Here is a 72,089-nt window from a genome sequence, read left to right as displayed (position 1 = left end):
GGGATAAACAAACACAGATCGGTTGAACTACCTGTGGCCAGAACCCCTCCTGAGGGGAGGGGGCTGTGGGGGATCTGTGATCCCTCAGAACCCCGCCCTTCGGTGGGGAATCGTATAAAAGGCTGGCTCCTGAGAGCAGAGCTCAGTTCGCCTCAAGCCGAAGTCGAGGAGCCACCTGGAGACGAGACCCTGGACCCCAAGCCCCGACGTCCTTCTAAGAACCGGGGCTCAGTGCGGTGCCAGAGGTCGAGAGGCTAGGACCCCGAGGTTCCCTCAGCCCGACGTCCTTCTGAGGGCCGGGTCTGGACGGGCCCAGTGGTCAGAGACCCACCGGTGCCAGCGGTGGGTCAGCCTCCTTAGCTCCAGCCAGCCGGAGGGCTATAGGAGTAGGTCAGTGGCTAGGATAGATAGCCCGGAGGCTGTACCTCGACAGGTTGTGGGTGGAAGGGGCCATTACCCCTTCATGTTAAGTCCTAGTGAGTGTTGTTAAAGATATAAATAAAACGTGCTGCTTCCTACTACGACTCCGTCTCCATACACGACTACTACATATGTATATTGAACTTATTTTGCACCGTACGAAGCCAACCGTGCTGAATGGGAATATAAATCGCAACCCACTGCTCATGAGCCAAGGTGCTGTCGTTACGGTGCCACTTGGCCACCTCCAACGAAGACAGACGGTCAAATACGAGTGAAGTTCTCGCGGAAACCCCCACGTTTACGCATCCGCCTTCAGGTTTCTAAACTGAACTACAAACTATGTTTTTTTTTATTTTACCAGGTAAGGCCCACTGAGCTGTATAGCTCTTTTTCAGATGCGACCTGGCCACAAATGATAGCTCAACTAAGTGGCTTACCGTGCGAACATATAAAGCAAAACAAAGACTCTAAAACGCACGTTTCTAAATATGGAGGGAAAAAGCGGAGGATCCGGAGAAAAATCCACGCGACCACGGGGAGAAAAAAATATACAGCAGACGTCAGGGTCGGAATCGAACCCACAACCTCCTGCATACCAGACGAGGTAGTTAACATCTCGCCACCGCAGCACCCAGCGGTGCTGACATCGGAGGAAAGGGCTGGCTCCCTCTCCACTCTCGCCGCTAGACACCACTCGCTGAGTTCAACCTACGCTTGGTAAATCCCCCACTGAACGGATAATTTTAATTCTAAATATTTTTTCCCAACACAATTTTCCACCTCTGAGCTCCCTTCAAGTGACGTCTGATCGACACATTAAAGGGGGGCAGCGCTTTCCCACCCATCCTGCCGAGCAGAGTAACGTTTGTCGCATGAGAGTAAAACAAATAATATAATTCTCAGCTGCGATTTTGCCAGATTAAGTGCGGGATCAAACTTAATGCGATAGCTTTTGTATCTGTGTGCAGGCAGTCATTGGGCGAATCGGCTGAGACCATCAACTCGCTACACTTGAGAACCCGGTTTCCTCACAGACGAACGTCCTGGATTAAACCCCAGGATTTCAGTGGCTCTAGCTAAGCACTCTGACCTCTGAGCCACCCAAACACCTCCAAAGACAATATTTTTCACAAGAGCATGCTAGAAACTGGCCTGAGCGGAAATACCTTGTCTTTTTTTACGATAATTAAAAAACGTATATAAAACAAAGACCAACATCTCCTTTACAGTCTGAACAGACTTTTGGGGCAAGTTTTATTAGCGAGCACCAACGAAGGTGAGCACGGCACACGAGGAGGTGGGTAGCCAGTACCACGCCCAAATGCATTTGTCTCCTCAGTGGTGATGTTTTACACCACCGCAGCAGGTACTCTTTAGAGGCTGAGTCGACCTAGAAGCGGACCAGGACCGGCCCAAATATTCGTGACTGGCTTTAGCCGTGAGCGGGAATCAAACTCGGGTCGCCGGGTTCCGCAGCCCAGCGCGCTGACCGCCGCTACACTACCACTCCCCACACAAGTATCAATAAATATAAACACTTTGTGACGAGCGCTTGCCAAATTCTTAGCCAAAGTCGATTTCTGATCACAGCCTGGGCCAATTTCCTGTGTGAAAACGCAGTTTGCACTTTGCTGTGCAGATGTGGAGGCTGAAGGGGAGGTGAGCGGTCAGGAGGAGGAGGATATGGGAGTGCGGAGAGAATGTGTGGAGAGCGTGCGGGAGCGAGCAAGGGATGTGACGTTTCACAGCTTTAGCTCATTAGATTTTAACTGCACAGTGTTTTTTTTGCCTGGCCAAGGATTAATCGGTTTGTAACGGTACCGTGATGCGTCACCTTATGGTAGTCGCAGTGGTTTCATCCATCAATGTGCCGTGTCGAATGTTCCACCAGGTTTTTGCGTGATCCATCACCCCTCGCCATACGGGGTCCCAATAAGTCTAAAGCATCTGCCGCGGAGTGGTGATGTAAACAAATGTGCGTCAACAATGATAACCTTCTGACGTGCGCGATTTAACTGCAGGGCACATCATTGGTGTCGTCTGAAGCCCGTTCCCTCCTTTGGCTGCCACTTCATCGATAGCCTCCATGGCTTTCCGTGCTTCCTTCCACCGACGAGTCCTGCCCAAGCCCACTCCAGAAACAGAATATTGATTCGACGCTGGAGGAATCCCTAAGCGCTACAAAATATCTTTTTCACAGATGTCCAGTCGGGGCGGGTAAGAACGTTGCAACAAACAGTACACAACACGACAGGAGTGCAAAGGACAACGGAGGCAAGCAAACCACTCAAACACACGCAAATCAAACTAAACTATTCCCATCCTACCAGACAAAGCCCCACTCCATTTTTTCAAAAGCGACGTTGCTCAACGGTCGATGTGACGTCTCCGCTTTGTATTTGTTCGCCGAGCCGCGTCTTTCTCTTCTCGTCTCTCAGTGCAATCCCGAGCGTGCACCTCCTTGCACGCTTCGTCGCGCACTTTCAAAGCTCTCGCTCCAGTCTCTTCGTCGACCAGACCGGCGCCAGCTCGAGCTGGGTCGTTGCCTCGACCGACAGAGGTGGCAACGGCCAGGGAAGGGCCTCGTCCAACAGCACATACATCACGGCTGAGGTGTCTCGACACGATAGGCTCATCCTTTGATCGTCTGATCACGACGGTGGGTGCAATAATCCGGTGTTAGTCATCAATTTTAATGGCTCTATACAATCAGATCAGCCAGGTGGCGGTGGCTACGCACGTGGCCCGTAATACAGCACTGTGGAGGCACCAACGGTTGGTGGATCATCACCTCACGGATGTTTGTGAAGCTCCCTTCACGTGGGTGTCTACGAAGTGCCCTACCCTGGCTCGCCAGAAGGCAGGACAGCAAAGATGCTGACTCCACCTGTTTCGTCTGTATAGGATTGAGTGTTGCCCCCTCGTGCACGTGGGTTTCTTCCGGGTGCTCCGGTTTTCTCCACATGTAAATACTCGTTAATTGGTCGATACCACTTTAATTTCTAGAGGAGCGTAGAGCTTGGGGCGGGGGGTGGTGGGCTCTGGATTTGGTGCCAGCTCATGGCCTGGCTGCTGCTGCTGCTGCCCTTCCCCGCTTGTCTGTGGCTCCTTCTTGCTCCTCTGAGTCGTCCCCTCTCCCTTCGAGAGCGAGCGAGTACCGTGCGCGGCGACGGCGGCACATTACAAGTTGAACTAATAATTATTATTGTTGTTACAACGTGATGCTGGCACGGATCCTGGCACACAGGAGTGCACGAGGCCAGCGTCTGTGTGAGGCAAGGCTTTGGCATCGAGGGCAATTTCTAAATATTTTCACCGCTTCTCTAAAACGACTTCAGCACAGGAGGTGGCATTTTAATATTTGGAGATGTCCCACGGCGAACCTTACAAATTCTGTGCATCGTTCCCGCCGCAACGCGGCACAGCAGATTCACACAAAGCGATCACAGGGTCCACGGAATCAGAACATTATTGGTACATTACTGAGTTATGTAAACCACATGGCAACATCGCCCCCTTACTGTCAAACTACCGGAAGATTTACTGGCCTGTGAACTAAGCACCTTCGTGATAGCTGGGCGCTATGTGGCATGAATACTAAACGTACTAAATGATTGCTAATTATTTAACCCTCTTCTAGGCCTCATTTTAGATAGAGGCGAATTTCATCGACATCACACTAATTCCTAGGGGGCACCCTTAGCCCCCTAGAATTTAGTAGAAAGGTTGAGAATATGCGAAGGTTGTTTGTATAGCTCTGCAAAACACATGGAATGAACACGACAAGGCTGTAACTTACAAACGCTTACGACAGCACCACCAAAGTATGTTAAAAAAATGTTTTTACCAAAAATAACATTTAATTTGAAAATGCAAGGGAACACGTGACTCTGGGCGTGTTATTTACTTATTTATTTTTGGAATGAACTTTGTTTATTTGTTCACAGATAACAAATACTGGAATGCTGCATTGCTGTAATGGTTAGCAGGAGTATGGAGCTCACAAACCAGAGGGCGCCGGTTGTTTCTCCCGGCGCGGCAGTTAAAACAACGGTGCAAGCTCCTCAAACCTATCGGGCCTCTGCCCATCCGGCAATACAAATGGATCCCACGGCAGTGACACGATTTATCAGCTCAAGTGCAGTTCAGTAACGTGTGGGTCCTCCCACGTCTTCCGAGACATCTGGTCAGTGTCTAAGCAGAGGCCAAATATCCACTCCACTGCGGGAAAAAATGCACGATCTGAGAAACTATTCAATTCGCTCGCAAAACAGAGCGAATTTCCGTGTATTTATAACTCAAGTTCCACTCCGCTGTAAGCGTTACATAGTACATAGGTTTATCAATGGTATTTTCCATTTTAATGATACACTTAGTGGAATAAAACACTTACCCTTATGAATGTCTTTGTGGCTTGATGGACATTATTCACGTGTTGGCCGACCTTCCGATGGTACCAGTACCAACGTTGCGTCAAATCACCAAGGCTATGCTATTCAGCCAATTTGTAAAAAAAAAGGAACCTGGCCCCTGTTATCTGTTAAATGGCATTTGTTTTTATTATGTTTTGTCTGCTTTCTAATCAGTGTCTAATACCCGCTCCGACACGTGGTTCAGACACATGGTCATTAACGACGACGGTAACAACAACAACAACAAGAGCTAAAACGGTAAAGAGTTTCGATGACATTGAGAAAAAGTCAGCGGGCTTGGGCAGGACACGTCGCGAGAGGAGACGATGGTCGATGCTCAAGCGCGGTGGCGGAGTGGTGGCAGCTAGCCAACGGAACGCGTCCGAGAGGACGTCCACCGATGGAACGGAGGCGATGAAATCAGCTCACGTGATGCGGCCGCTGCGTGGATTATGGCCTTCAGCCAGCAGTGGCTCCACCATGGTTGATGATGATTGCGATGATGTACGTGCGTATGTTGAACTTCTTTTGCGCCGTGCGTAGCCAACCCTGCTAATCGGAGGTGCGACGTGTTTCAAGGGACGCGATATTAAGACTCAAAGGTGGACTCCACACGCGGGGTTAAATTAAGGTCACACCCATCTCAGGCACTCGTGATATTAGAGAAGTCGAATTTCGGAAGCGTCCGTTTCTTATCAGTCTGCGCCAAGCTAATAAAAACCCCACATGGTCTCAAGTGGGGCCGTTGTTTTGAAGTCGAAATGCCTCGTGTGTGCGTCAGCAGAAGCGCGCACGTTCATCACCATTTATTAAGTCATAAAAAAAAAATACGCGGGTTTTATTCTGGGCAATTTTTAAGGCTTTCAATGGAATCTTGAATTGAAGCTTTCGTGACTGCAGGAATCCATACGGCAAGGGTTTCCACAAGTGATATACATTTTTTTCTACCTACATAACTTTACCGAAAGAACCAAAGAGTATGCTTTTAATGGCGAAGAAGCTTTTGTCATGTCTCCCAAAAAAACCGGCAAGACATTTAAAAGTGCACCCAGTAAAACATGCGCTGCCGCGTCTGGCAATGCAATCACCGTCTAAGGGTTATTAAAATTGTATTTTTTACCGCTGCTCGGGGTAAATATCGCCGTGTTCACGAATGTACTCGCCACAGTTTTGTCATTTAAGAGCGGTGATGTAACGTCTGGCGTCCGTGTAGCTCCAAACCCCGTTTTAATAAGCCAGCGGTGCGGGGTGTGCAAAGCCCAGTTGGGGGGGGGGGAGGGGATGTGGGAGGGGGCACACCACATGGTCAACGACGACGAACCAAACGTTAAGCAAACGCTGCACGGGCCAACGAACGATGCGAGATCGTGCATTCTGATGTGGCTCTCACCTCCCATGTGCACACGAATAAATATTGCACCAACATGACTAGACTGCGGTATAGGAACTTAGACGGGGTGGGGGGTGGGGGGCACCTCGAGCCTTCCACCCTCTCCATCTCCCCCATACCACTCTGCTGGGCTTTGTTTGATAAGCAGTGTGGGTGGTTTCGAAAAGCGTTTACTTGGATGCTATCCTTAAACCGAGGGGCAAAGAGACCTCGGGATCCGACCGTTTAAGGCGACGCTCGCATTTGAGCGTTTCCTCCGAGGCCGCAATGTGGCGAGACGTTATCTCCCTCGCCTCGTACGCAGGAGCTCGTGGGTTCGATCATAACCTTGTTGACGCCTGTTGTACGGTTGGCGTTTGCGTGTGTTCTCTTTCCCCATGGTCACGTGGCACTTTCTGCTGGTCTACCAGTGCTGCCCCCCCTACACGTTGAGAAACATGCGTTCAGATTATTTGGCTGCTGCCATAAACTGCCACGTATGATGAGGATATAAGCCACTTCGAAGAGATATTACGTGTGGCCAGGTTGCCTTTATAAAACAGCTAAAGGCTCAGTGGGCTTTAGCTGGTAAATAATAAACTAGTATCGTAATAGTCTTATGGAAATAGCAAAATTCTAAGCGTGACTATACACTCCAATGGTAATATAATGTACAGTGGGACAATATTTGTACGTTTAATAATTCAAAAGAAGCAACAGTTTGGCACGTAGTGTCTTATTTAACTGTGCTGTAGCAACACACGTTATCATGTATTTCCTGACATAAAAGACTTTACGCTCCTACACAGCGTCGTGAATTGCAGTCACGTTTCACCACTAATGAAAATTATTCCGCACGCATGCCGAATAAACCACCCCGCGATTACAGCTGCTGATCCCTTCGCCGACGCAAGCAACGCGGACATCTGTACAGGCGACCTTTGAAGCGGATTAAAAACCGTCACGATGCGATACTCGCTCGCGAGTTTCACCGGATAAGTTTTCCAGAACACGCACTGCGTGGGAAGATTTTTTTCCCAGTGTCAATTTAAACGCTTCCAGTCAGGACGCCGGGAAGAGTGCCCACCGGTCGCGGGTTCACGACCGCGAGCGACGTTCCCACGCCCTCACGGCAGGGACATCTGCACGTCAGCGACGTCCTCGGCGCAGGCTTCCCCAGCCGCCAGGACGGCGGCGCCGGCTGTCGATCCCGGCAGCCCGCGCGGGCCACCCGCGGCGCCCGCGCGCACGCAATGGCCGAGTGGGCCGGAGTCCGCCCGCCAAGGTTGAGGTTGGCGGTCCAACGTTGGGCCGTCCGCCGCGCTTGTGCACGCGCAGGCGCCAGGACGGGGACCCACGTGCCGAGGCTGGCTGCTCAACGCCGTGCGTGCGCACTCGCAACCGTGGGGGACTGCCTTCGCCTCCCGAGTTCGCAGGTCGCACGGATCGCTCGTGCACACGTGACCGCCTGGACCAGGGTCGGCCTGCCAGGGCCGCCCGCGTGACGCGTCGCACGCACAATTGCTCGCGCACGAATCCGACCGCCACGGATTGAAATGGCAGCTCGACGCAGGGTCATGGGCAGCGCCGGGCGGCAGCGATGACGGCGGCTCGGAGTGGAGGTGGAGGCTGGCGGAAGCCGCGTTGCGCTTGTGCCGCGGCAGCACGAGGCAGTAGCAGAGCACAGAGCGCAGGCGCTCGAACACCGACCGGCGGAAGATGATGAAGATCCATGGGTCGAGGATGGGGTTGAAGGAGGCGAAGCGTAGGCCGGTCAGGTCCCTCCCGAAGTTGTTGTTGCCGGGGTCGATCGCATTGATGAATGCGCTCACCTGGTGCACAGAGAGGTTTGGTTACAACGCATGCAACAACCTTGCACCCACCCGCCCTCCAGATTTGATGAATTGTAGTGTAAGGGTTGCGATGAACGCGACGCCTCTAGCAATTGCACGGTTGACATGTAGCTATCCGATCTGTTTTCGCGTCGTACGGAAACAAGTTGTTCGGTATGATGGCCAACGTTTTGTTCCGCGTGCTGGAAGCTTCATTCGGGAATTTGATTGAGCAGAACTGATTTGAGCAGAAGAACACGAGCTGCTCAATGCAGCTCCCGAAAAAGCCCCCAGCATATGCCGCCGAAACACGCAGTACGACCTGAAAACACATCAGCGATCTCGACAGCACAACTGTGAAAACCTACGCGGTTGGGTATACGCGACCCAATTACATACAATGCAGCATATATCGATTCCTCTGCGAGTATGATAATACACTTTAATGAATGCATCATTACATGCCTGTGGTATCGTCATTGGAATGATGTCGCTTATTTGTCCAGAATAGCCTCACTGAGGCTGAATACTTTTTTTTTCTGGAGGGTCCTGCATGTGCCCTTGTGGATTGTTTCGCTAATTCTTTAATGAGTGTCTTGCATGTTGGAAGAAACCGGAGGGCCTAAAGAATATCCATGCATAAGGGGGAATAACCCTCCCATAACCATACAGATAGTTCATCAATGAATTTGCTATTATGATGATGATCATCATCATCCTTATCAGCTATGCACAATCCTTTGCTGTGCATAATGGATTCCCCAAGTCATCACCATCCCTCACGAGAAGTTAACTACATCGCGTGGTGTGCAGAAGGCCGTGGGTTCGATCCCGACCCTGACGCCTGCATATTTGGAGTTTGCGTGTCTCTCTCTTCCTGCGGTCACGTGATTTTTCCTCCGAGCCCTCCAGATTTGCTCTCCACATTTAGAATCAACGTGCGTTTAGTGTTTAGCTGCTGTACATTTCAAACATTACAAGCCACTTCTTTGAACTATCATTTGTGGCCAGGTAGTTTCTGAAAAAAGAGCTGTAGAGCTCAGTGGGTCTTACCTGGTTCAATAAAAGTTAGTGGTTCACGGTCCTGTCGTGCTACAATCAGTCTAGCACAGGGGTCGGAAACCAAAACAACAAGAAAAGCGATTTTTTTTATCGAATTCGGTAAAAAAATATATTTAAAGAGCCGCAATGCAACGTGGTGAATACGAGACGTTGGTCCTTAATAAATAACGGTCGCGAAAGAATCCTTAATGAGCCGCATGCGATAATAATAGGGTTTTTCCTCTTTTTTCTGGCAACAAAACTGAAACCTTTTTTTTACAAGGATTCGTGTCACTGCATTAACCACAATACCTGCAGTCAAAATGCAAACAAAAAACATACTGTGATAATATATGTGGCATTGTCCTTGAAACTGATTGGTCCACACCAAGGGACGGCTTTCTTTTGAGCCTCGACCCAATTGGTGCTCGACCAGATGACGCCTTTTGGCGAAGGAGGTATAATGATAAGGTGCATGAGGTTCTGGAGTCGCAGGTTGCCCAGCCCTGGTCGTGCACCTACGACTCCGATGAGTTCATTTCTCTATCTATATCCTCTAGGGTACGTTTCGTCATTTGGCTGCCACTCTGTCAATGCTTCTGACTACATTGAACTTCTTTCGCACCGTACATATCCAACCATGCTAATCGGAGGTGTCTTTATCTTGTGCATATCCTGGAATTCATATGTTCCTTTTACGTGTCTCTGAGCATAAATTCCAAGTACACTAACTGGGGGCTGATATTTTACTTAACGGCCGAATACTGGGCCCCATTCTGGTCCAGCAGCTCACAACTTAAATGTCGCGTTGCGCATCGCAAGAGGAGACACTGAAATGAGCGCCGGTCGAAAATCCCGAAATTCCAAGGGCGCACGAGGGGATCTGACGTCCCCATCCGCATCACGGCCAACCCGAACCCCACCAATCCAAGAGGACCTTCATAATCTCTCAAGGCCCAGAATGCTGTGCCACAACTCACTTTGGCATCGAGTGCGGAGCATTCAGAGAGCCCTCGTTCAGTCCTGAGACACAGCAGGGAGCAGGCCGGGACAATGCCAACGTCCTTAACAAAGAATACCAGATGATAGTAATTAACATCTCGCCACCGCGAAAACTGGTAATTCACATCGTGTTGGAATCCACGACAATAATAACGACTATTATTATTTACAGCTTGCTATTGACCCACTGCTGGATGAAGGCCTCCCTACGTTGTTTCAGTTATGGAGGTTGTTTTCATCACACTTCACCGCACTGGTCGGTACGGGTTGGTGAAGTTTGGTGGCTGAGGGGTGGGGGGCGGGGGGATCCAGGACCAGTTTCGATATCACTCACCACTGATGTTAGGCGTGGCAAGGAATCAAGCTCATGTGCCCTGACGAATAGCAACAGTGCGCTCTCCCTTGCTCCACCCGACCAAAGTACAATTTTTGTGGTGCTCGTCGCGCGTTACAGAGCACTGAGAAAGTGCTGAGCATGATCATTCGAGCCTGAAGGCAGTTTTGCACTGTGCACTATATATAGGTGGTGGGAAGTGCATGGAGATTTTATCAGGCATCTGCGAGAATGTTTGACGGCTCCACCACTTGGTCAACATTACTGTGGATGCGTTTCATGTGTGAACCTTTTGACAATACAGTATGCGGGTACAACATTGTCGAAAGGCTATAGAAATGCGTTGACGGTTGATAAACGTTGACAATTTTTTTGAGATAATGCTTTTTTTTCAATGGGGTTGTAATGTGCCATAGGCTAGTTTGCTTAAACAAATGCCACTGATGCATGGGGTTTGCGAAGCTGTCCTCTGATTTTCCCAGGATCGTCCTCATCTTGAGGGAGCTGTCCTAGGATATCTGCAAGTCTTCCCGCAAAAAAACAAATCCTGGGTTTCGTCAGTTACAAGCAGTTCTCCCATCTTCCGGTATTGTAAGATTATTCTTTCCATGATACAGAAGGCCATTCGAACACCGATCTGTTCGAACATCGAATTAATTTTCCCCATAAGAATTCATGTAAATGACATTAATTGGTTCCAGACACAAGAAATCTCTCATTATAAAGCATTTTTACACCAAGTTTACAGCAATTACATGCATTAAAAAAACAAGAAACATTAAAAAAATGGAAAAAAATGAATAAATATATGGAATAAATGAAACAAATGAACTTTATTGAACTTCACTTTACTTGTAGTAAGGAGAGTTGAAGGCTTGAGTGGAAGGTGGTGAGGAGGTGGTTCAATACAGTACACAAAATTCGTGATCTGATCCCATCCGTGAAGGATGTCATTCCTGACTTACAGTACCCCGGGGTTTCCAAATTGAGTTGTACCTGCGGTGATTGCTATATCGGGGAGACGAAGCGACATGTCTCTGACCGAATTCGCGAGCACAAATCAGATTTGAAACACGGCAGAACGAATTCTTCGTTCTGCCGTTCTGCCGTGAACGAATTCTTCTGCCGTAGCTGATCACTGTTACAACGCTGTGGGTGATCACGATATAATTTTCTCCGATACCAAGGTTCTTTGCAAACCCACGGGTTTTTTTTATCAGAGATTTGTTCACGAGGCAATTCAGATCTACAAACACAGATACAATTTCAACCGAGAAGATGGTTTCAAATTAAGCAACCATTGGAAAGATGTTCTAAATCGAACCAAACATTAAACTAATTTTTAATGGTACAGTATATTTTTCAAGTAGTGGTACCCCAAACTTTCGCAGCTTCTTAAAATTCCCTTTTCACACCACCAGCATGTGGACTCTACCTTGCCCCCTCGCCAGCCTGCACATGTTCACCCCCTCCCCACCTTTCATCATGCTAAGTCCGCCTATTGAATGCAAATTTTTATGCTAATTCCTTTGTCAAGGCACCTTAATTACTCTCACACAGCTTAAAGGTCGCGGTCTGAGCTTGGCTGTGTTTCACTCCAGCACTGTCCTCGAGACAGTCTGGTCCCTTCACCTGATGAAGGCCGCTTGCGTTGTGGCCGAAACGTCGTGATTTTTGTTGTTTTATTTTTTACCTACGTGACTTTACCGAATAGAACCAAAGAGTAAGCGGAGTCCCCTTCAATAATAATGTCGGGTAACTGCTCTTCTGGGGTCCTTTCTCTTTTGTGCCTTTTGTCTGCCACTAACTGTAAGTCACTTGAGCTCTTTCTGACTAAAAACTTATCTAAACAGGTTTGTTTCTGCCTCCGTCTTTGGATGTTTCGAAAATGACACATTGCATTACCATTTAAAAGATTACTCACTCGGTTGGCTACCGCCTTATCTGGGTGATATTTTTCAAAAAAAAAAAACTCTGTAACTCAACCAATTTTGCACGCATTTATTTTATCACTGAACTAGGGGGCATCATCCCTTCCCTCCTCCTCCTCTGAGGACATTTCCTCTCATACGGTAAAACCTTTCTCTGGGCAAGCGTCACGCACGCTGCTGGCCATACGCGTCTCAGCCGTGTACAGGTTCTTTCAAGTCGCGGTTGCCCGTTCGACTTCCGAATTTCGTTCGGTTTCCGGGGCAACGAATGTTCCGAAATATGGCTAGAACACCGATTTGTTCGAGTTCTGGTGCATTCGATCTCCGAGGTTCTACTGTATATCTCGGCTGTTTCTGGATCTCAGAGGTGGCTACCCCTGTTGCAACCCAGCTTTGAACCCAGCATCTTGATGGTGCCACCTCAGTACTCTGACGTGGTATTAGTCTCCTGAGATAATTTAAAGAAATGCTATTGGTAAATATTGCTCTGTAGAGCTATAAACGGTGTAAATTCGAACAAAGATGGTTACCGCATCACATGCTTTCAGATGCGCGTTTTCTTCCGTCTGGAACGCTCTTCATTCCGATATTAGGAAGCCACTATGCACTTTTAAATATAGATTGAAAACTCGTTGCTTTAGAACTGATTTGCGTGTTCGGTTTGTTCTCCTTCCCCCGCACCACCAATTTGCATGGTTGGCCACGTACGGTGTAAAAAAGAAGTTCATCATACCGACATATTGTTGCATAAAACAATGTTGTTGTCCAGATTGCTCTGTTTAACTGTGGCTGGAACACAGAGACCATACGTTGCCTGTGGCCCTGAACATTTTAAACTTTTAATCGAAACTGCCTTCACGCACAGGCACAAAGTGATCGCGTGGCCGTCAAGGTGATCCGGTCCAATATGGCTGAATCTTTTATACGAATGGAGATATTTTACAAGGAATATTTATCAAAGCTAAATAACACACGTTAGTTATTTTGCACGGTTTTTTTTTTCGTTTATTTCGCCTTATTTATCTAACATTTATGAATATTTGTTTAGTGTGTTTGTTTTACTCATAGGCCACGCAGGCTCCTTTTCTTGCCTAGATTGGCCTGCCAGGGCTTACCGGGCCAAGCCACTCAGGTGAAAGGACACGGTAGAGGTCAGGCCATCCAGCGTCCACTTAATTAATGATCGTGTGCGCTCTCATTGAGTTGAGCATCTTATGATGTGCAATTGTGTTGGAGAGGCAACATAGTTGCTTTAACATAGGATGCTTCACAATATTTGAAGAATGCAAACAAAGTTATACTGTGGAGAAGGTTTTTTGGGGTTAGGTGGCATACATATAAATGTGTTGTTAAACCCGCCGCCACCCGACACAGCCAATTAGTAAGGTTTGCCACGTACACTGGCATCATCAGGTGCCATCCAGATTCGTGGAGAAAACAGGAGCATTTCTCCACAAATCTGGCTGACGCCTGATGATGCTAGTTGTAACTACTGGCAAAACGTCGTGCTCAAATTGTAAATGGGGTGGGTTTACTCTCCAACACACCAGTGTGCTGTACTAGTAACGAATTGGCACGTTTTGTTTACGTGACAAACCTTACTCATTGGCTGTGTCAAGTGGCGGTGGGTTTAACAACACATATTTACGCGATCTAACCAAAACAAATCTCTATTATGGACAATATTGGTTACGAAAGTCTAAGTGTTAAACACACTGTGGAGAGTTGCATCGTTTAACTTTAACTCAATATCCATTACCCAGAGGACGTAGATGTTATATATATAAAATGCCTCTTAAGCAGTTGACTTCCTTCCTTATTTATCCACTGAGACAGCACATTATGATTGTCAGTTTGAGTCTATACAGCACTCTAATGCCATACTGTCATGTCTGTATGATGTACTGTAATGTTTGTACAGATTCAATGGGGTGTTGGTGTACTTTACGGTACAGGCCAATTTAAGTTTCCCCAGCATGCCACCATTGTCAACACAGCCCTCATCAGCTTCCCCATTCCCTGCAGCACACTCAAAAGCCCCACATGCCCCAGTATCCTGTCCTTCCTGCCCCAAGTGGCATGCCCACCCTCCCCTATACTGCCATCAGCAAGGCCCATGCTGGAACCAACGTGAAGGCCTGTTCCTCCTGTCCTGTTACCAGCAGCTAAGGCCTCCTCCCTCCTGTTGTACAGCCTCTCTTAACAGAGAGGTGTACAGCGGGATAAATGCACATGCTAAAAAATATTCCCAACGTCCTATCGTAGATCAGAGAAGAAATTCCTGCATTTCCGGACATTAAGCAACTTTCATCAAATGCGGAATAAGCTTGACATGCAATGTAATGTACGCCCCAGAGCCTCCGAACAGCTAAATTGCACGTTAATGTTTTCAGCAAACTATATGCATAATAGAGGGGGAGGGGGGGGTGTAGCTATTGAGCTTGCAGGAGATGCAACTGCACCAGGGCCCACGGGCTGGAGGGGCCCAAGTGTGGGAACATGTAGTGGAAGGGAAATTGTTTACACCAAGGCCCATGCCAACCACGCTAGGCCACAAAACAATGGGGCAGTGGATTTTTCTCGGGGCCCTGCGGTTTTTCCCGCCACATTTCGAAACACGCGTTTCGAGTATTTGTCTGCTATACATTTCCACGTGATAAGCCACTGCGTTGAGCTATCACTTGTGGCCAGGTTGCTTCTGACAAAGAGCTACGTAGCTCAGTGGCTTTTACCTGGTGAAATTAAAGTTAAAATAGTTTCCTTGCATTTTGATCTATTAATACACTACTCATAGTCCTCCACAATAGGAAAAGTGCGCTGCCGTGGCGCGCTATACGAGGCTGAATTTTAACTCTTATTGAGCAGCAGCGCTGTGACGTCACAACCCACTCGCTCGGCCAATGAACGCGCGCGCATGGCACGTGCTGTGTCCACGAAACCGAGAGTTCGCGGGGTGAGGTAGGGCGGCACCTCCGATTGGCTAGATTTTGACACGCTCGCCAAACGCTCAGGCCGAGGCAGCTCTCTCAGACCGTTCGCTTTGTGTCGCGATGCGCGCTGGGCTGCTAACAAGGCCATCGTTCAAAGCACTCTGGAGGCGCTCTCGCCCATTGGACGCACCACCGATGTTGCAAAACGTCCGATTGCTGAGCCTGCTTATGCAATTAAACGCTCTCTGATGCATGGCAACCATGCATTGCTGAAAATCACACATTCTGTAATTGTCCCGTACCACCGATTAGCACAGTTGGCTACGTTTCAGTGCGAAATAAGTTCAACATACATATAGTTCAACACGCGTATGCTAATACAGAAATAACAATGCCCCTTACTTATCCTCTAAAGGATGACGACAAAGTCTCAATACTCTTCTCAGGAGGGTCCTGCATTTGGAGGTTTGGCGAATTCTATGAATGAGTGTTTCACACCGTGACGGCTTGCAGGTCACAAATGACGTTTGGAAGTGTAATAATATCTTGTATAACGAAACCGTGGAGAATGTTCAACACTTTTACTTTTCAAAAGGTTTTTGTATTTTACCAGGTAAGGCCCACTGAGCGAAATTGCTCTTTTTCAGAAGCGATCTGGCCACAAATGAAAGCTCAACGAAGTGGCTTGTCACGTGGAAATTTATAGCAGCCAAATACTCTAAACCACATGTTTCGAAATGTGGAGAGGAAACCCGGAGGACCCGGAGAAAAATCCATGCGACTACGGGAAGAACATGCAAACTCAAAATATAGAGCAGGCATGAGGGTCGAGATCGAACCCACGAATAAATTCCTCTCACACAGCTTAAAGGTCGCGGTCTGAGCTTGGCTGTGTTTCACTCCAGCGCTGTCCTCGAGACAGTCTGGTCCCTTCACCTGATGAATGCCGCTTGTGTTGTGGCCGAAGCGTCGTGATTTTTGTTGTTTTATTTTTTTTTACCTACGTGACTTTACCGAATAGAACCAAAGAGTACGAACCCACGAACTCCTGCATACCAGACGAGGCAGATAACATCTCGCCACCGAGACACCCTTGCTTCGTCCACCGCACCTATCTCCTCAGCAAACGGAATAGTAAATTGCTTCTGGCTGAATCTTCTTCTGAGCTCTATTTGACCTACGCAAATTATCTTCTCAAAGACAGTGGAAATCCTATTGGCGAAGAGCGTGAGTCAAAATTTCCGAAGCTGCAAACCTTCTTGATCATCATCATTATTATTATTGTCATCATCTTCTTCAACCAGCAACAAGCCACTGCTGGATGAAAGCCTCCCTAGGTATAATAATGGGGTTTTCCCCCTTTTTTCTGGCAACAAAACTGAAACCTTTTTACAAGAAATCATGTGTGCATTAACCACAGTACTTGTGGTCAAAATGCAAACAATAAACACACTCTGATAATATATGATGCATTGTCCTTGAAACTGATTGGTCCACACCATGATTCCTCGTAAAAAGATTTCAGTTTTGTTGCCAGAAAAAAGGGGAAAAAACCCTATTATTATATTTTGGTACTGGCAAAGGAGGTCTAATGATGTACCTCCCTAGGTCATTGCTATCTTTCACGGTGTGTCTTGCAATGCAATGATCCATCTAGCACCTTCATGGCAACTCAATTCATAGATCCATCTCCACAGCGGACTTACTCTGACGCGTGAATTATCTCCTTCAGTTGCCACTCCGTCGTTAGTCTCGACCATCACCTCTTAGCGACACGTCGTGCCAAAGCCCACTTGCTGTCTTCTTAACAGTCAATATGATGTTTCTAACATGCTGAACTTCTCCAGTCCTTGTCTTCCCCTGTCTCTTAATGTAATGCTAAGCGTACATCTCTCCGCGATCCTCCGTGCACTTTAAAGCTTTTGTTCCGTGCTCTCAGTTGCTATGTTGATCCGTATATAATATAAGGTAATCCACATTCATGAAATTCCTTTTTTTATTTCAATACCTCCGAGGTTAACGCATGCGCGAAAGCATCAGAGGAAAACAAGCACATGCATGTGTTTTTTTTTAATTCTTGTTTGCATTACAATCTTAAGCCCTCTGCAGATAACGCAGAGGATACGTTCCACACATCTCAAATGTCCATTTCCCATAACTATCTGAGGGATACAGGCGGCTATGCCCACCCTATCTCCAACATAACTCACTGGGCAAAGTTTGCTGATAGGGCGGGGGGGGGGGGCCCAACTCAATTACCAGTTATCGCCTCTCCAGACTCCCCAGCGGATTTAGTAGAAGCAGAACTCGACTAAACCGCAAACGCTACTGCCAGCAAAGAGGGGCTTTGAGTGACGGGATCAGTCTCTCCAATCTTCAAAGCACAGCCGGAGCAGCCTGAGCCCCCAAACGATTTCTCGCACGGGGCCTACACAGAGAGAGAGAGATGGGGAGAGTAATAAATTGTGACTCTCAAAGGAATCCTTCAAGGAAGGAACAATCAGTAATAAAAAAATAAACCACGCTATTCGTGCATACTCATGGATTGTGTAACGCTTTCTCGTATGCCTTCTCTGTATTTGGTGAGCGGCGGGGAAGCCGACAGGTATTGAGCAAGCTACTAGGGGTGTGCAGCATACGATTGCTGCACGCACGGTTTGAGTCTCCAAGATTTGGGCAAGCCCTTTGATTAATTTAGAGTTCAGTCCCAAATAGCAGCACAACCTTATACTATGGCTCGGTGCATATTGGATCATCTCTACGAATAGTTATCGTGCCCACCTCCCCCATTAACGACAGACAGCTCATACATACGCAGTACACGCTTTCAGTCTGAGTTGGAAAGCGTTTCCACGCAAGTTTGCGTTGTGGCTGAGCGTGCATTAAATTTATTAAAACAAGGGTCCACTTGGTCAAGTGCAAGTGTTTCTGTGTCTCGTCGAGCGTCAGGTGGTGCGGATCTATGCTGGCTGTCCCGACCCAGAGATGGAGATTCCACATTCTTATGAGAGACACCCAGTCTTTCCATATCGATGGCCATTGTTAATAATGATCTGGTTGTTACCGATCGCATATTCTGATATTTCATGATAAAATGCGCTGGATGTCACTGATTGGTCACCTGTAAAAAACTCACTTCGGGGTGGATAGGATAATGCTATTAACCTATAAGGCTTTAAAATGGCACACACACATTACTCGCATGAACTACTACATTTATAAATTCCGTCAAGGTTCTTAAGATTTTCTGATCTTCACCTGCTCAGCAATCCCAGGTCTAGGTGGCGCTCTTTTGGTGATCGGGATTTTGTTAGAGTACAGTAGCACCCAAGCTATGGAACACATTTCCACTTGAAATCAGGCAATCAGAGTCGGTAGATGTATTTAAGTCTGTTGTGAAAACCCATGTCTTTAAAGTGGCCTTTGGTCGGTTGCCCTAGTTCTGTTTTGTTTCCTGCTTTTCATTAATTGCGCATTGGGATCCTAGGATGGAATGCACATTATACATTTGAATTATTATTAAAACAGGTACCTTTCGACAGGACGTCACTTGGTATTCCCGTGGACCGACTGATGTTTAGACAGTGCAATGGGCACTGCTTTGTGAAACGTCAACAGGGATTGCCCTGTAGTTAATCTCGAGGTCGGTAAAAAGGTACCACTTTGTATATATGTTGAACTTCTTTTGCACTCTATGTAGCCAACTGTGCTAATCGGAGGTGCAGGGGAAGGACTTTGTGGAAAAATCAATCAACAGCTATCATCCATAGGAAGCTGACCCCAGATTAAAGCCGCTAATTCTAGATTTAAAGCTTTCGTGACTGCAAGGATCCATACTCTTTGGTTCTATTGGGTAAAGTCACGTGACTTTACCCAATAGAACCAAAGAGTAAAGCCGCCAAACCAACGTAAAATCCCGTTAGGCAGAATCCACCCAGCACATCACCCCTGAAGGGCTGTGTTGATGGCAAATCAACGGTGATCATTTATAGAAGAAGAAAAGATGTTGATTCACGAAACACCTTCAATACCTGGAGAGTAAACCCACAACATTTACAATTGGAGTACGACGTTTCGCCGGTAATTACAACTAGAAAAATCAGGGGGCAGCCAGATTTGTGGAGAAAAGAGGAGCAGAAAGTAGGAGCATATAAATATTTCGGGTTTACTCTCTAACACACCAATGTGCTGCACTAGTAACGAATTGGCATGTTTTGTTTACGTTACGATCTAACGCTAACACCTCTATTATGGAATGTTCAATAACATTCCGCTATATTACCTTGAGTTGTTTCCAAAGACGGCTACTGCATCGCACGCTTTCACATGCGCTTCTGTGGCTGTCTGGAACGCTCTTCCATCCATCCGATATTAGAAATCCACTGAAGCTGTGCACGTTTAAATCTAGATTGAAAACGAATTTATTTAGAATTGCTCTTTGTGTTTAGTTTGTTCTCTCTCCGTGGCGGTCGCGTGGATTGTTCTCCGGGTTTCTCCGTTTTTTTCCACTCCACGTTTATAAATATGCGTTTAGATTATTTGGCTACTCTCAATTCTAGATTTAAAGCTTTCAATTCCCACTCTCAATTCCCAGATGTGATGGTGATATAATGCACTTCAATGAGCTATTATGTGTGGTCAGTACATCTCGAAAAAAGAGCTAATAGTACAGTGGGCTTTAGTGGGCAAATACAAGTTTAATTTACATCAACAGCGGGCATCCTACGTATACTGTATACATATAATGATTATATTTATTTGAACAAATCACATAGGGTTATTTAATTTATTTTTACCAAATGTTATAACTTCAATGCATATTCATGCATGCAATTAATGATTAATAAATGAAGTTTGAACTCTTTTTGGGTTTGTTTAGGATTACAGGAGTAATCTGTGAACATTCAGAAATTACGTTTTGTCTCAATTCTTTCGGGGTTCCTGGGTCGAGTTTTGTAAATGACGGATTTGAGGCGGCCACCCACAGGAAGACAAATATATTCGTAATGATAACAGATATAATATTAACTTAAAGATGAAACAATGAAAATGTTTTAATATCAGTGTAAAAATACATTAAATAGTCATGTATCCTGACTTTAGGGCTGCCCTATACTGTGTGTGTATGTATAGGGCCGTCCATAGGAGAGGTGCGGGCCAAATCACACTGTGGCTCACTGGACGCTTTCAAACTAAACCGAAAGTGTTTTACGTCTGACACCGTGACGTCGAAGCGCGTGCTCCCCCCACCCCCCCCCCCCCCAAGCGCGGGGCCTGGGGCGGCCGCCCAGATTTGGCGTGTTCCCTAGGGGGACAGGCTCGTCTGCCCAGAGCACCCCCCCCCCCCCACACACACGTGCACCGCCGCGCGATTACCGTGAGGGGCAGCGAGCAGATGAGGAAGATGAGCGTCATGACCACGAGCAGTACGAGGTTGTCCACCTCGACCCCGCGCGCGTACTTCATCCGGCGGTGCAGGGACAACTTGCGTCGCAGGGACAGCGTGCGGGGCTGCTGACACCCCCGGCAGGCGGCGGGGGGTGCCGACGACAGCAGCCGCCTCCGCATGGCGTGCAGGGACAGCATGACGGACGCGTTGCACGCGAGCACGGCCACGATGAGTGCCGAGAGGAAGAGCGCGTACAGCACGGAGTAGCCCGGTTCGTGGCGCATCTCCACGTAGCACCACGTGCACGGCTTGTACATGCGCGAGCGGCCGAAGCGCATCACGGGCATGAGCGAGGCGAGCAGACTGAGCAGGTAGATGCCGGCCAGCGCCCCGAGGGCTCCGGCTCGCCGCACGAGCCTCCTGTACGCGTAGGGGTGGCTCAGCGAGAGGCAGCGCTCGAACGCCATGGCGAACAGGATGCCCATCGTGGCCGCGCCGAAGAAGAGCATGCAGCAGGTGAAGTAGAGGCACAGGGAGTCGCCGCCCAGCTCCCGCAGGGTGCTGTTGCGGCTGTAGGCGGTCAGCACGACCGGACTGGAGAGCAGGGTGCTGAGCAGGTCGGTGGCGGTGAGCGCGCACACGAGAGTGAAGAAGACGCTGCGCTTGCTGTCGGGACGCGAGCACCAGAGGATGGAGGCGGCGGCACCGTTGCCGACCACGCCGACGCAGAACATTAGAGCGGCTGGGGTAGCCGAACTGCCGACTGGGATGGTCGCGCATTGCTCCTGCGACTCGTTCATCGGGAGATGTTTTGCCGCAAGCTGGACGCGAAGGGCTTGCTCTCGCCGGGTCCAAGTGACTTGGCTCCGATATAGGTTGTGCGGCTTAGGCGGCAGACGATTAAGAAAGAAGTTGCCCGGCAGATGATGAAGTTGGCCGGGAAAACTAAGGGGCTTTTTTTTTTGGTCTGGCAAATGTGCAACGCGTTCAAGGAATCAAACAATCTCAGCAAACAGAAAATAACTCTGCCCAAGGGGGAGATACCTGGCTCAGCATACAATGTATCCAGGAGATCAACAACAACTACATTTCTCGAATAGAGGACGAGGCGATGATCCTTTGCGGGAGACGCAGCGATGATCTCGAAGGGAACGCGCTTCTCCGGTGAGACAAAGACGTGAGATGATCCCGGCAGAGGCGAGTCGAGCGCCGACCTACAGCTGAGTGGGATAAGACGGTGGAGTCGAGTGGGAGAATGTACGAGAGTCGAGTGCAGAGTTTAGTGCTGAGTGTAGACTTGAGTTGAGTGTAGCGAAACGTGTTCAATATAGTGTCGTGTAGAGCTCAATTAATAATGCAGCAAAGCGCATCGCAGAGTGCATAGCGACGTGTGTGCTTGGTACGTGTCGGTATTGTTGTTGTTGTGATTGTTTGTTTTCTCACAGAGCGACCCGCGGTTTCACGACATTGGAGTCTCGTGCCTGCGAGGGCACGCGTTACGACACCGCGCTGGACATTGCGACACCGCGAGTCGGACGCACGTGGTCGCGACAACCGCTCTTGCCCATGCCGAGTTGACCACACCAGCCGTGCCTCCCAGTGACGCCCTGCACCCTCCTTCCCTCCCTCCCCGCCCGCCAGCCCTCCTCTGCCCTTCTTGCCCTGCACCCTCCTCCTCTCCTTCACCGCGGGGGTGCCGCGCGCATTAGTGTGGTCGCAAGAAGGGGAAGGGGGGTGGGAGCGATTCACAACGCCTCCCCTCCCCCTATATCGCTTCGTCACCCCCTCAAAGCAATTCGATTAGTTGGACCCTTATCTTAAAGAGAGGGAGCGTCCCTGCCTTTAATATCTGAACAGTTCACCAGCATTGATTCAAGCCAAGCCTGGCGCCGCTGATGAGACGCTGAATTTCGAAGTTGGTCAACGGGTTTGCTTGTGCTGATTGTATAGATGCTGCTGAAATTATGCACTCACGAAAGGCAGTGGAGCCGATTTGGCTGTGTAAGGACTACTTCATTAAAACAAAGTTACGTGGACAGATAGAGGAAAGAGAGAGACAAAGACTTCTTATGTATTTTTGGTATTTACATTCTGCTTGAATTTATGCCATGGCTCCGTGAAGGGAAAAAAGATCAATGTTTACGTGTTAACATCATGGTGAATGTAGCGTGAACGGATTACATAAGAGTTCGTTATCGGCCCTATGTCAAATCGCGGCTTCCTCTTTCTGTTTCTCAATGCAAATTGCAACCATCCGTGTCTTTGCGCGCATACATTTTTTCTTAACTTTATCCACTGTTTGACGAACGTCTCACCACGCCGTACCGTTCAAGGGGGTTTGTGACCATACTTCACCGCGCTGGTCAGTGCGGGTTGGCGAGGATGGAGTTGGGGGGGGTGGGTTAGGGATACTCACCACTGAAAGTTATGCGTGGCCCCGAACCGAACTCGCCTTGTTTATAGTGCAGTGCACGGACCATTACTCCACTGCTCAAGTGCTATGTGGCCTAGGGGCCGCTTGGCATTGGGCCCTCGTGTAAGGAATGAAATGGAGTCCCCTATCCAATTTCCCATCCTCTTCGTAGCCCGGCGCCTCTGGGCTCCTCTGACCAGTTAAAACCCCCGCGTTTACGCGACCACCTTCAGGTTTCTAAACGAAACTAGTCTTGACTAGTTTTAAATACTCCCAAATACAACTGTCGGCAGTGGCAGGACAAAAACGAGTTCGTACATACCAAGACTAATCAGATAATCTATCGAAATTGAGAGAAATACAAATTATTTTCAGATAGCAACACACTTAGTGCTGCTTGGAAGCGAATCATAAAATAATATTTTGCTTAAATGCATGCCTATACAGGTCACCATACGTCAATGGGGGTTACTTGCGTGCAGACGACAAGAGGTGCTGCTATTTTAGTGCACACAGATGACAGCAGGTACAAAAACAATGTGTAGGCATAATGTTACAGGCCGACCGAAATTCGGTTTCGGCGCCGAAAGTTGGCAAATGGCCTCTTTCGGCATACGTTCGGTTTTCGACAGAAAGTAATTTTTTTACTTTCGGGCTGGTTTCGGTTTCGGCCAAAACTGATATTGACTTTCGGTCATCATTCGTCAACCGAAGATCGATTTTTTTTATAATATAACGCTCGTGCTACGTCTATCGCTCTGCCTATCCGTCGGTCAGTCGGTGCAAGGCAATCCTATGCGATAGGCTGCAAACACACACACGTACACACACACGTACACACAAACACACACAAACAAACACACGTACACACAAACACACACAAGCGTACACACAAACACACACGTACACACAAACACACGTACACACAAACATACACATACGTACACAAACACAAACACACGTCAGCAGCATCAGCTTAGGAGCGAGGTTACAGCCGCAACCATGGTCTGATAATGTATATACGACCGGTCAACAAACGGTAGTCTGCATCTTCATCCGTGGGTAGAGTCTCTTTGGCGGGACGCCAACCAAGTGCCTCTGTTGTCTGTTCCCAGCAGCCTGCCCGCCTTTGCTCATGTGTTGCGTTCGCTGCAGTCTACACGCGTGTTGAGACCGAAATTCGGTTTCGGTTTTGGCCGAAAGTAAATTTTTAACTTTCGGTCTGGTTTCGTTCTCGGCCGAAACCAGAAATTCAGTTTCGGTCGGCATCTACATAATGTGCATGCATAATGTAAGGTGATTACCATATGCAAAACCCAAACCGGTAATGGTTACCCATTTTAATTAATATGCATTCATTCATCTCCCCCCCCCCCTCGCACGTGAATGGCTCACAAGTGACATCATCACATTGCGGGGGCTACCGCCCCCCACCATCACCGAATTGTCGGGGCCGTTGTCCCCCGACTCCCCCGTGACATTCGTCCCACTACCCCCCGGCTGTTCTGTGGGATCCGGCCTACCGGCCTCCACTTCCTCGCCCCCCAGGGCCCCTGACTTTGTTGCCGACCGCGTAGGCATGGCTCAATTAGTGGGATGGTACGCTTTACGCTTGCGGCTTGCTACGCTGCTCAGTGGCGGAAGGTGCTGCTATGGGCGCGCCCACAAAGTAAAACCCCGTCCCGCACGTGAACAAGCAGGTACGGCGCGCCGACGTGTGATTCCCTCACACACACGTTCTACGCGCTCGGGCAATAACAAACACGACTCCGCTACCTGCCCAGCCCCGTACACAATCACACGTGAGGGAGTTGGGGTCGGAGGTGAGAGGGCAGGGGCGTCTGCCGCTGCGCGTGTCGCTGATTGGAGGGAGTCACTCCGCTCCGATTTAAAGGGCCGTTTAAACAGCCGCGTAGGCACGCGCACGCTAAGCGCTGCCGTAAACAGTCGCACAGGTACGCGAGCGCTAAGCACTACCGTAAACAGCCGCGTAGGCACGCGCACGCTGAGCACTCCGCCTCCTGGTAAACAACCGCGCATGCACGCGAGCACAAAGGACGCTCCACCCTCCTCTTCACACTCCCAAAGACCACACGACACAGTTTATCCCCCTACTAGTTATTTTATTTACCGCGAGTAACCCGTTAAACTACGCGTGATTGTGTGGGTCAGTGGATGCCAGCCTATCCTTCGAGGATCCTAGATTCAATTTATCCTGGCTATCGCTCTGCTCTCTAACCTCGATTAAATCGCTCAAACTCACCTCTCTCTTACTTACGCTTACTTCCACTCTGCTGCGCTGAAAGCTGTAGAAGGGCGATGCTGTGGGTCGTCTCCGTAGAGGCTTGAGCCTGGCTGCGTTGAAGCTCGTCACACGGACGTCTCGAACGGCTGACTCTCACACCCCGCTGCTCTCGATGTCTTGAAGAAGAGCTCTGATGACTCCAAGGACTCTGCCCTTACTGTCTCCATCACCTGCCTTTTATCCTACCTATCACAAAAGGCATTCCGCGGACCCTGCACTTGCTCGCCCGTGCCCTTCTGTCCAATCGGAGGCTGAGATATTTCTGTCCCTTTGACATTTGGGATCCGTAATCTCACCTATAACAAAAGGCATTCAGTTGCTTCCGCACTCGTGCCGCCCTGTCCATTCAGATGTCGGAATGTTCCTGTCCCATTGTTATTTGGATCCGTAATCTCACCTATAACAAAAGGCATTCAGTTCATAATCCTATCTATAACAACAGGCATTTAGTTCCGTCCGCCCCTTGGCCTCCTGCCCAATCGGAGGCCCGGATTTTGCCGCCTTCTCCGGTACTTTGATCATGCTCTGGTGACGTCACCGTGGTGGTTTCTCGGACGTCCGCTCTCCGTTCTTCCCGCTATCGGCCCACTGACTTGTGTGTGTGCGGTTTCACTCGCGGTGGCTCCACGGCCTCCGCCGTGACCACGTGACTTTAATATCAGGTCACGGCGCCGCGGTGCATGTCAGCCACGGGGGGAGATCGCCCAATTTCCCGGCCGCAGGAAACCATGAAGCTTGATCCCATTAGGGGCCTTCTGGATAAAAACCCGTCGGCCAGGTGACCTTCCCTGGGGTGTGTGTGCATTCGTGCGGGGGGGGGGGGGGGCGCCGCGTCGGCGCCATCACTCCCCGGTGTCGGCGTCACGGCGGTGGGCACGGCCCGGCAGAGCGGCTCTGCTGCGGCGGCCCCACAACTGTGCAGTGGATGAAACGCGGACGTCTGAGAAGGCACCGGCCTCGGGAGAGTGGAGGGAAATCCGAGGCATCGGTGGCGGCGTCGCAGCGGTGGGTACGGCTCCGATGGAGCGGCTCCGCTGCGGCGGCACCACAACATCTATCCCTCTATTTAAGGAACGAAACAGGAGGATTTCTCCGAAAATCTGACTGTCCGCCTGATGATGCTAGTTGTAATTACTGGCGAAACGTCGTACTCAGATTGTAAATGTGGCTTGGCTCTCCAATACACCGGTGTGCTGTACTAGTGACGAATTGGCAAGTTCTGTTTACGCGACAACCCTTACTAGTTGGCTGTGTCGGGTGGTGGAAGGCTTAATGACACATTTATATTCACGCGATCTAACCAAAAACAAACTTATATTATGCAGTTTTTACTTTACTGGGCAAGGCTCACTAAGCGAGTGACCTGGCCACAAATGATAGCTAGTGGCTTATCATGTGGAAACTTACTGCATATTGATTCTAAATATGGAGGGAAAAACCGGAGGACCCGGATACAAATCTACGTGACTACGGGGAGAACATTCAAACTCCAAATATAGAGGCGTTAGGGCGGGATAAAACTCACAACCTCCTGCATACCAGGCGAGGTAGTTAACATCTCGCCACCGTGGGACAGCAGTTGCATCGCCTGCACGCTCAATAGCTACGCCACTGCCACCACTCCCCTCCATTGTAAACACAAAGTCAGGACACGTAGGGTTATTTTCGTTATTTTAATACTGGCATTAGAACAATTACTTGAGCTAATACAGCATATTATATTATGATTATTAATACAAGATTTTCTTTTTCCTTTTCAGATGCAATTTTAAAATGGAAAAATATTTGACTAAAAGACGTAATTGATGAGCGCATTCCGCCAGCGTAGGGAAGTATGGCTCAAAAGCCCCCATTACTGACATGGCACGGTGAGGCCCTCATTAAGCAGTGTGAACAAATAAGCTCTACACGTTCGTCAATAACACTGTTGTATTAAAAGCAAAAATACATATCATAGGCAACCTTTCGGGCAACTGCCCTTTATATGTACGTGCTGTAAGGAAGGGCCATCGCCCGAAGCGTTGCCTGTTATATATTTCGTATTTTGAGTCCACAGTGTTTATTGACGAATGTTGAGATTTGTGAAATGTGCTTGTGCACTACTGCCCATGCAGCATCATCAAATGATTCTTAATCTAGCAGTGGATTGACAACGCTTGTAAATTACCGTGAATTTGTCGTCAGAAGAGAACATGACGTTGTTTTTATTGTAAACATGAAGTATTTTTGGGAATAAACACGCGCGACTTGCATTGAATCGAATTCGTGGCCTTTATGATGACGTGTGCGCCCTCTGGTGTAAATTAATATCTATTGCATGATACGCGATTTAAATAAACCACGTCGAAGGAGGTTAACGCGATCTATTTTTGAAAAGTTTGCGATTTATCATCCACCCCAATAAGATCAAAACGCGTTGCAATGTTGTATTGATACCGCAATAATAATAATGAAAAGGTTGACTACACGAGTCGATGACGTGTAATTTAGCTGACTCTCTCTGTTGTATTGCATTATATTTCCAAGTTTACTATAGGTTTGTATTCTCATTCATACCTGATGACGATTGCTTGTGTTGCAATCGAAACGTCGTATTCTATTATTGAATTTATTTTCTTTCTACGTGACTTTACCGAAAGAACCAAAGACTTATTCCCGCAGCCACGAAAGCTTCAAATCAAGTTCTTATCAACCACTTTACCGACGTGGCACACACACTCTCGGGCTTGATCGATCTTCACGGCGGTCCACTGAACAAAAACTAAATCCCAACTGTGCGTGCGCGATCCGAGGGGGTTGTGAGGGCCGGCGGTGGGGGCTGACGGGCTGTCTGCTGCAAGGGTGGGAAAACCCCGATTTTTTTCTGCCCGACAAATTGCTTTTAATGGAATTAAAACCCGATTTTGCGGATTAAAACCTGGTTTTACTATCGGCGTCTCATGCACACTTCAATCCTGCTCCTCCTCCTCGTCGTCGTCCGCCGCCGCGTCGTCTTCGTCGTCGCTCTCGCCGCTGGGCTCGGCGTTGTTGTCGTCGCCGTCGTCCGGCGTCGGGCAGTCGTGGAACGCGTTGAGGTTCGACTTGATGAGGACGAGCTTCTCGACTGTGTCGGGCGCCAGGCCGTTCCTCAACTTGGAATGGATAAATCCCATCGTCGAGAAGTTTCGCTCAGACGCAGCAGCAGCAGCGGTCGACGTGAGCCCGGGCCCCGGCCCGAACGCCGCTAACGGGGTGTGTGCGACTGAAATCCCGACTTAACTTTAATAAAACCGAATAAAACCGGATTTTTGTGCAGGATCCAGGTGCTCCGGTTTTATATAAAAAACGAATTGCGCATGCGCAACTATAATGGAGTGGGTGGGAGGTGAGGTGGTGGGGAGTGGATGGGCCACTGAACGGCACAGAGGAGAGTTAATCGGTCCCAGTTGGCGAACAGTTTGGGGTTCTTTCCTTTTTCTATAATTTCAAAAATACTGTCGCACACCTGCTAAGACTTTGCCGTGGCACGCCGGTTGCAAAGCACTGATTTAGACCAAGCGTTTCTCAATATTTCTTAGGAATGAATGTCACCTTTCAGTTTCTGTGAGTGAATTCGCATTTGAATGCAATAATCAGACAGTGCACGACACAGTATGTATATCTTCTTGGTTCTTTCGGTAAAGTCACGTAGAAGGGAAATAATAAAATAATTAAAATAAAACATATTAAATGAAATTCTCACGACGTTTCGGCCACAACGCAAGCAGCCGTCGTGAGAATTGTATTTTATCACGTTTTATTTTTATTATTTTATTATTTCCCTTCTACGTGACTTTACCGAAAGAACCAAGAAGATGAATCCCTGCAGTCACGAAAGCTTTAAATCGAAACAGTATGTATACTTGTTAGTAGATCTTTCAGAAACACGTTTGCATTATTGGACAACACTTTCACGGTATATTATTTAATGGTGCACCTTTGCGACTGTTAAGACGCGTCGCTCGAGTGGCCAATTGATGGTTGGTGGGCGAGAATAACAGCTGAGTGGTAGCCAAAGGAGCGAATTTGCTCAATAGTATGGGTCCTCAATGTGGGAGGAAGGTGTAGGCTGTGGTGTGATTAACGTGCAGGAGAAATGTCAAATGCAGGAGAAATGTCAAATTGTCGCCATTTTGCGGCAAAACCTGGAGGCACACGCAAAAAAATACCAGGTAATCATACAACTGTAATGACAGGGTGACACCTGCCGGCCTGTAAGGATCATTACGGGTATCTGGGGTAAAGGTTAAGGGCGGTGTCAGTCGAGAAGCTACGGGAACCATCCCGAAGGCTCTGGTACAGCGGTCCCCAACCTTTTTGGCACCAGGGACGGGGGGGGGGGTCATCATTGGGTGTTTCCCCCTTTTCAAAGAAGCTCTCCGGCGACGTTTGTTTTTTTACACATTTTGGCTACTAGGGGTTAGAGCTTGTGGGCTTACCAAACACTGTGACTGAGACTGAGTGCGCAGTGCCGGAAAGAGGCGCGGACGGAAGTGGTAAATAATAAAATAATGGCGCGGTCCACGCACGGACTCACCGCTCTCACCTCCTGCTGTGCGGCCCGGTTCTTAACAGGCCACGGACCGGTACCGGTCCGCGGCCCGGGGGTTGGGGACCCCTGGTCTAGTATGTTCTAGAAAGGGGGCGTGGCCAGAGGTGGAGCTTGGCCACGCCAGGCCCATATAAGGAGCACCGAACCAGAGCCTCGGGGCTGTTAGTGTGGGGCCTGGGTCCTGGTTGCGTCGCTGCCGTCGTCATATCTTCGTCTTCGACCACGTGGCTGTTCGTCTGCGAGACCAGCTCTGTCATCGCCACTACGCTCGTCGCCCAGCCAGCGTAGCACAGGACGGAGACGGGCTGCGTGTTAAGAACAGCCCCGGGTGTAGCCGCGTTACGGAGTGTATCGCCCTGCGTGCTCTTAATAAATAAGAAGCCTTCTACTGGACGTGTGTTGGAAGTCGCTCACTTCACAACGTTGGGCCAACGTTGGCATGAGGTTGAAAGTGTTAGATCAATGTTGGCCCAACGTTGGATGTTCCCTGCGTAAGCTGGGCACAGGCCATTTATTGCGTGCTCTCGATGGGTCTTGATTGGTCTTCTGTGGTGGCGAGATGTTAACTCCCTCGCCTGGTATGCAGGAGGTCTCATGGGTTCGATCCCGACCCTGACGCCAATATATTTGGAGTTTGCATGTTCTCCCTGTGATCGCGTGGATTTTTCTCCAGTTTTCCGTCTACATTAAGAATCAACGTGCGTTTAGAGTAATATAATATTTTTAAAAATATATTATGGCTGCTTTCAAATTTCCACACAATGAGCCACTTAGTTGAGCTATCATTTATGGTCAGGTCGATTCTGAGAAGAGCTATATAGCTCAGTGGACTTTACCTGGTAAAATAAAAAAAATAGTTTCGCTTAGTTTGATTGTGGTCCGCCATTCCATAAGAGTTGAGGAACACTTCATGAAGAAAAAAGTAAAAAAAGAAAAATATCTGGTCCCTCTCCAAACACCGTTGACAGATATGTGTGTGTGTATATATACAGTACTGTGGTTAGGTTTAAAGTTAAAATTCCGCAGAGTAGACATACAGTTTGCCTGCATTAGCCGTGTGTCTCAAAAGACATTCCGACGTTAGCCCGATGTTGGCACAACGTTGTAAGGCTTCGCGGGGTGTTTTTTTGTTAAAAAGTATTAATCATTCTTTTTTCGATTTAAAGCTTTCGTGACTGCAAGGATTCATCTTCTTTGGTTCTTTCGGTAAAGTCACGTAGAATGAGAATAAAATAATACATTGATAAAATAAAATAACACAATAATATTCTCACGACGTTTCGGCCACAACACAAGCGGCCTTCATCAGGTGAAGGGGACGAGACTGTCTGGAGGACAGCGCTGGAGTGAGAAAGCCACGCTGAGATCACGACCTTTAAGCTGTGTGAGAAGAAACAAAGCGCCTTGGCAAAGGAATTATCATATAATTTAGCATTGAAATGGCTGAGTGATTAGCTTGTGACTGGTCACAGAAATAGCTATGTTAAAAGTTAAAGCATACACATCCGCAAAGGCACCCCTTGAAAAAGGAATTAGCATAGAATTTAGCATTGAAATAGCTAAGTTAAAGTATACACATTAATCATTCGTTTTTACAATCTATCCTGGACAGCGCAAGTTTAAAAAGTATAATAATTATAATAATTATATCCGGTAGTCTTTGATCACAAACATTGCTTTTTATCTTCTCTGGGATTTTATATATCGCTTTGTTAAAAGCGCTTTACAAGAATGACAAATTGTGCATTAGTTTTTGACTAATAGGGAAAAGGGATGTGGGTTTGAGTGTTGGGGAGGGGAAGGAATGGCAAGGGAGGGTGATGATAGGAAGAGAGAGGGCCGAGGTTAGGAAAGGGATGGGGAAGGATCGTTAAAGTTTTAAGGGGGAGGATAGAAAGTCGTAGCGGGATACGTTTTTTTAAAATATTGACATCACTCTTTCTTGTAAATAGCATTGCACAACATCGATAACACATGTTTCCGTTCTGAACTTTTGGTGTAGAAATTACTAGATGATTATACTGGTAGGAGCCTCCAGGGTGGGGCTGGGTGGGGGGTGGGAGGGGTGGGGCTGGGTGGGGAGGGGCTGATCACCCCGTGGTGCCCTTATAAAACTCAACATTTAACCTACTCACGCCGGCTTGTGCCCGCCCTCACAGTCGGGCATATTTGCGGAATACACCACGTGGTGTCGCCGTGTGACCCTGGCCATTGACCGAGCAACCCAACGTTCCTACCAGCATCCCTCCGCAGGAATGAGTTCTCCCGATGGTCCCATCGTTAGTCCCTTGCTCGAATGTCGCCGCCTCGTTTGCATGGCAGTGTTGGTGCGGCGAGTACAGCATAATACGATCGTCAAACATCACAAGCCGTGATCAATCCACGAAGGCACTCAAAGCTGTGGCCAATCTGTCCCAGGAACTCAATACGGATGTGCGTAATCATGAATATCCTCAGAGCTATACGGAGTTGTAACAACACGCCTCTGATCCGTGCCTGTGTTTGGGTGAGGCCACGTCCGAGAAGCTTTCTGCCAAAACTCTTGCCAATGAACGTCACTCAGCAGCTACTAACAATGCAACTAACTATTCATAAGATAATTTAAAGCGTATTGTTCGGTGAAGTTGCGTTTGGCGGGCGATGTACAAACACAATTAACAAGAAATTTGTCAATAACAATGTGGCCTGAAAGAAATAAATGCTTACTGTATATAATTTTTTTCTTTTAAGGCCACATTATTAAGAACGAATTTGTTGCGTTTTTCAAAACTAAAAGTTTCATCAGTAAACATTTTAAACATTAAATTCCTATCAGCGCCCCATGGTGTAACCTGTGAAGTGTCGTCTCCAACTGTTATCCACTCTATCTCCCTGGCCTCTCTACGTGCTATGATGAAGGCCATTGCCTAAAACGTCGCCGATTATGTTTTTTTCCTTTTTAAAGCCACAGCGTTATTGACGGATGTGTTGAACTTGTTTTTTTTGTAAAAAAAAATCACGTGGCATTACCCCAAAAAACAAATATATGGGTCATTATTATTTGCCAAGAAAACCGACGTTTTAAGCTCACTCATGCTGGAGTGCTGGCTCACCACTTGCTAATTTAATCAGGAGCGCGACCTTCAAGAGGACATCATTAGGGAGGAGTGGGGGGGGGACCATGGTTGTTGCCATGGAGACGCCGTGGGGGGCAGACGTCTCGCGCCGCTACTCGCCACATAACCTCGGAATGGGAAAGGGGGGGGGCTCACGTTCTCCTGCGGGGTCGGGTGGCATAAAGCGGGGGGGGGGGGGTCTCCATCACGTGGTCCTAGGAGTGGGGGGGGGGGGGTCCCTTCTTGTCAGGTGCTCCCAGAGGTTGATGGGGAAGGAACGGGTGGGAGGTGCGCCACGTTTCAGTTTTCAGTTTCATTTATTAGGTACTAGCTGTAACTACCCGTCTTCGTCCGGCCACCTTTGTCTCCCCAATGGCGATGTTCACACACCACACGAGTTACGCGTTTGAGGCTGAGGCGACCTAGGGGAGGCCCAGGACCAGTTCAAATAATCGTCACTGGTGGTGGCCGTGAGCGGGAATCGAACTCGGCTCGCCGGGTTCGTAGCGCAGCGTAGCGCTAACCACTACACTACAATGCGTTACGCTTCCACGTGCGCGGGTCACGTGACAGATTTGACGTCACAGTTCATTTGCCGTGCAAAAAAAATAAATGCATTATTGAGCTCCCCCCACCCCCCCATGGTGTAGTCTGGAAAGTACCCACGTGGCAAATTTTAAGTTTGTTGCATGTCGGAAAGTACGCTGAACATTTTGAACAGACAACACATAATCACAACTTTGCCTTTTATATATATGGAGATAGCCCTGTGAGCCATGCGGCTCTTGACTCGGGTGCAACCGCAACAAAACAAAACATGAACAAAGAACATCTCAAAGTGACTACGGGCAACAGAAAAATCCAGCAAAAAAACCAGCAAAATCTTCCAGATAAAACACCGTGTATCAATGCTGTATGCAAAAATCCTGGTGGGATGCAAGTCAAATAATAACAACCATAAGATAATTTAGATTAAAGTTTTCAGGTTAACTCTGTACTACAACAAACAAACATGGCTAATATTCTTGGTTCTTTCGGTAAAGTCACGTAGAAGGGAAACAATAAAATAATATTTTTATTATTTATTATTTTATTATTTTATTGTTTCCCTTCTACGTGACTTTACCGAAAGAACCAAGAATATTAATCCCTGCAGTCACGAAAGCTTTAAATCAAAACATGGCTAAACCAAACGTTTTCGAAATCACCAAAATAAAGCTATAAAAGCAATGTAATAGTGATCACAGGAACTGTGATTCAAATTCATCAATAAACGATATACATAACGTGTACGACCAAACTTTGCAGCCATAGCTGGCAGCATGAGTCACTCCATAACAGCATGAGTATCACAAATTCTCAATGCAAATTTAAAGATCAGCACACTATAATAATAAAAACACTCTAAATCATCTGGAGCGATACATTTGATTTCAGGCCACTGTGAATAGCAGTGGCAGCTAGGGGTGTACAGCTCCTCTAGCGCAGTTTTGAGTGAATATCTCACAAGTCGTGATTCAAGTTGCAGTTTATTGGCGATAGCATTCCAGACCCTGGGGGCATCAACAGCAAAGGCCCTTCCTCCAGTGTGTGTACGGCAATAAGGAATGTGAAGCCACGTGACCCCGAAGTGGGGAGTTTGGGGTTCTTAGCAGGTCACCCCTGGGGCAAGTAGGGGGGTGGAGGGGGGGGGGCTCTTCTTATCACGTGATACCCCTGGGTGTAGGGGGGTATGAGCGAGGGGGTGGGGGCGGGGGTATTTGCGTGGCACGTAAACCCCGGGGGTTCGTCACGTGGGGGGGGGGGGGATCTATGTCACGTGGTCCGCAGGGTGGATGGGTGCGGAAGTGAGGGGAGGGGTAGTGGGGGATGGGGTATGTGTAGGGGAGTGAGGGGAGGGGTAGTGGGGGGATGGGGGGAGTGAGGGGAGGGGTAGTGGGGGATGGGGTATGTGTGGGGGAGTGAGGGGAGGGGTAGTGGTGTGAGGGGGAGTGAGGGGATGGTGCATGGGGGTGGGGGGGTGTGAGGGGGATGGTGCATGGGTGGGGGGGTGTGAGGGAGGGGTAAGGGGGGGGGATGATGCATGGGTGGGGTGGGGGCTCGTCACGTGACCAGTCTCTCTCCCCGCGTTCTCATCATCATCGTCGTCGTCATTCTCCGTCTCCTCGCCATGGCGGACCCGGGCAAGACGGGCACGGGCATGTTCAGCAAGCACGCCAAGAAGCGGATCACGCGCGCGCAGGAGAAGGTGAGACGAGACGGGGCCACCCGGACAGGCCGCACGCACCCTGCGGTGTCGGCAAGGGGCGAACCTTCCTCGCCATAGCAGTCTCTCCGTACGAATCCCTCCTCCTCCTCCTTCCCCGGTTCGTTCGCGTGATGATGTCGTGGATGTTTTGCGATTTATTCCCACTCCACCACCACCACCACCCACCGTTGACTCGCATTGCTGAGGTGACGAACGCCGTCACCGAAGGGCATCGCCGTCGTTTACGTGAGGGGGCGAGCTTCAATTGGGTGCGTGTGGCCTGCGAGCCGCAGTTAGCGATGAGTGGACCCAGAGGTCAGGAGAAGAGGTGAAGTATGGTCACCTGGGGTCAGGGTCAGGGCTGGTGATGCACCGGCGGAATGTCGTGTTTTATGTTTGGGTAAATTTCAGGGCTGGGCTGCTTAATATGTAATTGTTCACACTGCGAGAGAAAACCCCCCGTTTATCCACGAAGGGAAAATGTCGCACTGCTGAGATGAGCGATTTTCAGTATAATAGATATTTCGTGTGAATGTATTGCAACGTATGTAATAAATATATAAAAAAATCAGTACGGCGTAAAAAAACCAAAACCTCCGTTCGTTAACGCTGCCTGAAGGAAAAAAAATGGGTACCTTTCTGACCGCTCTTTGTGCTGTGATGAAGGGCCATTGCCTGAAACGTCGCTTATTATGTAGCTTATCTTTTGTGGCCCACTTATTGACGAATGCGTTGAGATATTTTGTTTGTTATCTATGCTTGTTCATCACTGGCAATGCAGCAGCAGAATCACCAAACAATGTAAAAGTCTAGAACAAAGGTAAAATAAATGCACAGAACCCCAATAATAGGTGAAATTATGAAATATAATAAGACACACTTGTAAGAATGTAATAACGGGTTAAATGGGTAGCCGTAGAATATTGTTCTTCTATCAACTTGCTCCAGTTTACAATGGACCCTCCTGTCTTTTCACACGGACATGATGACCCACTCATAGACTTGCCATCTCCGTTATCTTGCATGTACACCGACTCCACGAATGTGTGCTTGCATGCTTGTTGTCGTTGCTTATTGACGTCTTTCTCCGGTCGTGCCCTTGGGAGTGTGGCCGTTCATATCTACGTTTAATAAAATATTCCCTTGGTTAAACAAAACAAAATAATCGCCGATTCCACCAAAATTCACAAGCCAAATCTCGAACGCGCCGCATTATTCTTCCATTGGGGCTAGCTTGGACGGAGCGTGGACGCAACAGCAAAACAGAGAAGCATTGATACTCTTTGGTTCTATTCGGTAAAGTCACGTAGGTAAAAAAAAACAAATCACGACGTTTCGGCCACAACACAAGCGGCCTTCATCAGGTGAAAGGGGACCAGACTGTCTCGAAGACTGCGCTGGAGTGAAACAGAGCCAAGCTCTCAGCCTTTAAGCTGAGCTTGGCTCTGTTTTACTCCAGGGCAGTCTTCGAGACAGTCTGGTCCCTTCACCTGATGAAGGCCGCTTGTGTTGTGGCCGAAACGTTGTGATTTTTTTTAACCTACGTGACTTTACCGAATAGAACCAAAGAGTATGGATCCTTGCAGTCACGAAAGCTTCAAATCTAGAAAAGAAGAGAAGCATTGGTTTGGATTAACACGTAGGCTTTCGCGACCAATATCCATAATACAGGGGGTTTGTTGTTGTTGGTTTTTGGGTTAGATCGTGTAAATATATAAATGTGTCGTTAAATCTGTCACCACCCGACATGAAATCTGGCAATCCGTCTGATGATACTAGTTGTCATTACTGGCGAAATGTCGTACTCCGATTTTGTAAATGCTGTGGATTTTCTCTCCCGACACGCCGGTGTGCTGCACTAGTAACGAATTGGCACGTTCTGTTTACGTGACAAACCTTACTGTTAGGCTGTGTCGGGTGGTGGCTGGTTTAACGGCACGTATATTTACGTAATCTAACAAAAAAAATCTGTGTTATGGAGATCGGCATTGCTCTGCACCTATCCAAAAGTTGTCTGTCTCGCTGCTCACAGGCAGCGAGAACTAAGACAAGAGGATCACATTGCAGTTCTCCAGGCCCTGCGAATGTTTTTTTTCCATAATGCACAAAATCTTGAATGAATTTCCCACATTTCTCTGTGTGTCTTATTTGAAACTTATGGCTGTCCAGCCTCCACTATTATTCTGTTGCGATGAAATGTGCTCATAATTTACAGATTTGACTATTGCTCCGCACGCTATTCAATTTACATCTTCAGCAGTGCGATTTAAATATTTTTACATTTTTTAAGGAACCTCGAATCAAACATCCTTCATTATATGTCGGCCACAATATATCCACTGACAATCCGAGGGTACGGTATTTGCTATGTATTTGCTTAAAAAAATGAGATTTTTTTTTTCTCTTATGTGCAGATAATACAATTCTGTAATTCTCGCAGGTTCTACAAAAGCTGGGTAAAGCTGATGAAACAGTGGACCAGCAGTTTGAAGAACAAGTTCAGAAATTCAACAAACAGTATGTACGTACTGCATGCAGCCCAGGCGCACGATTGGATGATACCAGAAGGTTGATATCCTTAGGGGGATTAAATATGTACACGGGGTCTGTTTCATCTCCAGATTAATGTTTCTAGACTACTATACATGTCTGTGTGTTATTCACGGAGGACGCTTGCCTGTAAGAGAATTTGTATGGGCGCACTCTCTTGATGAGACTCTCATAAGTCAAAGCGGTTCGAGGGTTTTACCTACAAACACTGCTGAAAACATGGGACCAAAAGGCTAATTGGGTGATGAATTTCATGGTATTATTTTAACTGGTTGGTGTGGTTAGTATGCCTATTTTAATACATGCACCACATTCAGGGACACGTTTTTTTCTACATATTTTTTTTACAACGAGCACTGTCCGTGTGTTTGCGTGGGATGCGCTGCCTGGGTAAGAGGGTGGGTGGGGGAGGCTTGACGTCATTGCGACGCACGAACCCGGCTTAGCGATGTGGGATGCGGGTTACGTCATCACGCGGATGTTCGCAGTGACGTCACCACCATGCACTAGCCCACCCGTGCTCCAGGCAGCCAGCCAGCAAAACCCTTTTTTCAAATATTGTTTGATTTTTAGCTGTTTCAATCCATTGCCGGATGAAGGCCTCCTCACACCTTATCCGTCGTGGGGGTTATTTGACAGTACTTCACCACGTTGGTCACTGCAGGTTGGTGGAGTGTGGGTATTCAGGACCAGTTGAGATATCGCTCAGCCTTGACCAGAAATTACAAGTTGCCGGGATCTTGGCGCAGTGCATTTTCAAACTGTTGGTAACAAATGAGTAAGTGTACCTACTTTTCGACCAATGATTTCACGTCATATAAAAGTTGCTCTTTGAGTAATTATTCACCAGTTGGTTGATGTTTTATCATGATTATCCCTGAAATATGTTCTAAGTGCCGACTAATATGATGCTGCACTGGTAGATTTGCTTGGCCAGTGAGGGCTACAGCAGCAGCATCAGCACATTTGTTGTTGTGACATCATGCCTGTCACCCTGACAATGAATCCAAAATTGATTTTAGAGCTTTCGAAAGCATCACTAATAACTCTCGTCTTCCATCATTAAAAAGCCTAGCCAATTCATCATCTCCCTCCACAGCCATTCTCCAATAACATGGCCTATTATAGGTGAGCAGAAGTGACTGTGCAGCTCATAGGGCAAATGTCTTTGTGAGAGCGCTGAGCCAACAGAATCTAAAATTGTGGGTTCGCGTCCTGGTCAGCTGCCCAATATTGATTCACGTTCTCAAGTGCGAGCGAGTTAACGGTTTTGGGGAAGCGTGAAATCACCTTACGCATTGTTGCATTCACTTAAGTATAGCTTGGCCCAGCAGTAAGAGTGGTGGTGTCCGTCTGTAATTGAGAGTTGTGGAGGCAAAGGCTATATGAACGATGTATCATACAGATTGGTGAAACTCAGAAACTTGCCGGTGTGCAAGTTGGCCAGGAGGTGGCATTGGAGCAAGTTGGCTCAGGAACTTGCCAGTGCATGGAGCTCTGAGTGTTATCCCTTTGCATGCGGCGTGCATTTTTCTCCGGGTACTCCCATCTTTCTCCCACATGCAAATTATTAAAATAATTTACCAAACATCCCAATGCAGGACCCTCTTGAAAAAAGCGTTGAGTCTCAGAGACGCTTACCTGATTAAATTATATAACAATTCTAATATTGACTTTGTATATAGTAATGTCATTTATGCAACTATTTCACACAAAGGAGACGCATATACAAGGATATGTTCAGCCAATTAACGAGCGGTTGTACATGTTGGAGGAAACTGTAGCACCCAGAGAAAGCCCATACAGGCGAGGGGAAAAAAAACTCTATCCCATACGGACAGAACAGGTGGAGTCCAAATTTGCTGGCGAGACAGGGTTACGGCACCTCTGCGGCAATGGCAAGGGAGATTCACAACATTTGTGCGGTCCACCAACCCTTGGTGCCTCCACAGTGCTGGATTACACATGTGTGTAGTCAACGCTGCCCGGCTATACATTACCTCATTAGTTATAAACGTGGTTTGTCGATTAAACCTTGATTTGAAAGGTTCATAATGTGGCCTTACTATGAAAAATTGCAGTCAGGTTTTCCTGGACAAATGGCTGACGGTACAATTACATTTACCCATGTGCTTGGAAATTGGTGTTGTGTTTACAGATGAGTGGTGCTTTGGAAAGATAATTTCCGTGTTGTATTGGTTCATTTGGAAACATGAATAATGCTGATAAATATCGAACACTTTTTGTATTATTATTGTCAAATATGTATTCATCTTTCGTGCAATGAGATATATGTTGTTGTCTTCACATATGAGTGCTGAATATGGAATTTGATCTGCGATATTCATACGTCGGTTTTTCTCGTTATAGAATGAAGGGAGTCAGCTGCAAAAGGAACTACGGGGCTACCTCGATGCTGTAAAAGGTAAAAATAAAATTACATTATAGGGAATTTCCTTAAAACAAAACCAATATTGGTGGGGGTGGGGGGATATCATAGATCCTATTATCTGTAGGAGGATTATTTGACTTCTCCACAAACACAGTTGTGAATAATAATGTGAAAGTACCAATGACATCTACTTATCTCTCAAAAAAAATCATGGATAATGGGCAGGGCATTTCACAATACAGCAAACACCTATCCCTTGCATGTTTAGCTATCACGGTTTTGCGGTTTCTCACCAAATGTATTCAGGTACAGTTCGCTGATAGCACCCGTGTGCCGCCTCGACCAGTCGAGGTTGACCGCGTGATTCCTAAATGCATCGTAACTGTGCTGCTCGTGATGTTGCTGCCGTGGCAAAACACGCGGCGGCATCTTGTCTCCATCGCTGGTCCCAGTTCATGTGTTCCCAGCCTCCAGTGAGGTAGTGGAATTTAGCCGCACGATCTTTCTTCATTTATCGTACGAGTTATATTTAACACTAGAAAATATTCATCATATTTTACGTAGAAATTACTTCCCGTGAAACGGGTTAATGTAAAGTAAGATAACAAAATGAGGGGATGGCGTATTTCCCCATTTGTTTTCCTATTTGCCTTTGAGTATGCAGATTGTGGATTTGTTGATTGCAGCTATTGTCAAACCCCCGCAATGGGTAAGGGTTTGCTGTATACGCCAGTTAAAAATTTGGATAATCGCGAATAATGGAAAAATAGGCACGCGGATAAAAATATCAACCCTCGATAATTTTGGTCCCATGGATAATATAGCCACAAGTAAAATTAGTTATTTATTATCACCTGAGCGGGTGGTGCTGTGGTTAGAGCGATACATAATTTGTTTAACAAGCCTGATTGCTGGTGAGACTGAGAAAGTCGAAACCAATCCAGAGTGTGCTTTCTTAAACAAATGCTGCTGGATGCTATTGGTCTTGAAAGCCACTATGTCGATGTCCTAAAATGTTTTATTACATATGTAGAAAAACAAACCGGAGTTTTGCTTAGGCTTATTTCCACCTACAATGAGAACGTTGTGAGTTCAAAATTTGAGTTGGGGGTCTATTCAGCCTAACATCTATCTAGGTCAATACTATAAGTACCCCAATAAGTAGTAATATTTTGTGAGAAAATAAATTACTCGACTTTTTTAACACGCATTATGTTTGGAAACTCTTTTATAATTAAACGTGGTTAATTTAAGCGCCCGTTAAGTTAAACGACATTTAAGTTGTAGGTCATTTTTATTTGCTAGGAGATGGGTTTTGCTCAACAAACAGGATATTAACCATTGACGACCACAGACTGCCATAAGTCTTCGCTATAGCTTATGTGTCGTGACATTTATTGTCGTGTGTTAACATTTTATTCCGAGGTTATGTACGACTCCGTAAACGCTACAGTTTTTTTTCCAACTCTGCTTTTAAAATAGCATCAAGACCTTAATTCAGCTTACAGCTTAAGCAGATCGAACTGCAAAGTGGAGGAGCGCTAGCCACTACACTATCTCTTAATTTCGTCAAGACGCTGTGATATTTAAATTGAGAGGAATGGACAAATCCTCATGCTTTCATTTGCTGTGAACACCAGCTCTTCTGCTTGGCCTTTAAACCTCCAATGGCATAGGTCAACGCACCAGACCGTCACCGTCAAGCATTGTGATGCAGTTTGTCATCTCTGACATCAGCCCCGCTAATTAATCAGCCCAAGTGTATTCCACAGCTAGTGTTGTTCCTCGCACGATACCTATGTTGGTACGCAGCATTGCACATTCGTTATGAAGGGTAAAGCTCACAAGGGTCAAGATCACAAGGTCATCACGGCTGGTGTTATTGATGTTACCATACCTCGCCATCACTTCATTCCCTCTGCTGGATTACCATAGCTATCGCACAATGTTTTAACGTAAGTAATTTGGTATAACTTACTGTTTTTTGAGTTGTCTCGATTAATTATAATGCTCACTTAAAATTGCGTAATCACAATAAATGTAGTATGGAATATATATTCTTGGTTCTTTCGGTAAAGTCACGTTTTATATATATTTTATAATTTTATTGTTTCCCTTCAACGTGACTTTACCGAAAGAACCAAGAACATGAGTCACTGCAGTCACGAAAGCTTTAAATCAAAATTTAGTATGAAATACTTACACGAGTTTTTGCGTTTTGCTGTATAGCTGTCTCATGTTTAGTCGGGTTGTACAGCACATTGTCAGGCGTGATGTCCGATGTTTCGCTTCGCACACTGGGAGCCTCTTCACGAATAGTTCCCGAAGAGCAAGAAAACACGTGGAGCTGTTTTTCTTCCTAGAGAGCCTCCCAGAACGTGGAACAAGGCGGCGGACATTCCAAACAGAACGCAGTGCTACCCGAGCACACGTCGGACGTGTGTTTTATCTTGTATTTATGTAGCGCCTTTATTTGAGGTGCTTTACAATGGTTATGAGTGGTACAATGAGGGTAGCTAAAGGTGGTATGGTGAATAGGGGTGGGTATGGGGAGGGAGGTTCGTGGGTGCAGGAATTACGAGGGTTTCTAGGGGTGGAGGGAAGGGATGGGCCAATGAGAAGAGGGAGGAGCGGAAACTAGGCAGGGAGGGTGCTCGCCTAATGTGGAGGGGAAGTTTGTTCCAGTGCAAGGGGGCAAGTAGGGAAAAGGAGCAGAAACGGTATTGTGCACAAGGAGAGGGGGGAACGGTTAGGAGTATGAGATATTGTTATCTGTCTTAACAGTTGTGCAGACTTGGCTTGACTCTCACTGTAACTTGATTTGCTTTAGAAATGCACGAATCGTCTAAGAAAATGAACGAAGCTCTCCTCGATATGTACGAGCCTGATTGGTATGGAAAAGAAGATGTCAAAGACATTTCACAGGTAAACATTAATCATACACTTGATATAATTGCCACCAGAAGAAATTATAATGAAAAAAATTACAGCCGTGTCTAACTGTCACCGCGTCTCCCTGCTCAAACAACCAATTATGTGCTAAAAATAATCAAATACGTAAAATTACAATGAAAACCCATCATAAGGGAATAATAGTGCAGGCTGGAAAACATGACGTTTCAAACAACACCGAAATGTGGAAAAACCATCGGCATTTCACGAGGAAGTGCATGTTCATCCTCTTGCGATGGGTGGCCGAAAACAAAGAGAATCACAATGCACTTCTTCATGAAATGCTGGTTGTTTTATTTTATGCGCAAAGTTATTGTGCTCTTTATACATTTCCGTGTGTTTTTTTTTTAATATCTGCTGCTCAAGCAAAGCAGTAAATGCTGGTGAAGGAAACTCTACATTACCATGCCAGAGGCCAGTCTTTTCCACAGGATGACCACTGTTATAATAGAATGATATTTGGATTAATATTGCGCATAAATGCAAATGCATCTCAAGACGCTGTTCATAAAACAGTCGGCATATTTAAAGAGCATCTTAAACTTCCCAAAAGGTGGTGTGTATTTTACTGACCTTATGAGTTGATCCCCAAACAGGATTTGAACTCGCAGTCTTTCAATTGTGAGACCAGCACGCTCACGTGGAGACGCTTCGAAATGAGCTCCACACAGTTGAAGATAATGGGACCGTGATTGTGCCTGTCCATGCCTGTGTGATGCAGAACGGCGATGAGCTCTGGGGTGACTTCCACGAGAAGCTGGTAGACAATTCTCTACTGACCCTTGACACGTACCTCGGCCAGTTCCCCGATATCAAGGTAAAGAGAGATAATGACTGCAGCACATGTTGTACCCTGGTGTTTATTGCACAAATGTGGGAAGGACCATTAACTCGTGTATTGGTCTTCACAAAGACAAAGATCCCCCCGTATAGCATTAGACTGATGGGGCAAGTACTGTTAGCGAGCATCTATGAAGGCTGGCATGGCACACAAAGGGGTGGGTGGTCAGCATCACACCCGGCTGCCTTTGTTTCTCCAGTGTATGCATGTGTAGTGTCGGAAATACGTCTGCACACACCGCCTATGTGCACTTACCTGCAGTTATGGCCAGGGTTCTGTAGGGGATGCCTGCCTGTACAAGGGGATAGAGAGAGAGCCAGACCATAAAGAGGCTGGGTTCCCCTCCCCGACCCCAGGTGAGGGGCTGGGGGTGCCTTTCCAGGATCCCCTGGAAGGTTCCGGGGGTGGAGAGTCCCCGGGACGGGTATAAAAGGCGGCTCTCAGGTCGGCCCGAGGCAGTGCTACGAAGACGAAGACTGAAGACCAGCTAGGCTAGGACCCTGGGACCCCGGGACCCGACGTCCTTGTAAGGGCCGGGCCCGAGTACGGACCAGTGGTCAGGTCCCGCACCTTGGCTGGGTCTGGTCAGTCAGTCTCCCCTAGGTCCACCCCTAGCCAGAGGGCTCTAGATTACCCCCAGTGATAGGGCACGTTAGCCCGGAGGCTGTACCTCCTTAGTGAGCGGGGTAAGGGGGTACCTTGTTAAATTGTTATAAATAAAAAATATTGTCTCCAAGTTACGTCGCAAGTCTCCTGGAACCCACTACACATGTATGTATGTTGAGCTTCTTTCACACCGTACGTAGCCAAACATGTTAATCGGAGGTGGGCGCTGGCGATGTGTACACATCGCACCCAGGTACTCGTTTGAGGTTGAGTTGACCTTGCTCAAACGCGTCGTACTACCACCACCAGTGTCATCGTCCTGTCACGAACAGCAACAACAACAGCATTTCATGCAAGAGACTGCAGTTGTACTGTATGTGATGCCTTTTACCAAATCGCCTGGAATGTGACTCATTTCAGGCGATCTGAGTTAAGCAGCGTTGAGCCTAGATGGTGTTCGTATGGGTGGCTCGTGCAGACTTGGTTGTGCAGACTTTATTCCTTGCAAAAAGTATCTATTTGGTGTTTGAACATCTGAACACCTGTTTTTTCCAGATAGGGTCAAACCTATTCTTATTTTTCCTACTTGGGATACTGGCAAAAAGGTCCCATGATATGTATTACATTGTGTGACTGATACTCCTCTCTGTCCCACGACAGTCTCGCATTGCCAAACGTGGGCGCAAGCTGGTTGATTTTGACAGCGCAAGGCACCATCTGGAGTCACTACAGAACGCAAAGAAGAGGGACGATATCAAAGTGGCCAAGGTATCTGGTTACAAACATCGTCGTTAACGGCTTCACAACACCGTAGACTTTCAAAGTGAGTGAAGCGCTCACCTGCCTTGCTCTGCCCCTTATCAGCGTGAACACGGCTTCCAAGTTAGTCAAGTGTGTTTTTTTTACAGTAAATAAAATAAGGCTACATTTCCGGAGGTTACTCTTTTCCCCCTGCTTGTGTTATCCTCACTTTCCCATGCTGTTGTCGTTTCTATCCAACAGCCGGTGTTGCTGCTTGAAAAAGCTGCACCTCAGTGGTGCCAGGGAAAGATCCAGGCCCATATCATTGCCCAGACAAACCTTCTCAAGAACCAGGTAACACATTGGTTCACCAGCACACAACTCGCGCCATCGGTTCACCTGTGTACAACTCGCATAATTGTCTTGTTGATCTCATGGTGGCGTAGTGGATATAACGTCTGTTAGCATAGCTGAAGAGCGTGTTAGTAGTGTAACTCCACCGGAGCCTCCGGGCAGGAGGGGGGGCAAGATCCGGGCTATGAAGAAGTAGGAAATTGGACAAGGGGCCCTATTTCATTACTTGCAACAGGCCTCGTGCCAACCACTCCACACCGCTGTTACATCTAATGTTATTTAACCCAGCAAGGCTAACAGAAGGAAACTGCTCGAATTGTGAAAAAATCGTTTGAAAACATAGCTACGTTATTGAAAGATTAATATGGTACTCCAGTTGCTTTAACATAACACTTCGGAGTTTGACCTCCGGGATTGCTATTCTGCAATGTGGATCTTGTCCTGATGATGTTTTAGACACAGTTTTAAGTGAAACGTTGTTATCTAAACTATATAAATTTGGTTGTGATAATTATACTTCAACTCACCGGTGAGTGAACTGAAGAAATACTAATCATATTCTTAGTTTTTTCGGTAAAGTCACGTTGAAGAGAAACAACAACAAAATAATAAAACATATAAATATATATTTTATTATTTTGTTGTCTCTCTTCAACGTGACTTTACCGAAAAAACTAAGAATATGAATTACTGCAGTCACGAAAGCTTTAAATCAAAAGAAATACTAATCGTTAAATGCTTGTACATCACATGACGATTTTATCTGTTTGCCTGTGTTGGGTGGTAGAGGGTCTTATTGACACAAATTTGATCAGATCATTATGTAGTGGCATAACCCAAAAAATATACTCTGAACCAGTTGTTTTAGTTAGATTGTTTAATTACATTGTGGTAAAAAAAAAATGTCTCTCTAAAGATTATTGAAATGTCCAATTACTTTTAAGTGCTCTGCACATTGTCGTGAGATTTTCGGGAGACCCTACCCACAACACGGATAAAGTACCTGGGCTGTGTTCAGGGCTGCCTAACAAGAGGTGATGCTTAATGAGTGAGAGAAAAATACTTTAAAGTTATTTTAATTAGTGCTTTAGTGGCAGCATTGCTGGATGAGGGCCCCTCCCCACGCTTCGTGCATCATGGGAATTATTTGATCATACTTCAAGCTTTTCTTAACTTGTTTTGGATCGCATTCTTTCATCTTAATTATATCTTGAAACACGGCAACAGAAACAACGTCGGGAGATGGAGAGGTCATCTATTTCTGCGCTTCAGAGTCACGGTCATTTATATCTCTGAAATATTGCGTGCGGCATTAGTCGCGTGATTAATTTTATTAAATGAGATGGGATTCCGCAGATGCGAGTGTTGCATTGGGTGGTGGTGTCGCTGATGTAAACTGTCTCGATGCCGTCAGCTGAGATTCAGTGTGAATGCCTGCTGTAGGCAGAAGAGGACTACGTGAAAGCACAGAAGGTGTTTGAGGAGATCAACGTTGACCTGCACGAGGAGCTACCTGTAATTTTGGACAGGTGTGTACGTCTGACCCACACACAACCTAATCCGATCTTGGAACATGATACAACAAACAACCTTGGGAGATAGAGCGATAGACCATCTCTCTATCTATAGAGTTCCTTTATAGTACTGGGTGTTAGAGGCTGGAGTAATAAGAGTGTAATAATCATAATAAATAATTCACGGACATAAACAACCGCGACTCTTGATATGCGGAGCCAAGCTGAGTGTCTCGCGAAAGTGTCGCTTATAACTGGGTGTAGATCGAATGCTGCGAATGTGCGGTGGAGTGGCGGCTCTGTTCCAGCCAGCGGGGGCTGCCACGGAGACACCACGCCTGACAGTGACGATGGTCCCTGGTCCTTGTTGTAATGTCTGTGTGGGTGCCACGGTAGCGAGATGGCGTCTTCCTCACCTGGCATACAGAAGGTTGTGGGTTCGATTCCGACCCTGACGTCTGTATATTTGGAGCTTGCGTGTTCTCCCCGTGGTTGTGTGGCTTTTTCTTCGGGTTCTCCAGTTTTCCCTTCCACATTTATAAAAACATGCATTTAGAGTATTTGGCTGCTACAAATTTCAACGTGATAAGCGACTTCGTTGAGCTATAATTTGTGGTCAGGTCACCTCTGAAAATGAGCTGTAAAGCTCCGTGGGCCTCACCCGGTAAAATAAAAATGGTTTAGTTTAGTTTTAATGTCGTTACTTTGCAGTTTAGGGAGCTGCTCTATTTACATTTCCTCCATTCTGTACGATATAAATACTTTGTAAACTTATCGAAATTTCCACACTGGTAATCTCTGAAACAAGTTCCTTATTTGGATATGCATTTTTAGTGCTTTTATATACAGTTCCTCATTGTTTTAAAGTAATTGAAACCTCACTATTAGCAAAGTTAAGCCCCTCTTAAATTCACCCAGATCTTTGAATAAACTTACATAAAATGTAGAGAGAGAGAATGTATGTATGTTGAACTTCTTTCACACTGTACATAGCCAGCCGTGCTAATCTGAGGAGTGGGGGGAAAGACAACAAATTAAGATAAAAAAAAGTTTTCAAGAAATTAGTTTTCAGATTATATTTATAAGTGCATAGCTCCAGTGGCTTCCTAATATCAGAAGGAGGAGCGTTCCAGACAGTCACAGAAGCGCATGTGAAAGCACGCGATGCAGTTATAACCGTCTTTGTGCGAGAATAATCGGAGTTTGCGTGATGGTTTATGCTCCTTGACAAGATCAGCAAGGTATTGTGGTTCATTTGTGGCAAGCACTTTGTGTAATGAGTGTGACCTTATGCATGCAAAGCAACTGCTATAAAAGGTGCACTTTGTAATTTTCATCGCTGCGCTTGCCTCATCAGTATCGATGTTCATAAACACTCACAGCAAAATGTCCACCCCACCCCCTCTGCAGCCGAGTTGGATTTTACGTGAGCACCTTCAAGAACATCGCCGGCCTGGAGGAAAACTTTCACAAGGAGATTGGGCAGGTAGCGAGTTCTCTCCTTGCTCGTGCGTTTAGAACTGTAGTTCAGTAGCTTCACATTTAGCAATTATATCTATAGCCATACAAATCAATCTATTTACTGAAACATTTAACTAAAACATTTAAAACAATCTTTATAATGTAATTCTCATCCTGTCCCATAGTGTTAAGTGCAGTCACTCTGTCTTTCTGACCTTTTTATGTCCTATGAAGAAGGGCCATTGCCCGAAACGTCACCGATTTGATATCTTCTCTTACTATTCAGGCCACGGTGTTATTGGTGAATGTGTTGAGTTCCTTTATTTATCTAGCCGAGAGCCCCTCCATAGCGGTGCCGTTTTACAAAAGTATAGAAAGGCGTGCACAAAATAATATCTTTAGTTTGGAAAACGTGTGAAATACATTATTTCTGTATGTTGAACTTCTTTTGCACCGTACGTAGCCAACCGTGCTAATTGGAGGTACTTAGCCAAATGCTAATTCTTGTGGTACAGTGCAGTGTGCAATATCGCTAACTAAACATGTGTAAATGTATTCACGGCGTGTAAAAATAAGCAGTGACAATTACACTTAAGTAAAAAAAAAACTTCAAGTATTGATTTTTGATTTAAAGTTTTTGTGACTGCAGGAATTCATATTCTTGGTTCTTTCGGTAAAGTCACGTAGAAGGGAAACAATAAAATAATAAAAATATAAAAAACAATAAAATTCTCATAACGTTTAGATTGCAACACAAGCAATCATCACGACGTTTCGACTGCAACACAAGCAATTATCATCATCATCAGGTGATTGCTTGTGTTGCAGTCGAAACGTGAGAATTTTATTGTTTTTATATTTTTATTATTTTATTGTTTCCCTTCTACGTGACTTTACCGAAAGAACCAAGAATAAGTATTGATTTATGAATAAAATGTAAAACTGCAAATGTTGTAAGCCCACAAAGAACTCTTGGCATGAAAATCCATAACTTATAATTAACTGCCATAATTGCTTAAATATGCATATCAATACATGTTTTTGAAATGCAAGTAATCAGGAGGGGAGATTTTTGAATACAGATGAATGTTTTAGAGGAATTTTTCTGCATTCGCCTCTACTCATTAATTTTGCGTGACATCGCGACATCAGCTTGTGCGGTTGAAAGGCAACCTGGCACCTCTTGAGCTGCGCCTAGCTGGCCTCAGCATGAGCCCTGGCGCAGTGGAAAAGGGGCATTATATTTGGTGCCTGTCCGTGCAGTGACGTCCCTGCATGTGCTCTCTGCTGTTTCACTGCTCAGCTGAGCCATGAGATGGAAGAGGTGATGATAAAGTTGGGCGACCAGCACTCCGTCAAGTCTTCCGACATACAGAGCGCTCGCAGGTGTGTGCCAGCGTTTTGGCGATGATCGAAGCAAAGGCTGTCACGGTGGAGAGATGTTAACTACCTCACCGGGTGTACAAGGGTCGTGGGTTCGATCCCGACCCTGACGCCTGTATATTTGGAGTTTGCACGTTCTCCCCGTGGTAGCGTGAATATTTCTCCGGGTCCTCTGGTTTTTCCCTCCACATTTATAAACATTAATTTAGAGTATTTGGCAGCTATTAATTTCCACATGATAAGCCACTTGATTGAGCTATCATTTGTGTCCAGGTCACTTTTCAAAAAGAGCTATATAGCTCAGTGGGCCTTACCTGTTTAACACGTAGGCTTTCGCAACCAATATTATTCATAATGAAGGTTTTTGGGTTAGATCGCGTTATTTATAAATGTGTCGTAACCCTCCACCACCCGACACGGCCAATCACCAAAAAAGAGTCACGTTGACAAAAGACAAATAGTTCACTACTTTAGCCCACCGGTGTGTTGAAGAGTCAATCCACAACATTTACAGTTTGAGTACGACGTTTGGCTGGCGAATTGCCCGATGATGCTGGATGTAATTACCAGCGAAACGTCGTACTCAAACTGTAAATGTTGTGGATTCACTCTTCAACACACCGGTGGGCTAAAGTAGTGAACTATTTGTCTTTTTTCGATTTGAAGCTTTCGTGACTGCAAGGATTCATCTTCCTTGGTTCTTTCGGTAAAGTCACGTAGAATGAGAATAAAATAATAAAATAGCACAAAATTCTCAAGACGTTTCGGCCACAACGCAAGCGGCTGTCTTCAGGTGAAAGGTACAGAACTGTCGGGACGACAGAACTTCAATTAACGATTTTAAGATTCGTAGCGACTTTTAAGCTGGTTGGGAGAAGTGAGGCACCTTGACAAAGGGGTTTACATATCAGGTTTTGACTTTAACATAGCCATTCCTGTGACCAGTCACAAGCTAATCCCTTAGCTATTTCAATGCTAAATTACTAGTTGCCTCTGTGGATGTGTAGGTTTTGACTTTAACATAGCCATTTCCGTGACCAGTCACAAGCTAATCCCTCAGCTATTGATATGTAAACCCCTTTGTCAAGGTGCCTCACTTCTCCCAAACAGCTTAAAAGTCGCTACGAATCTTAACATCGTTCATTGAAGCTCTGTCGTCCCGACAGTTCTGTACCTTTCACCTGAAGACGGCCGCTTGCGTTGTGGCCAAAACGTCGTGAGAATTTTATTGTGTTATTTTATTATTTTATTCTCATTCTACGTGACTTTACCGAAAGAACCAAAGAAGATATTTGTCTTTTGTCAACGTGACACTTTTTTGCTGATTGGTTGTGTTGGGTGGTGGAGGGTTACGACACATTTATAAATAACGCGATCTAACCCAAAAACCTTTATTATGAGCCTTACCTGGTAAAATAAAAATAGAAGTTAAATAGTTTAAGCTCGAAGCCCCATTTATTTGGCTGGAAATTCTCACGACCCGATCAGTTGTGGTGACTGGTGTCATGCTGCAGATATTGTAACCTTGAGAATTGAGAAATGTGTGTGTGTGCGCATAAGTAATGCAATGTAATACTATCTGACAATGTATTATTATCTCACATACTTAATAATTAATGTCTAGCTCTTTCGCAATCCACTGCTGGATGAAGGCCTCCCCGTGCCTTGTCGTTCATGGGGTTTGTTTGACCACATTTCGCCACGCTCCCATCGGTGTGAGTTGGTGAAGGGAGTGGTCAGTGTGGGGGAGGCAGGACTAGTTGAGATACCATTCTCCGCTGACATTGGCCCTGGCCGGCAATATCAAAACTCGAGTTGCCGGGTTCGTAGCGCACTGCATTGTCCACTGTGCCACTGCTACATCTTTTATGCATGTCCTTCAGTCTACTCGTAAAAAGGCCCGGGGGCCCATTGAGATACAAGTCTCTGTTGCATGGGAGAGAGTTGGGGAGGGCGCTTAACACTATAATGCGAACGTGTTTGAGGCTATATCTGCGTTATAATTACCATGGAAGATTTTCATTCGTATCTTTTTAGAAATACAGTGAAACCTTGGATTCGCGAGCATAATTCGTTCCGGAAACGTGCTCGTAATCCAAAGGACTCGTATATCAAAGAGAATTTCCCCATAGGAAATAATTGAAACTCGGATGATTCGTTCCACAACCCAAAAATACTGTATTCATATAAAATGATTAATATAAAATAACTTTTTATATTTTTATTATTTAAATTTAATATAGTAATAAAATGTATTCATTACATTTAATCGTGGCTGGTGTGAGGGAGACGAGAGAGGGGAGGAGGAGGGTTATCGTGTAGGACGACTTTCACTTTCAGTACAGTTACTAAAGAACAGTCGCTACACTTGGACACAAAATAAAGAAATGCTTTATTCACACACACGTGGTCACAACACTATAGTGTAGTAAATAGTATACACGTGGTCGCAACACTATAGTATTGTAGTAAACAGTATACACGTGGTCACAACACTGTAGTAAACAGTATACACGTGGTCACAACACTATACTACTGTAGTAAACAGTATACACGTGGTCACAACACTATAGTACTGTAGTAAACTGTATACACGTGGTCACAACACTATAGTACTGTAGTAAAGAGTACACACGTGGTCACAACACTATAGTACTGTAGTAAACAGTATACACGTGGTCACAACACTATAGTACTGTAGTAAACAGTATACACGTGGTCACAACACTATACTACTGTAGTAAACAGTACACACGTGGTCACAACACTATAGTACTGTAGTAAACAGTATACACGTGGTCACAACACTATAGTACTGTAGTAAACAGTATACACGTGGTCACAACACTATAGTACTATAGTAAACAGTATACACGTGGTCACAACACTATAGTACTGTAGTAAAGAGTACACACGTGGTCACAACACTATAGTACTGTAGTAAACAGTATACACGTGGTCACAACACTATACTACTGTAGTAAACAGTATACACGTGGTCACAACACTATAGTACTGTAGTAAACAGTATACACGTGGTCACAACACTATAGTACTGTAGTAAACAGTATACACGTGGTCACAACACTATAGTACTGTAGTAAATAGTATACACGTGGTCACAACACTATAGTACTGTAGTAAACAGTATACGCTCGCACGGATGTTGGCTATACGAGTGAGGCACGCCGACTGAGACCGAGCATGGGAGATGATTACCCACAATCCCGCAGCGAGAGAGAGCGAGAAGAACCATTGGCTCAGTTGTGATCACGTGACGCTCGGCAGACAAAGCGTATACTGTACGTACTGCTCGTATTTCAAGACATCGCTCGTTTATCAAATTATTATTTATTTAAAAATTTTGCTCGTTTTGCAAAACACTCGCAGATCAAGTTACTCGCAATCCAAGGTTTCACTGTACAGTGTAGTTTTTTATGATAATCTATATTTCACTTAATTTTTAAAAATATATGTAATTTTATGATGTGATTATGATTCGATAGCTATTTTTTATTTTTCTTATCTGTTGTTTAATATTGATTTATTTTACTGCGACTCATTGCGTTTTTCGGAGAAGCAGTGTTGTTTTTGTTGATGAAACCCGATTTAAGAGCTTCTTGGCTCACAGGGTACTTCAAAATTAACTGAACGGAACTTGGTATACAGTGTCTTAGACAATTAAACCGATATGTTCCTTTTTTACTAGTGACCACCATGATGGAGAAATGCTGATATAAAAAAAACGTGTCTTTGTATTGCATTGCCTACATTGCTGTGTTTAGAGTTTTCTTACACTTTCACCCACACTCTCCGTGTATAATACAGTATTCCATTATTATTCGCGAGAGATATGCTCCGGAGCTGCTTGTGAATAGAAAATTTCGTGGTTAATGATATTGGCCTACGAAAACCTAACTTTTTCATGAATTACCTTAAATAAATATGTAAATAAGCTTTCTCTCTCATCCCTTTATCTCTCATCACCTTCTCGCATCACATGCTCTATCTCATCACTGTCTTTCTCTCTCTCTCGATGCAGTCGTGTAGCGTTCCAGATGCGATTTTGCGGATAGCCAAAATCGCGGATAGCAAGTTCATGAAGAAAGAGGGAATGCTTTAATTAGTGATTTTGTTTTCGTAAAGCGTTTTGAGATACGATTTCATTTAGACGCTATTGTGAATTGCAATTGTTTAATCATACTAGTGAGCCATCTCCAAGCATCGTGGAGCCACACGGGAACGACTCCACCTCGCTGGTGTCCGACGATGCGGGACTGAGACCCGATCACACTGCGTCCCCGCTGAAGTCGCCTATGCAGGTACCATGGGCCCGTTCTCACACGGACACAGAACGCTGGACTAACAGGCAGAATTCACGCTGAGCGAGATGACGCAAAACTCAAATTCGAGAGGCCGCCTTGGGTCAGATGAACAGTATCCTTATTCTTCGTATGGCTGATGTGCATGGAGAGCATCAACTATAATTATACATTGTGGTGGTTGAGCTAGATACTTGCACCAGGAGTAGCGGAATGCATTCCTGTGATGATGCCTCCTTTGTATTTGTGAATTGGGCATTCAGTTGTTATATGTTCCATGGTCTGTTCCGGGTGACCACAGTCGCACAATGTCAGAGTTTTCATGTTTCCATTTGTGCATCAAGTACCTGCATCTCCCATGGTTTGTGCGAATGCGGTTTAGGGTTGAGGCCGATGATCTGCGTGGAATATCAAAGCCAGGGATCTTCTGCGTTGGATCTTTTGCGGGTTGTTTGTTTGTGACTTCTTGTAAACTCATTTTGGCTCTCAAAGCATCATCAGTGTTGAAGTTGCATTGTTGAAGGTTGAGCAATGAATGGGGCAAGCTCAAGTGGCAGTGCTACCACTGCCTCCAGAACCCAACAAGCATAGGGTCTCACGAATACACTGCACGTGACCGTGTCATCGACATGGAGGGGTAGGGGAGGGGTGCTATTTGTGGATCCTATTACCTCTGCCTCTCTTGCAAAAAATACTTCTGATATCCGTTATTTGGGTAAACATGGATAATAGGATGAATTGCCCACCACTTCTGGGTCAGTTTTCTTAACCACAAAAAACAATCTGATAATAGGATGAATTTTATTTTGTGTTTGAACATCTTAACACCTGTTTTATTGCCAGAAAGGGTAAAACTTATTTTTTTTCATAACTTGTGCAATGCTTTGATGTTGTCTGTCAGCCAATTCACCCTTTAAAAAAAGTTTTTCAGCTCTATGGGTTTTACTTGGGGAAGTTAACTTCTGATTCTGTATGCTTTTATATAGCATCAGAATGAGAATCTTTATTTATACTGGAGGAATCCGATGAACTATGGAGCACTTTTTCACTTATGTCCCATCTGTGCAGACCTTTGATTGGTGCTCTCGAGGTAATCTGCCGCTCCCACAAATAATACTTAAAAATTAATTGGTCATAGATTCCCATGTAGGACCCTCCTGAAAAAATACCCTTGAGACTGAGGCTTTCCTGGATGAAAACATTACATTTCTATTCAGCGCTATTCACCAGGGTTAATGAATTCAACCTTGGTTGAAAAGGTCTATAATGTATCATCTATAAATATGTTTTTTTCATTTTCACTTCCTGCCTAAAATATTAAATGTATTTCGCTTTAATTTTTTTTGCTTGCGCAGGGGCGTAAGGGCCCCCCATTGCCCCCACCCCCGAGGCCCACGCCCAGCAAGGAGATGACGCAGGAGGCCATTGTGAACCTTTTCGATGACAACTTCATGTCCTCTGCTGCCCCCACTAATGCAACGGTAAGCGTGTATCATTCCTATGTATTGGCGAACATGGGTGCTTGTAACTTGAGCTGGGCGGTGGTGGCTATGCAAATGGCCTGTAATCCAGCACTGTGGAGGCGAGGGTCGGTGGATTATGCACAACTCCCCTTAGGTGCCTTACCATGGCTCACCAGGAGAAGGAGGTACAGCAAAGTGCGGACTAGAGTAGAGTTAAGTATATTAATGTGTGGAAATAGAAACAGAAAAGGGAAGAGAGAAGATTAAGAATTGGAAATATGTGGAAAAGGAATGGAACAAGGGATCAAACGGGCAGGAAAGATGAGGGTCGGCAGGGAGAGGCCACATCAGGACCTTCACGCTGCTGCACGGAGCAGCATCTGTTTTCACAGGGGGCGGTGGGGAGGGGAGGGATCCAGAATGGGGGTAACCACACAAGTCATGTGATTTACGGGAGACATGAGCTGATTTAGACAGATCTTTTTTTAATGTATCAATATAACTGATGTGGTTAGGGTGTGACTCGCAGTCCAAAGGTTGTGAGTTTGAATCCCACTTGGGGATCGATTCAGTCCATCAAACCTGTGGCCTCCATAAAATGAAAACCAATGTGGATAGTCAGCAATGGCCATCCTGTTCAAGAACCAAAGCCCTGCCACATCATCTTGAAGTTTCACTCATGGCCTAAATATCAGGCTCTAAAGTGAGTTGTGATCCCTGGTGTGGTCTCCTTCTCAGGGACATCCAGAAAATATATGCATTGTGGAGTGTGCTTGTTCCCTCTTTTGTAAATTACCATTTCAATGCCCTCTTATTTCTAGCTGGGAGTTCCGTTAACCAAGAGTGAAGATACCGGAAGCTTGCTGGATCTCGACTTTGATCATTTTACAGCCACAGATTCAACCACTGTAGCCATGGCTCCTTCCATGAATCAGGTTTGTCTCACTGCACTCATTTTAAGTCGGTCTCCCTGCCCAAACAAGCATGAAGGTATTGCATGGAGGTCTGTTGCCTGCCTTGAAGTAATGGTGGAAAATTCCACATCCATGTCAGGGGCTAGTTTCTACATTTGATTACCACAAAGTGGTATTAAGGATATTTATATTCTTCGTTCTTTCGGTAAAGTCACGTAGAAGGGAAACAATAAAAAATATATAAAACAATAAAATTCTCACGACGTTTCGACTGCAACACAAGCAATCATCATCAGGTGTGAAAACCACAAATTTTCTTGTTGTGGTTTTCACACATGATTATGATTGCTTGTGTTGCAGTCGAAACGTCGTAAGAATTTTATTGTTTTATTTTTTATTTTATTGTTTCCCTTCTACGTGACTTTACCGAAAGAACCAAGAATATGAATCCCTGCAGTCACGAAAGCTTTAAATCAAAATTTGGTATTAAGGATTTAAAATATTTTTTAAATCAGCACTTCCAGCTTCACGCTAATAATAATAAACCCAATTTATAACGTCCACATATTTTACAAATTGGACGCTATATTCCATCGAGAACTCAGAGGCGCAGAACGAGAGCTCAATAGTCCCTTGTATGCTAGCCGGAAGGTGTGAGAGCCTTGACAGGTGAGAGTCTGGATGGGTTAGAGTCTGAATGGGTGAAAGCCTGAACAGGTGAGAGCATGAATGGGTGAGAGCCTTGAAATGTGTCTTGAAATGTTTTGAATGTTCTCCAATTGTCGTTTTAGGTGGCGGGTGTTTGAAATGTTTATAATGTTACCAATTGTCCACTTGTCAGCCAGCAATTCTCATTTGCCAACAATCATCCCAATTCTGTGCCAAATGTTATTTATTCTCAATCTATCGACACATGTGTTATCTGGTTTTGTTAATCTATTTTGTTTCTACATTTAGAATTGGATATACATGTGATACTGAATTAAATTATTTATATAAGTTTAATACTCACTATAACGTTGTCCACATTCACTTTTTTTTAGATATTTTGCTGACCTGTCATCTCTCCCAATGCTGTCAGACATTGTTGGATTTGAGTTGGGAGGTAAGTTGGCAGCTTCAGATGAAAATATTATGGAAACGGAGTAAGACTGCCCGATGATAATAATGACAACATGAAAAAATACAGCCCTTCGTCAATTTACTCTCAAAAAGAGAACAATTAAGAGGAGCGAGGAATCACAGACAAGTGGGAAGGCAGCCATGCTTTGAGCCAGTGCCAACAATTGCCCAAGCTGTGTAATCCTCTATATTAAGGCATGATCGGCCAATTAATTATTCATTTACATGTGAGAGGAATCTGGAGCACTCAGAGAAAACCCATGCATGCATGCAGGAAATACCATCTCGTACAAACGGAACCGGTGAAGTCTACTTTTTGCTGTACCGCTTACTCTTGGCAAACCAGGGTATATGCACCTCGATGCCCACGGGACCCTCGCCTCCGCAGTTCTGGACTACGGGCGTTGCACCACCACCGCCCACCAAAGGGGGGTTCTTTGACCATAATTCACCCTGCTGGTTAAGGTGGTTGGAGTGCCAGGACTGGTTTAGGCGTCACTCACCACTGATGTTAGCTGAATCAAATGCAGTTAGCTGGATTCATTGAGTAGTGGTCTTACCACTCCTTTCCACTGCACCAACACTTCCACATCCACTCTTTGATAATTTGCCGAAACTACACTCAACCCCATTGTAAAAAAACAGTAATTCTTATATAATGGTCAGATAACTCTACAATTTATACACCATGTGCAATCGACACAAAATTATTCCTGGATACCACAATCGTATATCCATTAATGGAAGATGCAACCAGAAAGCAAATGCATCCGGAACTGGTTCACCACTCGTAGCGTTACCTCGCTGCTGTGCCAGGTTTTTACACTGCTACCAATGCAGGCCTCTTAAGCGTGACCGTTAACCATGACCTTGCCTTCTACGTATGCAGCAGCCTGTGGAGAAGAGTGCCACTGAGGTCCATACCCCCGAGGTCCCTGCACAGAGCCCTCCAGCCGCGAGCCTCACAGGTGCCGTCCAGAGCAGCGACGTGCCCCCAGGCATTCTGTACAAGGTGAGGGCTTCGTCGGCCGTGTTGGAGCGTGAAAGTTACAAACGGCAGCTTGGAAGTACAAGGCCCTCCCTTTACGCAGTAGATGCTGTTCAAAAAGAGGGGGGGGCGCACAGCGAAACCACGGGAGGAGACAGCTGCCTGCCGAGCACCGCATGCAGTTCTGTACGCGCACAATGTTGACCCACATCCGACCACACAGCTGGCATACGAGTGAATTCAAACCGCATATCGCGAATTTTGGGTAGAAATAGGTTAGCCGCATATTGCACAATCCCAACCCAGATAGAGCAAGGGACACCTTTATATAGATAGGTGATCGTCAATCATTAGTCGTAAAGTGCCCATTGAGATTAGACATGTCTTTGTTCATAGATAGTCAATATGGGCTTAATAAGTAAAGCAAAACAGCAAACACATTCAAATGTTCGCACCAAATATGCAGAAAACACCGTTTTAACATTTACAATGGAATTAGTGTAAAATATTTAAAATTAATCGCAGCCCTTTTGTCAAATAACATATTGATGAAGGTCTCCTTGCGCTGGAGTTAGGGTTAGTAGGAGCAGAGTGGGGGAGGCTAGGACCATATCACTCGGCGCTGATGTTAGCCATGGCTGGGATAAGACTGGGTACAATGCATGAACCAATGCGCCGCTGCTCACCTACTATAGATAGTGAATGTTTTACTCCTCATGATTATACTGTAGATAGGGAGTAAGCCCACTACGCTACAAACCCAGTGATCCGAGTTTGAATCCTACCTCACGGCCACCAACAGTGGCGATTATCTGAAAGGGTCTAGGGCCTCCCCTAGGTTGACTCGGCCTCAGATGAATTGCATGGTGTGTGAACATCGCAACTCGGGATACAAAGGCGGTCGGGCGTGGTAGTGGCCACCCACGCCCTCGTGTGGTGTGCCAGCCTTCATAGGTCCTACTTGCTAACAGCATATCTCCCAAGAGTCTGTTAATGTTATACGGGGGGCGGGGGGGACGACCTTTGTCTTGGATAGATGGCGAGCTGATCCAGAACCACTGACTTGATACCCTGGATTTGAATCTAGGCAACCCACCCGTGATTAATCTGGGTTCTTAACTTAACAAATTTATGGTCTCAGCCTAACAACACTCAATATTCAAACAAAAGGTTTACTTGCGCACAGATTATTCCAGATACTTGAGAGATCACATTTTCGTTATGATAGACACTTGATGAACACTCTGGAGCTGTTCTCTGATGCAAGGTTGTGCACTGTTTACTGTGAGCGTTACACGTGAAAATCTCTCGTCCAATGAAAATGATGCCGATCACACAATTGAACTATAATTTGGAAGAAATTAAGTGATTTAAGGAATCCTCCTGATGTCACGGTTTATGCAGGCTATGTATGTATAACGAGCAGGAACCCGTGGAACTTCTGCCACAAAGGGATAGCGAATATGGTCGTTTTACCTTTTTTGTATGTTTAAGACATTTTAATGTTTCAGCATCTCAATTCATTTTGAAGTTATTATTTAACATTCAATTAAAATGTTCTCGTATTTTTTTTGCAATTAGTGTTTTCCACTCTTGCATCTCTTAACGTCATAACCCTCCCCCCCTCTCCTCACCACTCCTGCATCTCTGGATGTGATCACACCCTGTCCTGCACCTCACCCGTGCAACATGACCTCATCAACCCCTCTCCCCACCACCCCCGTGTTTTGTGACGTCACTCCCTCTCCTCACCAACTCGCCACAATCTCTAGTGATGTCACCACCCCTCTCCTCACCACCTTCTAACATTGTGACGCCATCACATATCTGTCAACCCCTTATCAGTGCCTACCTTATTACAGACCAATTCAGACCTTATTGGTCACCCCGTGCCCTTGTAAATTTCAATGTCATCCCATCACAAAGGAGAAACACAAATACAAAATTTTGTTGCCCATATTGAAACGGCTGTACGCCGATTGAACCTGAACTCAAATTCCCTGTACAAGAATACGGGTAAACCATATGGGTTGACAGGTACGTCATCACCCCCCCCCCCTCTTCCCGACCTCACTCCAAACTGGAATGACGTCTGTACTCCTCTCCCCAACACCGCAGTGTCTCTGAGGTTATCAGCCCCTCCACTCCAGCCCAACCAACCCCTCCTCTTCACCTCACCAGGGTGGCATGATGTCAAACCAACCCCCACCCACCTTGCCACCCAGCCAAACTTATGTTCTTTTTTCCATGTATGTCCCGGAGCATTACAGACAGACAAACACGCATATTAATATATCGAGATCATAAACACATTCCTGCGGAGGGAGCTGGTAGGAACGTTGGGTTGCTCGGTCAATGGCCAGGGTCAACGGCGGCACCACGTGGTGTATTCCGCAAATATGCCCGACTGTGAGGGCGGGCACAAGCCGGCGTGAGTAGGTTAAACGTTGAGTTTTATAAGGGCACCACGGGGTGACCAGCCCCTCCCCGCCCAGCCCCACCCCTCCCACCCCCCACCCAGCCCCACCCTCCCCACCCACCTTCCCCACCCAACCGCTCCCCACCCTCCCCTCTCCACCCAGCCCCACCCCTCCAATTTTTGGATGCAGGACAGAAGGACACAATAATCCCTTATGGGGTGGTATAACCAGGAGGTTCCTACCAGTATTAAGTTCTACTTATCATACACGCACAGTAATTATTCACTCTTGAACAGAGAACAATTTAGAGGTTCAAGGAACCACAGATAGGAAGGCAGCCACACAGTGATAGCCCAAGCTCTGCAGTTTCTTTATATTAAGGTATTAGCCACTTAATGAGTGTTTCCATGTGGCAGGAAACCGGAGCACTGGAGTAACCCACATGTGCAAGGGGGCAACACTCGATCCCATACAGACAAAATAGGTGGAGTCCAGGTTTTTGGTCTACAGCATTCTCGTGGCAAGCCAAGGTGTATGGCTCTTCGATGCACACGGGAAGGGAATTTGACAACATCTGTGTGATCCACAAACCCACGCTGCCTCAGAAGTGGTGAAGTACAGGAAGGGATTGACATGCTTGTGTGGCATCCCGTTCTCTCCGTGTTCCTAGGTGCAGGCCCAGCACAACTACACGGCTCTGGATTCGGACGAATTGGGCCTCCAGCATGGAGACGTGGTGTTCGTACTGCCCCCCGACAGTGCTGACGAGCAGGTAGCAAACCTGTCCTCCAGACAGTCTCGTCCCTTCACCTGATGAAGGCCGCTTGTGTTGTGGCCGAAACGTCGTGATTTTTTGTTATTTTATTTTCACCTACGTGACTTTACCCAATAGAACCAAAGAGTATGAAACCTATATCTGTATGGATACTGGCGTTAAACAGCTTAAAGAACGATCACTACGTCGCGCGCTTTCAGATGCGATTATGTGGCCGTCTGGAACACTCTTCCGAGATTAAGAAGCCACTAGAGCTATGCACTTTTAAATCTATATTGAAAACGAATTTCTTTATAATAGCTTTTTTATTTAGTTTGTTGTCCTTCCCCCGCACCTCCAATTAGGACCATTGGCTACGTACGGTGCAAAGAAAGTTCAACATACATACATACATAAAGTGGTTTTATCCGCACAAGTTTAAGGAAGGTTCAGCCTAGAGATATCACATATCTCAAAGTACCGATCATATAGATCTAATATTGTGGATACATACCTTGGCTTTTTGCTTCCTGGGGTGTCCAACATGAGTTTGAAGTTTCATAAATGAGCGGTCATAAAAAGTGAACTGCATGTAACGTACAGCCCTTTTATGCATCCACTGCTGGACGAGGGCCTCCCCACACTGCTTGTCACGGAGGGTTATCAGACCATATTTCACCATGCTGGTCAGTGTAGGTTGGTGAAGGTGGGGAACATATAAGCTGGAGTATAATACAGTACAACAATTGGTTTATCTGCACCGCCCTCCACGGTCAAACACAAAGTGGTACCCCAGACGAATGAAGGGATGTGGTTTGAACCCAAACGGATATTTAGAGACGTAATTTTCAGATGGTGAGTGAAGCTCACGGTCACCATGTACATAGTTAAATGAGGCATCTATTAAAATGCTTGTTAGTGTTCTGTGCTTTGGAAGTCTGATGTGACATAGCTGTTCTTTTGTCACAGGGTCAAAAGCCCTCCCATATGTTTGTGTTTTGGTACTGCCCCAGTTGGTGTTAAAATGCCTATGACATAAAGGGGAATGAGGCAAGTGAGCCATAGCTGATATTTGATTATGATTTAGGGACCACGGTAAATCCCTGTACTCTGTATCTTCATAAAGTGGATATCTTAGTGCTTGACGTTCATCCCCGTATAGATGGTATAAACTTAGTATATGATATTTTGGTGAGTTGTGAGCAGTACAATAAATACATAAGCAAGGGTTTATATCAGCGACAAAGAAAAATAAAATAACATCTAGGTCCATCAGCCAAAAAAACTTTTTGGGCCAGTGTTTTATAACAGCATGTTGTGTCAGAAAAATAACCTTGGACCAGTTTCAAATGCGAGTCTCATCAGCTGGGTATGGCGTGTATCACGAATGCTGCTGTCTTGACCCAATGTTACAGGCACGTGACCTCAATGAATACCATGGGGCCCATTCATTTCAAAACAGCAACATTAGTGAACCCAGAAGACAACCCCTTTGCTGCTGGAGTGTTATTTTATGAACCCTTGAAATTGGCTGCTTTACACAAAGTCTCCTGACAACTCATGTGGTTGAGAGTCCACTGCAATGTTTTACGGAATCTTCAGTCGTCACACCTTCATCTTAATATCCCACAGGTGAAAACTGTCGCTCTTCTGAGACGAGCAATATATCCGCTGTCCTGTGTGCACTTTTAGATGTTGCGTGTATACGTAAGCCATCCTTTGGTCCACAACCCCGCGTGCCTGTGTGTTTGCACTCGCAGGATTCCGGCTGGCTTCTGGGCATCAAGGAAGCTGACTGGATCACTCACAGAGATCTGGATGAACACAAGGGTGTGTTTCCAGAAAACTTCACCGTGCGCATAGACTAAGCGCCACCCCGAGAGACTCCGCCCACTTAGTAATTATGTGCTGCCTCGGCAAATTGCGAGTAATAAAGATGCGAAAGTAAACTAGGCAGTCATCTGTTTAAACCCTTAAATGCAAGGGCGTTTAACTGGTTGAACAGTTTTCCTTCCGTATCAATGAGTTGCCAGCGGTGTTTCAGACTGATTTGAAATGTACTCGCTGGAAACAAGTCTGTGGTTTGCTTTGATTGAACAAAATGCGACGAGATACATTGATTTGGGTGGTCTGTTGATCGATCATTTGAATGTTATTTCATTTTGACAACTAACCAGTTGTCTTTGCCTGTTGATGTATTAATTAAACAATTATCTTATTGAAAGAAAATAGTCTCATGGCAGCTTACCACAGTTGGTTAAATCCTTTTTACCGACTAATTAGCATGCAGTGTTTAAAAACACATGTCACTCGCTTGTGACATCTGTCAAACCAGAGGCGTGTACCAACTTACCACCCGGCGATTCGATATTTTGTTCCGATTTGGGAGTCGCAATTCGATTGAAGAATGTACTTCCTTGTTTGTACCTTCTCGTTCGTTATCCTGTGTATGTTCGATCTTGTTCGTTCAATGAGCCTAAAGTTCATTCGCATACAATTTAAGCATCTTATGGGGCCATCCATTTAGTACGTGCGCAATGAGGGGGGAGGGGGCGTTAACCCAAATGTGTACGCTTGCGTATGGGGTGGTCTACTGACAGTGTACGTACGCATAGGAAACGGGAGGGGAGGGGGGTGAAGCCTCGATAATTTGTCTACATTGGTCTTCAAATGAGGAAGAGGGGTCAAGTTTTCACAAATTTTTGCGTATGTACTAAATGGATGGCCCCTATTTTAGTAGATTAACCGTTGTCTGCTTAATATAAAAGGCCACTTGGCTTTGTTTTGTCCCTTCGTTGTTTAACTCGCACCACTTAGAGCAGTATGAGTTACTGTTTGATTGACATTTCTATTAGCATTGTGTGACTCGTTAATTTATCTGAATCACACAGACGATCAGTAATAAACATCCATTTGATTTGTGATAAAACCTACTGTCATTTGAGGAGAGTTGTGATCGAGCAACTTGGTAGATTAAAAACAACACTATATAACCACCGTTAACACCATTCATGAAATCTCAAGAATAAGAATTAGAAGTCTGCCTTCTCAGACGAGCAATGTGGCAGTGCTCGCCTCCACTGCCAGTCCTAAGCCAGTTGTGGAAATTCCGTATACCTTTGGTGGAGGCCATTATCTCAATAAAACAAGCATTGTTGACCTGGCAGCTGTCCTCATTTTCGCGACCCTGAAAGAATGCTTGGCCCGAATTTAATTTGCAATCTTCAAATTCTGAGCGAGGCGTTCCAACCACAGCGCCACCTTGCCAGATAGCAATGAGAATAGGGCTGGTGCATCCCCTCCATTTAGCTGTTGAACTAACACTAGCGAGGCACCGATTATAGGCTCCCAGCCTTTGGGGTGGCCTTGCATCATTGTGACTTCTGTAACTTTGTAGCTCTCAGATGCGCTTACCGGTTGTACCGCTAGTTGTTCGGAACTAATGTCCGACGTTTCATTCCACATGCTGAGAACTTCTCCGGGAACTGAATTGAGCTGGTAGAAGGACCCTCCCAGCATGTGGAGTGAAACGTCGGACGCCAAACCAAAATGTCACGCTGCCGGAAAATGCGCGTCACAATCCGAAAACAGGTCGGAGAGCCACGCAGCACAACCATGAACACCTTCGCTCGTGAGCATAATTGGCCATTTGAAAATGTTTGTACTTGAAAATAGCTACTGTGTGGTAAACCAAAAAACCCAGCACATTCGTTAATAACAGTGGCCTTAAAAGAAAAATATGTAATACGTGATGTTTCAGACAATGGCCCTTCTTCAAAACACGTCGCCTATTATGTTTTTTTTCTTTTAAGGCCACTGTGTGATTGATGAACGAGTTGAGTTTTTTTGTTAATTGTCCTTGTGCACCACTGCCAAAGACTGCATCACCACATAATTTGTGTATCTGTTTAATAAGATCAACTCGCATTGTTTGGTAATGATTGATTCCAGGACGACAGCAGGCCACCCCATGCTTTACCTTGTAACTGTGAACGTGGAAATATGGCTAATACTAACTAACGTCCCATGTGCAAATTGTTTTAGAAGCTTCGCTTTTAAATTGACAAATACAAGATGCAATCGTGTTCTTACCTAATGCGTGTGGCTTAGACTTGTGTTCTTATCTGGACGTGAAACAACAATGTAACTTAATTTGTAACTGCGCTTATCTCGACACTGCTAATGTTATCGCAATGGCTTCTGATTTTGACACCACAGTTCCGTAACTTCATGTGGGAAATGTCAGCATACCTTGAATGTAACCTGTTAATGTGTTGTCATTGATGAATCCACTTGATGTTGGTGGAAATGGGCTAAAAAGCAGACACCAGCCTCATGGTCCTACGTTTACTCAAACTAGATACATTTTCCTTGGGTTCACCGCTCTAATGAGTAACCAATGCTGCTCCATTGGGGTTGTCAACACTGGATTAACTAGTAATACATTAGCTCCTCCAGTTGTTTTTGTCGATTTAAAGCAGAGGTTGCACATTGTGGTTTCAATTGCAAATTGTGCATGCCAATGATGAGGATTGTCGAAGGCAAATTATTTGGATGGGGTGTTGTTGTCAGTGAGAAAGTGAAGGCTTGCTGAAGGGATTATGTTGGGGAGTAAATGCTAAGCGGTAGAGAAATGTATAAATGTAAAGCGCCGCTTGACGAATTGAAGATGGGGGTCCGTTATGCCAAAACCTGCCGCCGTACGTAGCCAACCGTGCTAATTGGAGGTGCGGGGGAAGGACAACAAACTTCAACACAAAACAGTGACGAGGACATCGCAAGATCGGAGAAGACCGAGGAGGAAACGTGAAGCAAGAATCTGCCCTCAGGCAAATGACTCGACAACAGAGAGGCGTAACAACGCGCGTCACAATGTCGTCTCTCGCGGCCCGACGTGGGTACGAGTTTGCCATGCAAACACCAACCATCGTGTGCGTGGAGCGAAACAGTGGCTTCGTTTGCAATACGGGATAGAAAAAAACATAGGTGATACAAAAGATATATTCTTAGTTTTTTCGGTAAAGTCACGTTGAAGAGAAACAACAAAATAATAAAATATATATAAAACAATAAAAAATTCTCACGACGTTTCGACCATAACTCAAACGGTCGTCTTCAGGTGTGTTGGTTCGCATAAATTTATTTTTAAACGGCGCATTTATTTAATTGATTGTTCACGCTTACAGTGGCTTTCAGACAGCATACATTATAAAAAATTTCGTCTCCCCCCTCCTCTTTTCAGAATATAGATGGACTAGTCCTGGGTAAACTGCCAAATCGTTGCGCGTGGCGCTAACGTTTTTTATAAATAAATAAATGCGCCGTTTAAAAATTAAAAATAAATTTATGCGAACCAACACACCTGAAGACGACCGTTTGAGTTATGGTCGAAACGTCGTGAGAATTTTTATTGTTTTATATATATTTTATTATTTTGTTGTTTCTCTTCAACGTGACTTTACCGAAAAAACTAAGAATATGAATTACTGCAGTCACGAAAGCTTTAAATCAAAAGATACAAAAGATGTTGAGCGTGGCGAAGGCGAGTTGAGAAAAGTTGATGTGGAATATCGCACGTGCATTGTTGACCCGCGAAAGCAATAAGCAAACCCCTGTTAAGCATGTGTATTGTACCGGGAAATGCTACACGCCCAAACATCTGCTGATAGTACAATATACTGAAGGCCGCGTTGACTTTGTGCCGAATGTAGCGTTGTTTCTCGTTCCTGTTATTAAATGTGTGCATGTACCAGTGACCCGATGACGTTATCTTTCTACCTACGTTAGAAGTAAAAATGCCAACACTCAGAAACACTGAACACGTTCGTCTATACTACTGCGTGTGGCCTTAAAATAACAATATATAATAGGAGGCGTTGTGGGCAACGGCTCTTAATGGCACATTTAAAATAATTAAGAATGTGTGCTGTAAAGGGCCATTGCCCGCATCGTCACCGTTTTGTATATTTTTATTTTAAGGCCATTGTGTTATTTAGGAATATGTTGAGTTTTGTCAATTTGTTAACGTTTATTTAACTACAAACAGCAAATGAAACTAAGTATTTGATCCCCTGCTGATTTTGTACGTTTGCCCACTGACAAAGAAATGATCAGTCTATCATTTTAATGGTGGGTTTATTTGAACAGTGAGACAGAATAACAAAAATCCTGAAAAACGCATGTCAAAAATGTTATAAATTGATTTGCATTTTAATGAGGGAAATAAGTATTTGACCCCCTCTCAATAAGAAAGATTGCTGGCTCCCAGGTGTCTTTTATACAGGAAACGAGCTGAGATTAGGAGCACACGCTTAAATGGAATGCTCCTAATCTCAGCTTGTTACCTGTATAAAAGACACCTGTCCACAGAAGCAATCAATCAGATTCCAAACTCTCCACCATGGCCAAGACCAAAGAGCTCTCCAAGGATGTCAGGAACAAGATTGTAGACCTACACAAGGCTGGAATGGGCTACAAGACCATTGCCAGCAGCTTGGTGAGAAGGTGACAACAGTTGGTGCGATTATTCGCAAATGGAAGAAACACAAAAGAACTGTCAATCTCCCTCGGCCTGGGCTCCATGCAAGATCTCACCTCGTGGAGTTGCAATGATCATGAGAACGGTGAGGAATCATCCCAGAACTACACGGGAGGATCTTTTGAATGATCTCAAGGCAGCTGGGACCATAGTCACCAAGAAAGCAATTGGTAACACACTACGCCGTGAAGGACTGAAATCCTTTAGTGGCCGCAAGGTCCCCCTGCTCAAGAAAGCACATATACATGCCCGTCTGAAGTTTACCAATGAACATCTGAATGATTCAGAGGACAACTGGGTGAAAGTGTTGTGGTCAGATGGGATCAAAATGGACCTCTTTGGCATCAACTCAACTCGCCGTGTTTGGAGGAGGAATGCTGCCTATGACCCCAAGAACACCATCCCCACCGTCAAACATGGAGGTGGAAACTTGCTTTGGGGGTGTTTTTCTGCTAAGGGGACAGGAGAACTTCACCGCATCAAAGGGACGATGGATGGGGCCATGTACCGTCAAATCTTAGGTGAGAACCTCCTCTCAGCCAGGGCATTGAAAATGGGTCGTGGATGGGTATTCCAGCATGACAATGACCCAAAATACACGGCCAAGGCAACAAAGGAGTGGCTCAAGAAGATGCACATTAAGGTCCTGGAGTGGCCTAGCCAGTCTCCAGACCTTAATCCCATAGAAAATCTGTGGAGGGAGCTGAAGGTTCGAGTTGCCAAACGTCAGCCTCGAAACCTTAATGACTTGGAGAAGATCTGCAAAGAGGAGTGGGACAAAATCCCTCCTGAGATGTGTGCAAACCTGGTGGCCAACTACAAGAAACGTCTGACCTCTATGATTGCCAACAAGGGTTTTGCCACCAATTACAAAGTCATGTTTTGCAGACGGATCAAATACTAATTTCCCTCATTAAAATGCAAATCAATTTATAACATTTTTGACATGCGTTTTTCTGGATTTTGTTGTTATTCTGTCTCTCACTGTTCAAACAAACCTACCATTAAAATTATAGATTGATCATTTCTTTGTCAGTGGGAAAACGTACAAAATCAGCAGGGGATCAAATACTTTTTTCCCTCACTGTATATAGATTTTTTCAGAAGCGACCTGGCCACAAATGATAACTCAATCATGTGGAAGTTTATAGCAGCCAATTACGGTACTCTAAATGCATACTTCTAAATGTGAAGGGGAAAACCCGAAGGAACGAGAGAAAATTCCACGCGACCACGGGGAGAACGTGAAAACTCCAAACATACAACAGGCGTCAAGGTCGGGATCAAACCGACGTCCTTTATAGGGGCCGTCCATAAATGACGTCACGCACCTCGGGGGGGTGTGGGGGGTTCAGACATTTGTGACGAGGGGGGGGGGGTGTTTGAGAAATGTGACGTCACGTAAAAATGCGCAACTTTAAATAAATATAGACAACACGTTCTACTTAATTAAATATACTTTTTAATAAATGTTTTCTCCTACAACATCAGAGTGCAGCGCCACATTGAATACGCACTACAATGACAATAGTTTAAAGCGATTTGAAGCATGTTTTATTTTCAAAATGGAAATCTTTTTTGGGGGGGGGGGCATGTTGTATATATAGGCTTTTTTTCCAAAATTGATATTAAGAATAATTCTGCCAATACTTTTTTTTAATAATCAATCGCGGTGTCGCTTGGGGCAAAAGGGGGTGATGCGAACACCCCCCTCCCCTCACAGCAGCTGCCCTTCCCACTCGGAAACAGGCAGCCGGAGATAAACCATAAAAGATAATAAAAACCCAAAACAAAGAGAAGGGGGGGGGGGTGCGAACAGGCGTCACCAGATTCCCGGGTGGCGAAAACCAAACAGACAAATTTTTGGGTTATTTTAATTAACAGAAAAGTTCAGAACTTAGCGACAAGAATAAAAAAAACCAGGCTACAATCTACATTAGTGGGTTATTCTCATATATATTATTTTAATACTAATGTTATTCACCTTAATTTCTATTATATTGCTGTCTCCGTGACTTTACCAAGAAACCAAGGAATTATGAATTCCAGCAGTCAAGAAGTTTGACTGAGACTTAGTTATACCTCCAACCTCGGGATAGCATAATAATAATAACTCGAGAATAAACAGCACAAATCCCTGGATACAGACGAGGGAACGAAGGTTAATAAAACCCTAGGAATATACGTGGTGATAATGCTAAATCACGAATCTTGGGAAACATAAACCAAATAATTATGAAGTATTAAACCGAGGGTTATCCAGGAAGAGATGAGGCAAAATAGGTCAATCACACATAACCAAGATAAAATGTATCCCATAGAGAAAGAGAGTCTCCCAACCGCTTTTGTCTCCCAGTAGCACGTGATATAAATTTGCATACGCATGCAAAGGGCATCCCCCCTTAAAAATAACAATCAAACACCACGATGGAAGCACTGTAAACACTGCTACAAACATACCTTGAGTCACTTACAGAAAGACAACTACAAACTGGTTCGTTATCAAGCTATAAGAGGTAAAATAAAAATGTTACTTCCAAACCATACAACAGAATACAAGTTCTTTGGTTCTTTCGGTAAAGTCACCACGTAGAATGAGAATAAAATAATAAAATAAAACAATAAAATTCTCACGACGTTTCGGCCACAACACAAGTGGCCTTCTTCAGGTGAAAGGAACAAACCTGTCGGGACGACAGAGCTACAATGAACGCTGCTAAGATTCGCAGCGTCTTTTAAGCTGGTTTAGAGAAGTGAGGCATCTTGACAAAGGGGTTTACATATAAAACAGGAGAATTTAGCATACTTTATTCTCATTCTACGTGACTTTACCGAAAGAACCAAAGAAGATGAATCCTTGCAGTCACGAAAGCTTCAAATCGAAACAGAATACAACTTCAAAAGCCGCAACACACCCCTTTGTGAGAGGCAAAAATAACGTCACACCGGGAGGGAAGAGGGGAGGGGGAAAACCCCGCCAGAGTTTTACTACAATGATACACCGGGGTGTAGCAATTTGGGGCACCTGTTGTCCCACGGATGAAAAGATGGCTTGAAGAGGGGGACAGAAATCTAGCCAGGGTGAGACTTAACGGATGGCTTAATAAATCAGAACACACACACGGACACACGTACAACTCCCCCCCCCCCCCACAGCACAGAGCGAAATCAAAAGGAAGTTTCGGTCCTTTGTGAGAAGGCGATCCGAAGGGGAGAGAATTTCACGTAAAAACAGAGACACGACCCATACATAGAAACTGCGACCAGCGACAGAAGACAACCATCAGCTACAGAAGACAACCATCAGCTACATAACACAACCATCAGCTACAGAAGACAACCATCAGCTATAGAAGACAACCATCAGCTACAGAAGACAACCGTCAGCTACAGAAGACAACCGTCAGCGACAGAAGACAACCATCAGCTACAGAAGACAACCGTCAGCTACAGAAGACAACCATCAGCTACAGAAGACAA

The 72,089-nt window shown here is 45.7% G+C and overlaps 2 protein-coding genes across 2 annotated transcripts; one reads left to right on the top strand and one right to left on the bottom strand.

Annotated features, from left to right (window-relative positions):
• Positions 1 to 4,320: 4,320 nt before the first annotated feature.
• On the bottom strand, positions 4,321 to 22,267 carry PTGER2 (prostaglandin E receptor 2). The gene is made up of 2 exons (XM_032956160.2): positions 20,651 to 22,267; positions 4,321 to 8,036 (listed from the first exon to the last, which is right to left on the bottom strand). The coding sequence occupies exons 1-2, from the start codon at positions 21,461 to 21,463 to the stop codon at positions 7,332 to 7,334; spliced, it is 1,518 nt and encodes a 505-aa protein (XP_032812051.1). The 5' UTR covers positions 21,464 to 22,267; the 3' UTR covers positions 4,321 to 7,331.
• Positions 22,268 to 35,136: 12,869 nt separating this feature from the next.
• LOC116943343 (myc box-dependent-interacting protein 1-like) lies at positions 35,137 to 67,820 on the top strand. Its single transcript, XM_032956161.2, has 17 exons — positions 35,137 to 35,294; positions 37,735 to 37,815; positions 40,215 to 40,269; positions 43,067 to 43,161; positions 43,910 to 44,005; positions 45,296 to 45,403; positions 45,638 to 45,730; positions 47,174 to 47,259; positions 48,655 to 48,730; positions 50,009 to 50,091; positions 54,296 to 54,410; positions 55,766 to 55,891; positions 56,695 to 56,808; positions 57,869 to 57,892; positions 58,799 to 58,921; positions 61,988 to 62,089; positions 63,832 to 67,820. The coding sequence occupies exons 1-17, from the start codon at positions 35,217 to 35,219 to the stop codon at positions 63,937 to 63,939; spliced, it is 1,563 nt and encodes a 520-aa protein (XP_032812052.2). The 5' UTR covers positions 35,137 to 35,216; the 3' UTR covers positions 63,940 to 67,820.
• Positions 67,821 to 72,089: the final 4,269 nt, after the last annotated feature.

Source organism: Petromyzon marinus, chromosome 17, assembly GCF_048934315.1.
Source record: "Petromyzon marinus isolate PM22_M1 ecotype Great Lakes invasive population chromosome 17, UKy_Petmar_22M1.pri1.0, whole genome shotgun sequence".
NCBI classification, from domain to species: Eukaryota; Metazoa; Chordata; class Hyperoartia; order Petromyzontiformes; family Petromyzontidae; genus Petromyzon; species Petromyzon marinus.
This window is presented reverse-complemented; position numbering and strand designations above follow the sequence as displayed.

What these genes read in the sequence shown, in the direction of transcription:
- LOC116943343 (XM_032956161.2), top strand. Translation starts at nt 35,217, where the DNA reads ATGGCGGACCCGGGCAAGACGGGCACGGGCATGTTCAGCAAGCACGCC. An exon ending in TCACGCGCGCGCAGGAGAAG is followed by an intron (nt 35,295 to 37,734) that starts GTGAGACGAGAC and finishes TAATTCTCGCAG; the next exon opens with GTTCTACAAAAGCTGGGTAA. An exon ending in ATGTCAAAGACATTTCACAG is followed by an intron (nt 43,162 to 43,909) that starts GTAAACATTAAT and finishes TGTGTGATGCAG; the next exon opens with AACGGCGATGAGCTCTGGGG.
- PTGER2 (XM_032956160.2), bottom strand. Translation starts at nt 21,463, where the DNA reads ATGAACGAGTCGCAGGAGCAATGCGCGACCATCCCAGTCGGCAGTTCG. An exon ending in TCTGCTCGCTGCCCCTCACG is followed by an intron (nt 8,037 to 20,650) that starts GTAATCGCGCGG and finishes TCTGTGCACCAG; the next exon opens with GTGAGCGCATTCATCAATGC.